This window comes from Gossypium hirsutum, chromosome D10 (assembly GCF_007990345.1).
Source record: "Gossypium hirsutum isolate 1008001.06 chromosome D10, Gossypium_hirsutum_v2.1, whole genome shotgun sequence".
Lineage (NCBI taxonomy): Eukaryota > Viridiplantae > Streptophyta > Magnoliopsida > Malvales > Malvaceae > Gossypium > Gossypium hirsutum.
The window spans coordinates 50214579-50286667 of NC_053446.1; the positions used below are offsets into that span (position 1 = coordinate 50214579).

General features: G+C 33.3%; 4 protein-coding genes across 8 annotated transcripts; all 4 read right to left on the reverse strand.

Annotated features, from left to right (window-relative positions):
- Positions 1-22881: 22881 nt before the first annotated feature.
- LOC107916180 (bidirectional sugar transporter SWEET17) lies at positions 22882-24759 on the reverse strand. Of its 2 annotated transcripts, XM_016845327.2 has the most exons (6): positions 24387-24759; positions 24234-24270; positions 23932-24142; positions 23693-23854; positions 23216-23335; positions 22882-23133 (listed from the first exon to the last, which is right to left on the reverse strand). In XM_016845327.2, the coding sequence occupies exons 1-6, from the start codon at positions 24418-24420 to the stop codon at positions 23008-23010; spliced, it is 690 nt and encodes a 229-aa protein (XP_016700816.1). In that variant the 5' UTR covers positions 24421-24759; the 3' UTR covers positions 22882-23007. The 2 variants fall into 2 exon arrangements, with proteins under 2 accessions (XP_016700816.1, XP_016700817.1); XM_016845328.2 differs by lacking the exon at positions 23216-23335 and having other exon boundaries at positions 24387-24684.
- Positions 24760-30641: 5882 nt separating this feature from the next.
- Positions 30642-32523, reverse strand: LOC107915617 (uncharacterized). The gene is made up of 5 exons (XM_016844755.1): positions 32374-32523; positions 31780-31803; positions 31444-31629; positions 31246-31311; positions 30642-30725 (listed from the first exon to the last, which is right to left on the reverse strand). Exons 1-5 carry the CDS (start codon positions 32521-32523, stop codon positions 30642-30644), a joined length of 510 nt encoding a protein of 169 aa, XP_016700244.1.
- A 5760-nt stretch (positions 32524-38283) lies between these two features.
- On the reverse strand, positions 38284-43812 carry LOC107916181 (peroxisomal fatty acid beta-oxidation multifunctional protein MFP2). The gene is made up of 18 exons (XM_016845329.2): positions 43395-43812; positions 42702-42773; positions 42520-42585; positions 42392-42448; positions 42239-42306; positions 42080-42161; positions 41935-41990; positions 41507-41809; positions 41323-41409; positions 40660-40834; positions 40459-40580; positions 40201-40364; positions 39855-40109; positions 39622-39743; positions 39416-39537; positions 39118-39266; positions 38893-39031; positions 38284-38545 (listed from the first exon to the last, which is right to left on the reverse strand). The coding sequence occupies exons 1-18, from the start codon at positions 43495-43497 to the stop codon at positions 38510-38512; spliced, it is 2178 nt and encodes a 725-aa protein (XP_016700818.1). The 5' UTR covers positions 43498-43812; the 3' UTR covers positions 38284-38509.
- A 12063-nt stretch (positions 43813-55875) lies between these two features.
- Positions 55876-60315, reverse strand: LOC107916183 (uncharacterized). Of its 4 annotated transcripts, none has more exons than XR_005919358.1 (8): positions 60135-60315; positions 59828-59948; positions 59649-59713; positions 59373-59438; positions 58410-58556; positions 57662-57745; positions 56320-56449; positions 55876-56222 (listed from the first exon to the last, which is right to left on the reverse strand). XR_005919358.1 is itself a non-coding variant. In XM_041102356.1 (7 exons), the coding sequence occupies exons 3-6, from the start codon at positions 59435-59437 to the stop codon at positions 56321-56323; spliced, it is 453 nt and encodes a 150-aa protein (XP_040958290.1). In that variant the 5' UTR covers position 59438; positions 59649-59713; positions 59828-60315; the 3' UTR covers positions 55876-56222; position 56320. The 4 variants fall into 4 exon arrangements, 1 of the variants encoding a protein (XP_040958290.1); XR_005919359.1 differs by having other exon boundaries at positions 58382-58556; XR_005919357.1 differs by having other exon boundaries at positions 59828-60315.
- Between the last annotated feature and the right edge of the window lie 11774 nt (positions 60316-72089).

A 72089-nucleotide genomic window follows, 5' to 3' on the forward strand; every position in this document is an offset into this window, starting at 1 on the left:
CTCTGATTTTCATTCTGTTCAAACAACCTCGGGCAATCTTTAATGAAGTGGTCAACTGATCCGCACTTGTAACAGGAGCGGTCAGGGAATCTACAACTCCCCGAATGCCATTTACCCAATATCGACATTTCGTTCTATCTCGACGTTCATTCCCAACACTGGCGACCGAAGTGCCTCGTGTACCCACAGGGGTCGATCACGATCTCGTCTAAAAAGGCCCGAAGTGCCTCTAAACTGGCCCGCATCATCTCGAATTTCTTCGATGCCTGTTGAAGAGACTTTCCCGAAGATCTTTTACGAAACTCTCCAGTTCCCACATCAACTTTTTGTTTTTCTTTTCTAAGCTCTTCGGCTTTACAAGCTCGCTCGACCAGTACTACGAACTCTCGTATTTCAAGAACGCCAACGAACATTTTTATATCTTCATTCAGCCCATCCTCGAAGCGTTTACACATGATAGCCTCGGACGAAACACATTCCCGAGCGTATCTACTAAGTCTAACAAATTTTCGCTCGTAATCAGTAACTGACATGGAACCTTGCTTAAGCTCAAGAAATTCCTTCCGTTTTTGATCAACAAATCTCTGACTGATATACTTTTTCCGAAACTCAGTTTGGAAAAACTCCAAGTTACTTGCTCTCGGGGCACAACAGAAGTCAGAGTACTCCACCAATAATAGGCAGAATCACGTAGCAAGGAGATAGTACACTTTAGGCATTCATCGGGTGTACAAGATAGCTCATCGAGTACCCGATAGTGTTGTCCAACCAAAATTCAGCTTGCTCGGCATCGTCGCTATCCGTAGCTTTAAATTCAGTAGCCCCATGTTTTCGGATTCTGTCAACTGGGGGCTTATTTGACCTTATTTGGTCAGTTACCGGAGGTATTGTAGGTGCGGGGGTGGTATTAGTTGGGAATGGAGGTTGTGGGACAGCCGTATTAGTTCGAATGTATTGGTTGAACCAATCATTCCTCACGCTATAGAAAGCTTGTCTAGCTTCATCATTCGGGTTACTAGCATTAGGTTGAGAGTCCGCCGGCGCTGTCCCTTGTGCGGGAGCAGGCGCTACACTCTCAAGATCATCAGCTACCTCTCGGTTGGGATCGGGATCCATTACTATAAATAAACACATTTACAATTGTCAGAAATCACCACACTATCAAGTAATCACATAAAATGGCATGTATAGCTAGACCCAACGCATTACGGTAGTCCTAGAATCGACTAAACCGTAGCTCTGATACCAATCAAATGTAACACCCCGAACCCGAGACCGACACCGGAGTCGAACACGAGGTGTTAACAGACTTTAAACCCCTTATAAAAAATATTTCCCAGACACTGCCAATCTGCGTACTAGTCGCTTTAAAAATCATATCTTGAGTTTCACAACTCAAAATCAGTTTCGTGATTTTTCCCTGAAACTAGACTCATATGCCCATCTACATATTTTTTTCTAGAATTTTTGGTCAGGCCAATTAGTACAGTTTATTAGTCAAATTCTCCCACGTTACAGGGATCGACTACCCTGACCTTTGCGCATTACGACTTGGATATCTCCTTGTACAGGGCTCCAATACTGATACCGTTTGTTTCTATAGAAACTAGACTCAGAGATGAATCTATACATATATGGTATGACTCCTAATTATCTCTGGTTAATTTATAATGAATTTCCAAAGTCGGAACAGGGAATCCAGAAACCGTTCTGGCTGTCTCACGAGAACCTGAATATCTCTTAACATACTGTCCGTATGATTGTTTCGTTACTTTCCTATGAAAGTAGATTCATCAAGGTTTGTTTACATAATTTATTCACTATTTAATTCCATTCCTACTATTTTTAGTGATTTTCCAAATCTACATCACTGCTGCTGTCAGCATCTGCCTTTAAGGTAGACTTTACCTATTTCATGGTTTCCATGATTCAACTAGCCCTTTTTGCATAAATAGCACAATTTATGAAAGTGATTAACCATCCCCGTGGCCAATCCTTGTCAAGCATATCCACACCAAATGATTATAACATTATACTCAAACACATATAAGCCATTTTCGCATGGCTATCCAAAATTTATACAAGTCCAAAGGGTCCACGACCCACAACAAACGGGTAGTCCTATACATGCCATTTCGAAGTTTAACCAAAATTGTACCAAAAGGGGGGCTTTGATAGTGTGGCGACTTTGACTTCAAGATCCCGAGTCCGATAGCTGGAGAACCAAATCTATAAAACAGAGGAGCAATGAAACGGAGTAAGCAATTTATGCTTAGTAAGTTTTGAGCAAGGAATTCCAGCACAACAAAAGTATAGCATTCATATAGCTAAACGGATAATTTCATATGCACAAATTTACGATATCGTACTTGCTTCACATTATCAACCCTTATGTACATACACAAAAGATCAACTCAGCCAAAGGCCGGTAGCTCGTTTATCAACTGAGCGAATACTTATTTGTAATGGCTCAACTAAATTCAAGCACATACGAAACATACCTCAATGTTGGGATGTTTCGAGAGTATTAACTGGAATTTTACAGCAAGTTCATTCATTCCCAAATCACGTACCTTCAGAATTTAACCGGATATAGCTCCTCGTTCAAATGCCTTCGGGACATAGCCCGGTAATAGTAATTCGCACAAATGCCTTCGGGACTTAACCCGGATTTAGTAACTCGCACAAATGCCTTCGGGCTTAGCCCGGAATTAGTATCTCGCACAAATGCCTTCGGGCTTAGCCCGGAATTAGTATCTCGCACAAATGCCTTCGGGCTTAGCCCGGAATTAGTATCTCGCACAAATGCCTTAGGATCTTAGTCCGGATATTGTCACTTAGCACAAGCCTTCGGGACTTAGCCCGGACATCATTCAAATAACCATGCACATTTAACAATAAATCATGGCCCATTCGTATTTCATTTTCGTTAGCAAAACTCAAACACAAGACATTTATCATTCTTGCAAATTCGGCTCAATAGCCACACAAAGAGCATGATTTTAATTTGCTTAAAACATGATCTAATCACATCATAATTTAAGCTCTCTTACTCAAGAACTTACCTCGGGTGTTGTCGAACGATTCCGATAGCTATTCGACCACTTTTTCCTTCCCTTTATCGGATTTAGTTCCCCTTTGCTCTTGAGCTTAATTAAACAAATAAATTGATTTAATCATTTGAGCACCGAAAAGAGGAACACAAGGCACTTAGCCCATATTTATACATTAGACATTAAAGTCACATATGTACGGAATCATGAATCAAACTCAACATTTTAGCTAATTTTTCCCCCTTGGCCGAATATGCATGTCTATTTTGGGACCGATTTCAACACTTAATACATTCTACAAGTATGGTCACTTGTATTGACTAAACACCCTTTTGTTTCAAGTTCAAAACTTGGCTAATACACACATATACACACTAGTAAAGCATCCTCTCCCTTTCCATCAATTTAACACATGCATTGCTCATTAACATGCAAAAGTTATATTCGGCCTTAGCACACAACTTGCTAGCCGATTCTTCTCCATTTAGCAACCAATGCACATATGTGCTCACTCAAAAATGCTAAAAAGGAGGTTCAAGAATCATCAAGCCACCATCACATGCATCATTAACAAGCTTCATATTTAGCATGCAATGGCATTAACACAAACTCCACCTAGGCCGAATCTTAACTCATCCTCATGCCTCATCACCACAACATCAAACATCAACCAAGAATGATGCATCCATGGCCGAGTGTCATTTCCATCACATAGCAAGATTTAGACCATGGGCTAGGTAGAACTCAAGCTAACAACTAAAACATGCATGCATCTCAAGGAACATCATCAAACATACCTTAGCCTAGCTACATGCATGGCCGAACCTCTTCAACCTTTCTTCTTCCTTCCTCCTTAAAATTTTTGGCCAAGGATGAACCAAAGGATGAGCATTTTTTTTCTTTGTTTTTTCTTTCTAGTTTCGGCTAAATGAAGATGAGAAAGGATGAACAAAAATTTTCTCCTTTCTTTTCTTTAGCTCACGGCAATGGGGGGAAACAACTACACACATTTTTTTTGTATTCATCATACTCCTTTTCATTATTTTATGCCCATGCCCCTTATTTTATTTTTTCCTACATACCTCACTAGGCCAACATGTTCCCAACATGTTTCCACCCATAGCATGGCCAACCACTAGCTCAAACTTTGGGTAATTTGACATGCAAACCCATCATTTTCACAACATGCATTAATAGACCATTTTAAATTAGCCTATCATATTTTCACCATGTCTCATATCAATCCCTATTTAATAATTTCTCATGCAATTGGCAAAATTGGAGAATGAAACTTCCACATACTCATGTACACACATAATAAGCATAGAATATGGAAATCAATTATTTTTATGACTCGGTTTTGTGGTCCCGAAACCACTTCCCGACTAGGGTCAATTTTGGGCTGTCACATACTCTAATGCTTCGTTGTAAAACTATATTACTATTGGGAAATGTGCCCATATTGTAGTAAACATGTAACTTTTTCTATGTATTTGAACAATGAAATATTAAATTTCACATTTCATTGTTACATCTGTTGTATTTCTATCTTTCATATTTGCATGCATAGTGATACAATCGTAAAACAACTAAAAATTCGACAAAGGCAAGTAGACTTATCAGTTTATAGTATAGCTCTGGTGAGAAAAGATATCATTCCCACAAAGGCTAAAAGTACTAGTAATTATTGTCTTCCTAATATTTAACCGACAAATTGGAGTAATTGATTAAAAACTAAAATTAACTAATTAATTTAACTAAAGAACAAATCAATAAAATAAACGATTAAGAACCAAAACGTGAAACAATACCCAGGAAAGAATTCACCTAGACTTCATCTGTCATTATCAATCTAAATTACATAATTTCTTCACTTAGTATCTTGATCCGTAGAAATCTCTAAATTATGCTAATATCTCTCTTCAAGACTAAGTGCAACAGACTCTAGGTTGATTAATTGAAATTTCTTTCTAATTAAAATCCTTATTTTCACATTAACTCGATCTATGGATCCCCCTATTAGATTTTACTCTAATCCGGTAGATTTATGTCATCTTATTTCTAAGATTGCATGCAACCCCACTCGATTACGCTAGCTCTACTCTTAAACAGGGTCTATTCCTCCTCTGATTTAAGCACATCAAACATGGTTTAATAGTCTAGAAATATCAAACCAAGAATTAAGCACACGTGATTGAGAACAAAATCCAAGTATTTATTGTATAAAAATAGAAATCAAATAACATAATCCATCCTAGGGTTCATCTCCCTAGGTATTTGGAAAATTGGTTCATGTTAGCAAATAAAAACAGCTCAAAGATTGTATAACCACAAGAAATAAAGAAACTTATAATAAACTTCAAAGAAATCAAAAGGAAATCTTCAATCTTGATGGAAATCTACTTTAGAGTCGGTTTCAATGGTTTTTTTGAGTTGTTTTCTTCAATATTTCCTGACAGCTCACCCCTCTCTTCTTATTTTTGTTATATATAAGTCTTAAAATGCCCGAAAAACCTAAAAAAATGCACTTTCCCGCAGGTTTGGAGTGCGATTTGTGATTTCCACACAGTTTGGCACATGGCCGTGTGGTAGCCTGTGTGGCTCACATGGCCTTGTACCTAGCCCGTGTGGCTCTTGAAACTTGTTTCAATTTTTTGATTTTCTCTCGTTTTTCACTTCTTTCTTTTGCTCCCAAATGCCCTCCTAAGTATAGAAACATGAATTTAATGGATTAGGAGTATAAAATTCACCATTTTAAATTGAATAATCATCCAAAAACACATTAAAAATGAGGCTAAAATATGTTATATTTATCACTTATCACATAACGAAATTATGGCAAGCAAATATTAGCTCATTGATTGTCTAAGTTTGAACTGATGCTAAGTTGCACTATAAGAACATTTACATTGCGAGAAAGACAACTTACTTCAGTAGATGATATAAATGAGTCCATAACCCCGTAAAAGAATCAAAGTGAGCATTTGATTCAAATATTGAGAAGGATTATTATGTCGTCTACAAATCTAATTGAGGAGATGGTTAGTCTAGGCTATCGAAGGAGTTGACTCCACGAGTAAAAACATAGATGTATTCATTAAAAAAATGATACATTGAAATGGACCCAAGATGAATTAATTCTGAATTCGTTTGTGAATTAACTCACTTGTGACATTCATGTTGTGATTTATCTAAATCCTGAGTTAGTCATTGACCATGCATATGTAACTCATGTGCTTTGGTATAAGTGGAGGCTTATGCTCTAAAGATAATCAAGTCGATAGCCGATATGTTGGGTACATGACTTGTGTATGGCATGGCTTTACTAGCAACAGTGGAATTCATAGCTCAATTAAACTGTTAACAATATCCTCTCATTGGCATTATGTGGATTGGTAAATATTCAATGTGGCCATGAGTTGCTAATTCTCGAACGAGCAATTTATCACAGCCATTTGTTGACAGTGGTCATATCAATCATTAAAAAGAGACAATGATGACAATGATATAAAATAAGATTGTATTGACTGAACGAATTTAACTCAAAGGAATCAAGGATACCATATGAGGGTAACACACACATGACTAGGTCATTGGAAAAAGTAGTTGCATGAATTGCTTTCATAAAGAGTATACAATAAGGAGTTTTCAATCATGGTACTTCTTGTGAACTGACTCCATGATTAAGTAATTGTGAATTATCTGAACAATGCTTCTGGACATAATTGCAATTACTAGAGCCTAATTGTATATGTCTGATTGATCCCTCCGCTAGCTCAAAAAAAGCTCGATCGGATTGCATTTGAATTATAAGAAAATTTTACGACTTTGGAAATAATTTAATTGAGTCGATTTATTCAATGTGAAATTAAATTGGGCGGTCGTAAGAATTGTTCAACTAGAGAATTTGATTAAAGAATTTTCTTGAAAAATTAATTTGAAAAATCTAAGTGATTTTTGGAAAAAATAATTTTGATAAAGTAAAATTAAATTAGTAAAATTAACTAAAATTAATATGGATTTTTTGGAAATTAGTTTTCAAGTCAGACAATTGGCCTCAAGGGTAATTGAACTTGAAAATTGGACCTGAGATCTTAAATTTGGCTCAGGAGCCCAAAATCGATACCAAGACTCAAAAACTGGTCAAACCAATCCTGGTATGTGAAACCGGCCTAACGGTCCAACCAGTGGCTGGACTGGACCAGTTAGGCTGTCATTGGATCGGACTGGTCGGGCCATCATTTGCTTGGACCGAATCAGCAAAAACAAAACAAGATTGGGGTGTCAGTGGTTATGGTGATGGCATTTTAGTGGCCGAAAAATGGTCGACAGTGGTAGGTCTTCGATGGTTGATGGTGGCATTCGTTATGGTTACCCCATTCCCTCCTTGGTCTCTTCTTACCATCACCCCTTTCTAGTGGTCTATCCCCTAAATCATGCTCCATATCTATTCGATCCCTTTTTTATTTTCCTTAAAATTTGTGTCTCCTTCAAAGTTCAACCTTAAGACCGGATCATATTGAGTCATAGCATCACCTTGAGTCTCCCATACCCCATCACCTCTTAACTACCTACTACTCATTATCATAGCTCTCCTTGACTGGGCTCAAATCAACAAATCCCATCCCATTTCCACTACTTCCAACATGTTCGCCATTCGGATTTGACATAACGAATCATTATGTCCCAAATGACCACAAAAAGAAGCAGATAGAGTAAGCTTTTCATACTTGAAACTAACAAACAAGCATTTACCTGGGGCAAACATAAGATTCTTTTTCTTCTGAGAGGATGCCTAACATCTATTTTTACCTGGATCTACATATAATTATTCAAACCCCTCTCTAAATTTTTAGTATCATACTCTAGGAATTCCCCAACAAAATCCCCCAATTATTTTTCTATATGCTTAAAGAAAAACACTCGGTGTTAATTCATAGACTTGTACCCAAAACCTTACATAAAGTAGGGGTCTTTTAAAGGATTTTCTCCATCCACCGATCGATGAGTCACCAGAAGATGATTATTGAGTGTTTAAGGATCGCCATTTTGCACTCGATCTATATCCATTTTATGAAAGAAGTGAAATAAAGAACATTTTCCTCCCATATCTATAATTTGGACCCCTCTCACCGGGTGCTAGAGATTAGCCATAGTGCTTCTCATAGTTAGGAATCACCCCACTAAGTAAAGATCATAGTTCTCATTTACATGCTCACCCTCACTTTGGATCTATAAGATCTGCTTCTCCTCATTATCCAAAGAAAGATTCACCAAATAATTTTCCATAGAGTCCAAAATCAATCAAAAAAGACTAACAGCTCCCCAATCACCACCGCCTCATAAACAAATAAAAAAAGACAAAAAACAATAAAAAAAACCCTAAAATCAAAACGTGCTAGAGTAGTAGACTCTTTAAAAACTATTATAAACAAATATCTTATTAGTGTGTTATTTCATCTAAATTGTTTTAAATTTTAAATTATAGTAAAACCTCTATTTTTCTCGACTCGAATGGTTTTAAACAAAAGAACTTCAAACACTTGCTTTATGATTTGGTAATGTCTTTGTATGTGTTCAATGTCTCCAAATGATTTCTAATAATATTTGAATCTTCATAGACTTTACCAATTTGATTTAAATAACATTAATATGCGACGAAACATATATTTTTACCAAAGAAAATTTTTGGTTTAAACTTGAGAGTTTTCGATAGCATCTCTCATTCGTACCATATATCGGGGCGGGTAAGATGTGTTACATGGTGCCAGTTAAACTTTGATGGAAAATAACCATCTATGGATGAAGAAATAAATTGTAGAATATGGAATAAGAACGAAGTTGCAAGATACAAGGATATGGAATATGAAAGAAGCAACCAAGGTTCTAAAAACTGGACCAGTGGTCAAACTGATCATTCCACCGGTTTGCTGAGTTGATTGGCCCGTCTGATTCGATTAAATAAATCATTAAAAAATTAAAAAAATTGGTTCAACCGCTTAATGCAACCGATTCGTATTGATTCCCAAGTCAATTAGTCTAATGGCTTTCTCCAGGCCAATATCCCAATAGATTGCCAATCTAACTGATCCAATTGACATGTTTGATCTGATTTAAACATTATTAAAAAATTAACAGAACCCTAAAAAATTAAGCATAGATTTGGGATGGGCTTAAAAAGTAAGCCCAAAAACATTTTGGATGGATTGATCTAAATACCCAACCTAAAAGTAAGAAATTTTTAATGAATTTAAGATAATAAATAAAAATAATTTTGGTAAATAAAATATTTTCAAATAAAATGTAATTTTTCATAAAATATAAAGGGAATCATGTTTATATAACATCTATATTTATTATATATATTAAAATATATCAATGAATCCAAAATGATAGATCAAAACATGCTGATATCAATATGCACTAATACCAATAAAAAATATATCTATTGCTATGGTACTTTGATTCTTGCTATTACAAATTAAAGAAATAAATTATTTGCAGCTTAATTACCAATTTGATTGATTTTATTATTTATATTACGTAATTCACGTCCTATTAGCTAATATTGAATTCAAGTCCCGTAATTATGTAATCTTGATTTGGTTGTTTTAATTATGTTAAAATATCATTTTCTAGAATCAATCTTCAATTTAATATTAGCTAATATTGGATTCACGTCCAATAATTTGATAAAACTAAATCATATTAAGCTAATATCACATAATACAGATTTTATTTTATATTTACAACAACATTTCCATTTTATTTAAAGTGAAATGTGGCTAAACTATTGAAGTTTTTCATAATTGCTCCAAAACCTTGATTCGTAAAGTATTAAAACTGCTTTGGGCTCCTGAAATTGGGCCTTCATTGAATTTGGACTTGGATCACTATTACCTAAAAATTTATAGGACCCAACTAAAACAAAGACATTTTCAATAACTCAATTCAATTCATCAAACCATTTTTAAAGATATTGAAGCTCAATTATTGCAAAATTTTAACTCAAAATGTCAATAAATAAATTATCTTTAAGAAAGTAGTAAATCATAATCAAATATATCATAAAATATGTATGTTATTAAATGGTATAAACCATTATATTATATTATATTATATTACAAGGTCTAAGATTACGTAGACAACTTAATGGATAAATGTTATTATTTTTTTTATAAATTTAAATAAATAAAATTTTAAGCCTTAAGTAAAATTTGAAATGGTTAGATGATTTTTGAATTTTTTTATAAAAAAATAAATATATATAATTATCATAAACAATAAATAATACTATAATAAATATAAATATTATATATTTTTTATGTATTACTTAATTTAATTTAAGATAACTAGAAAAATCAACTTTTAACTTTTATTTTTTTTTAAAATCTATATAAATATTCACAATTATTGTATAAAATTATTTAAAAAATAATATTTTAATTTCCTATTTTTAAGATATATTTTTGCATGTTCTTGCTTTCAATTATTTTTCTATATGTCAGTAATTACTTTGATTTTTAGCATTAAATTAAAAGTAAATTACATTTTAATTAATACATATTGGCCTAACACACGGCCTTGTGATGTTGACAATGTTATTTTTCGGCTTTTATCGTTTGCTGATTTTCGGGTTTCTCATTACACACCTGGAGGTTTTCTGACATGAAATCAACAATCGGGTACTCCCACACTTAAATCAACAGTTAACACAACCTAAATCAGTAACGGTTTGTGAATTTACACGAAAGTCGCTCACACATAACTAATTAAAACCCTCCAAACATATTAAGAACCCTTACCACTTAACAGACAGCAACTACACGAATTTTAGGTTGCTGGAGGATCATTGATCGTCTCTCGAACATCCTTTATAACGAATCGAACTAATTAGATAACACCTACACGAATTAACACCACAACACAGAATTTCTAGAAATCCCTAAACGTCCAAAGACCACTTTCAACAAAAAGAATAACAAAAATAATCAAAACCTTACCTCTTAACGGTTTGTAGTCAACAGAATAGGGATTAAGTGATATAAAAAGAATTTATCGAATCAAGAAAATAATAAATCTATAATAGGGCGAAAGAACTAAGCAAGAAGGGTGAAACAAATTAAGAAATCGTGGAATTTGGAAAAGAGGAAAAAGGGAAAAAGACTTCAAACCAAAAATTAAAAAAATATATAGAAAATTGAAGGAACAAGGGAGGTGTGGAAACGTGCCAATCTGTTTTGGTTTTTGAGAATTTAGAAAAAATAAATAAATAAATTGAAATAATAAAATATATTCACCACCCAAACAATCTGATTTTTTTTAAAAAAAAATTCCTACACAGTTCAAAACCCAATCAAACTCTACCATCACGTGATTCAAACAATAATAGCAAAAAAAATTGCCAAATTGCTCACGCCAAGGTTTGAACCCAAGACCTCCAACCAACACTCAAGGCACCTAAACCACTAAAACAGTTACTAATTAAATTAGAATTTAACAAATTAAAAATTAAATTTTTGGGACATTACAACTTTATCCCCCAAAAAGAAATTTTGGTCTTGAAATTTACCTGATTCAAACAGATGCAGATATTGTTGTCTAATCAAGTCCTCAGGTTCCCACATAGCTTCCTTAATGTCATGATTCCGCCACAGAATCTTTACCAAAGGAATGGACTTCCTTCTCAAGACTTTAACGTCTCGATCCATAATCTAAATCGGCTCCTCCTCAAATGTCAAATCCGGTCTAATGTCAATCTCCTCAACAAAAATAATATGAGAGGGGCCCAACCGATACCACTTCAACATGGAGACATGGAACACATCATGAATACAGTTCAACTCTGTAGGTAGCTCTAACTGATAGGCGATCGGTCCCACACGTTTCAGAATTTGATACGGCCCAATGAACTTGGGGTTCAACTTGCCCTTACATCCAAACAGTAGAACCTTCTTCCACGGAGATACTTTAAGAAAAACATAGTCCTCCACAGAATACTCAATATCTCGCCTCTTTAGATCCGAATAAGACTTCTATCTATCAGAACCCACCTTAAGTCGATCTCGAATCAGTCTAACTTTATCCTCGGTCTCGAAAACCAACTCAAGACCCAAAACCCATCACTCATCCAACTCAGTCCAACACAATAGAGTACGACACTTACGACCATGCGTAGCCTTGTAAGGTGCCATCTGAATACTAGACTAGAAACTGTTATTATAGGCGAACTCGACTAACGGCGGAAACTCCTCCCAACTACCTCGAAAATCAATCACACAATTTTGAATCATATCCTCCAGTATCTGAATCACCCTCTCAGATTGACCATCGGTCTAAGGATAGAATGCAGTACTAAAGTCCAATCTTAAACCTAGATCCTCGTGAAACTTTTTCCAAAACCAAGAAGTGAAGCGAGGATCTTTATCAAAAATAATTGAGATAGGAACCTCATAAAGTCTCACGATCTTAGAAACATATAACTTAGCCAACTTTTGAAGGGATTAATATATCCTAACAAGAATGAAGTGGGCAGCCTTGGTCAGCCGATTTATGATGACCCACACAGAATTCTTCTTAGTGGGTGTTAACGGCAACCCACTAACGAAGTCCATAATCATCGATTCTCATTTCCATAAGGGAATCCTAATGGGTTGAAGTAAACTCGAAGGAAATTCGTGCTCAGCCTTAACCTGCTGGCACGTTAGAAACTGAGAAACAAAATATGTTACCTCTCGTTTCAACCCCTACCACCAGTATAACTTATGCAAATCACGATACATCTTGTTTCCACCGAGATGCATAGCATAGGAGCTACTATGTGCTTCTCGATGAGTGGGCTGCCTCAAATCGAAGTCGTTAGGCACACAGACCCATCCTCGAAAACACAAAACCCCATCACTATTCAGCCTAAAATTAGATATACTACCATCCTCCACCTGACGGAATCTCAGAACTAAAGAATCATCCCCTAACTGTTTAACCCGAATCTGATCAATCTAAGTCGGCTTAACTTGCAACTCGACTAACAGACTCCCATCATCAAACAGACTTAGGCGAGAAAACATCACCCTCAAATCAGACATTGCTCTACGACTAAAAGCATCAGCCACTATATTGGCCTTATTGGGATGATACTCAATAGTACAGTCGTAATCCTTAAGCAACTCAATCCATCTACATTGCCTAAGGTTTAACTCCTTATGAGTAAGGAGATATTTGAGGCTTTTATGATCGGTGTAAATGATACACCTCTCACTATACAGACAATGCCTCTAAACCTTTAAGGTGAAGACAGCCCCAGCTAAGTCCAAACCTTTAAGCTGTCAGGACTGTCTTGCATCAGAACACAACCGAAACCAATATGTGATGCATCACTAAAAACCACGAATTCCTTATCGAATTTGGGCTGCATCAGAATAAGAGCCTGAGTCGGAACAGATTTAAACTTCTTAAAACTCGATTGCTGCTAATCAGTCTAGACAAATGGGGTGTTCTTACGCAACAACTTAGTTAGAGAAGCTGCAATAAGTAAGAACCCTTCAACAAACCTCCGATAATAACCCGCTAGCCCAAGGAAGCTAAGGATCTCAGAAACATTTCTAGGCTATTTTCACTCAAGCACAGCCTCGATTTTTCTTATGATCAACTTGGATCCCCTCAGTAGAAACCACATGACCTAGAAAAGTTACCTCTCTCAACCAAAATTTGCACTTGCTCAACTTAGCATAGAGTTGTCTCTCACAGAGTATCTGAAGAAATACTTTAAGATATTCATCATGATCATCTTCAGTCTTAGAGTATACAAGAATGTCGTTGATGAAGACCACAGCGAAATGAACCAAAAACGGCTGGAAAACTCAATTCATAAGATCCATGAATGTAGCCGGAGTATTCGTCAAACCAAAAGGCATGACTAGGAACTCGTAATGCCCATATCGAGTCCTAAAAACAATCTTATAAATATCGAACTCCTTAACCTTAAGTTGATGATACCCAGAACGGAGATCTATCTTGGAAAACACAAAAGTGGGTACTTATTCTTTATCGTTAATTTATTCAGTTGACGATAATCTATACACATCCTCATAGTACCATCATTCTTTTTTACAAACAGAACTAGCGCTCCCACAGAGACACACTAAGATGGATAAATCCTTGATCGAGGAGTTCCTGAAGCTAAGCCTTTAATTCCATAAGTTCCTTCAGTGTCATACACTAAGGAGCAATGGACACCGAAGCTGTACATGGTAGAAGCTCGATATCGAACTCAACCTCTCAATCCAGAGGCAAACTCAATAACTCATCGAGAAAAATATTCGAAAACTCCTTAACAATCTGAATATTCCTAACAAATAAATCCACAAAAGTAAAATTACACACGTAGGCCAAAAATACCTCACACCCCTTACGAACCAACTTTTAGGCCACAAGAGTAGAGATTACATTAGATAACTAATCTATATGCTCACCGATCATAATCACTTCCATATCATTCTCAGATATCAGAACTACCCTCTTAGTAGCACAATCCAAATTGACCCTATGTTTAACACCCCTATACCATGTTCGACTCAAGGAACCTGATATAGGAATATTACGTTTGGTGCCAAATTAATTCTTGGATAATTACTAATATATTTGAACATAAAAACAAACACTTAGAACATACTTAATATTTTTCCTAAATACATGCCATTCTATTCAAAATTTGAAAACATACCCTGTTGTTGCTTGAAGATGTGATGAGATGAAAGCTTGAAATCTCAAATTCAACTCTTCAAAAAAAAAATTGTATCTAATTTGCGCACGAAAACAAACCGTACGCTAAGTATACACCCAATGGTATTACTATAATTCAAATACTTAAGGTAAAAACACTATATATACACATTAAATCTTACCACTATTTTACCTTTAATAAATCATTCATGCATTTAAACTTTAATTTTATTTTAATAATATGTAATTTAAATAGCTTCTCTTCATTTTAACTTATATATCTTTTTACTATATCAATATCCATTTCATGCATTTCATCAATAACCATTTCATAAAATCATTATTTCATATATTTCATTTTCACATCTCAATTCAATCTCTCATTTCAAATCAATTTAGTTCAATTCAAATCGTTTTTAATTTCCAATCAATATACCTTCAAATATTCACATAATTCATAATTCAATATCATTTCTTACTTCAATTCTTTTATTTTCCCCCTATTAACATGACTCGGACTTTGGCGGATACACGGATCCAACCAAACACACTAGTACGACACATTATGCCTAAAACGGTACATAGTACCTGATCAGTATACAACACCTAAGTGCCTGAAACGACACACGAAGTGCCTGAAATATGACACATAAAGTGCTTGAAATGCGACACATAAAGTGCCTGATCGGCAAAGGCGATAAATTCTGTACTCTTCCAAATCCTATGGCATGCCAACTATATCCGACTCATCCCGACTAGTTAATAGGGTATTCAATATATATATTTCTCAATTCAATTTCAATCATTGTCATTTCAATCACAATATCTCATATTTTCCATTTAATTCAATTTCACATTTCAATCGATATTTCATTCAATTTCGATAAGCAAATTCACTTCCAGCATCAGTATCACATATCAATTTCCACTTTCTCAATTCAATTCCAATAAATATCAATCACCAATTTCAATATTCCAGTTCAATACCACAATAGTTCAATAATTCAATTCAAACCATTTCAATTTCTATTCAATAATCACATTTCAATTTCACTTTCTTAATTCAATATTCATCTCAATTACTCACAAATAATCACAATTCAATCTAATTTCATTCAATTCAATATCAATACTTAATTTCAATAATCATATTCACTTGAAATCAACTCCATTCAAAACAATATTATCATACCAAATTTCTTACCATATTTATTTACCATGCATTTCAATTAAAACACTATAATTAATAATAATTCAATTTGAATTATAGTAATACAAACCGTGATTCCCGTGTCTACTCCTCATCCACTTTTTCTTTTCCTTTCTTCGTGGATACCTCGGGTTCGATATTAGCTACGAAAAATTAGGATAATTTTCATAATCATTAATACAATATTAATTTATGTCTAATATTTAAATTTTCCTATTCAATTTCTATTCAATTTCTACCTTAAATTCAATTTGGTCCTAATTAAATTCACTTACTTTCCTATCTTAATTCATACTTTATTTCTACTAAAATTTCAACCAAACTTAGACATAGCTATCTAAATTTCATCATAAATACCTAATTTTGAAATTCTTGCAATTTAGTCCCTACTATGCAAAACTTATAGCTTACTTTACAATTTAATCCTTTAATCAATTCTAGCTAAAATTTCTATCAATTAAACCCCTAATTCATCAATTTGTTCAACATGACCTATATTCAAAAACCTAAGAATTTCCAAAACTTCAACTTGATTTCAACAAAACTTTGTTCCAAAGCTTCTAAAACATCAAAATTAAGTAAAAAGGACTTAATTGACTTACCAATTAAAGCTTTAAGCTTCAAAACCCTAGTTTTTCCTTTTCTTTTTCTTTTCTTCTTTCTTTTCCCCTGTTTCGGATTGCTCTCTGCTTCTTTTCTTCTTTGTTTTGTTTTTTTTACTTCATTATATATATATTAGTTAACAATAATAGTGATAATAATATAATATAATAAATATCTATTTACTTAAAAAGTAATTAAATAAATATACTACAAATGTATAAATACTATCATTACATTTGTATATTTTTATCACCATACATGGCTTTAATTTAATTCAATTCATAATATGATATTTATAATAAATTAATTTAATAATAAATATCTTTAGTTTAAAATATAAGTAAATAAATAATTATACTACAAATGTTTACATATATTTATTACACATATGCTTTATCATCACCATACACTTGTCCTTATTTTATTAATTATAATATAATTATTATAATTTAACATAATTAAATTTATAACTAATTTATTTTTTATATTAATTAAACAAACAAAAATCTTTGTTTTGTTTTGTTTGCCGCCTCAACTTATGCTAGATGACTTATTTTCTATTTTTGTCCTTTTTATTTTCTTTTAATCTACAATTCAACTTTTACCCTTTATTCACTTTAGTCCTTTTTCCTAATTACTCTTAATTAAGCTAAATTCACCTAATTAGAACCTAATTAGGCACACGACTAGTCTCATAAATATTTCTAATAATTATTTACGAACCCATTTCACTAAGATGGAGGCCCGATATTGCACTTTTCCGATGCCCGTGAATTTTGGGTTATTACACTATGCTCCACGAGCCAATCCGTTCCCAAAATCAGATCGAATTCCCCAAATGGTAACTCTATTAGATTAGCGAAAAGCACAACCCTTTATGTCTCCAATGGTAGATTTCTATACAATTTATTAACCCCAATTGATTAACCCAACAGAGTAAGTACAATAATCTCTCCAGAATTGCTCTAAACAAGAATCTCCAAATTTACAGAAACAGAACTAGTTATATAGGAGTGTGTTGGTCTTATATTTATCAATGCAAAATACGGAGTAGTATGAATAAAAAACGTACCGACGATAACATTTGCGACTTCCCTATCCTTACGACATCTAGCAGCATATACCGGTGCAAGCTACTTCACCTCAGTCTGATTAGCAGCTTTGCCCAGTGCTATCTGACCTCTCCATAAACCATTACCACCCCTGGCCAAACCGCGGCCCCTAGGCGGCTACTGAACTGTCTGCTGAGGCTGAAGAAATCCCGGAGTTAGAGCTTGCATCTTATCATAACGCTATGGGCAATCCCTGATACGGTGCTCAATCGACCCACATCTCCTTCAACATTCACCCGGATAGCGTCTACCACAATCCCTACATGGCTGAACCATAATAGGAGCAACTGAAACTTTAACTCTCGGAGGCCCATCAGATCTAGCCCGTTTTTAGGCCTCTGAGCAAAATTAGAGGGTTCCGAATCCCTCTTATTCTTACCCCTCACACGGTCTCTATTTTCGCACTCAACGCGCTTAACCTCCTTAGCAATTTTCATCTTGTCCACCAAGATGGCAAAAATTCGCTCCCTATGTGGAGCTATCAAAACCCTCAGATTATCCCTCAATCCTTCCTCGAAGCAAATGCACCTTTTCATATTCAGTTGATACCATCCCACGAGCATATCAGCTCAATCTAAAAAATTCAACCTCATATTTGGCCACAGTCTTATCTCCCTATGTAAGACTCATAAGCTCATATCTACGAGCATCCACATTACTTGCCCTCACATAATTACTTTGGAAAGCACTCTTAAACTGATGCCAAGTGATTTGATCTAGTTGAGTATCATCTTCAACCGTTAACCACTACTGATATGCCTCATCGCGAAACAGAGATACTGCACCCTTCAATTTCTGCTTAGAGCTACACTCGATGTCATTCATAATCCTCTCTGTGGCCTTCAACCAATATTCGGCCACAGTTGGGGCGACTTCAGTGACGCCCCTAAACAATTCAGCATTGTTTGACCAGAGTCATTCAATTACCGACCCAGAGCTCTCAGAACCAGAATAAGGCCCAGCAACCTTCTCTAAAACTCTCAACATGGCTTGAGACAATGCGTCGTCCCTAGCCGAGCGACTTTGAGACCCAGTCTCAGCAATAGGTGTAGCTGGTGTCTCACTCGTATCCAGATTTGGCATACTGGCCATTGAGGATAACTCAGCTCGAGCCCTTTTACGGCACCCGCCGCGCCTACGGGTACCGTATCCACGTGATCCCTGAGTGCTCATTGAATATAATATCTACATTACAAATTTTATGTATCAGTTTCAATATTTATTAGCATATTTTTTATGCTCAAAAGTTATTAAAAGAAGTTTTAGAGATATTTCAGTCTCTAACTATCACAGTACAGTTCTAATCATTTCAGAGTTTTCTAAACTAAAATTTTTCTAAGTCAGAAGTACTTACAGGATTGGCGCCAGAGACTCGATATTTCACAAAATTATTTTTTAGATTCATGCATCATTAAACTTTACTTGGACAAAAAATTTTCACAAAAACAATTTTGAACCCAAAATTTCACAGCCTGAGCTTTGTAACCTGTCTCTGATATCACTAAATGTAAAACCTCAAACCTAGCCTAGACGTTACGACCAAATCAAGAAGTGTTACGTAATTGTTTGAAAATTTAGTTCAGATATAATTTTGAAATCCGTTTTGAATTCTTAAAATGTTGAAACATTCGTTGTCTAGCCATTTTATTAAAAACATTGTTTGCTTATATTATAAAACTCATAATTTTGCAGCAGAAAATTCTTATAGCATTTTTTTAAACGCTCTCCTTATTGCTTGAAATTTGTTACTTTTACAAGAAAAAAATTATTTTTATTAATAAAATATTTTAACGACATTTTATGCAAAGCAAAAATAAAAACCTCAAAAACAACCCAAAGCAGTCAAAAAGTCCAAAATTTACAAAACACCAAAATTCCCAAAATTTAAATAATTAAAATAAATGCAAGATCTTTTATAACTGAGCTTTTGTTGCACTGACTAGCCTAAGTTTGAGGATTACCTGAAAATATCAGTTAAATAGAAATTGAGTTTTCAAAATTGAGTGTATAACGATTAACTTAAAACAGTTAAAACATATCAAACATATTTAACAATAACATAGTCTTAACAAAACAATACAGATACAAGTATATTTTCCTACCCTCATCCGCTACACACCATCTCCGACTATCTCAACACACCATATGGGGTATAAAACACTCATCCAACCCTACGCACCATTTAGTGTCGTTTAAGACACTTACAGAAGAATTGCAACTGCGCTGCTAGATAAATAGACGAATTATTGTCTTTTCAGATATGCTTCCTCCACATAGTAAAACCCATCCCATTAATAGATATCAGTAATTAGTCATAAGCACAGTACATACATATATCATAACTGATGCAGAACATTTATCGTACTTTTACCGGTTTTCCTATAGCTCATTACATAAGTTACTCGTCATATGACGTTTCAGATACAAAATAAATATCAAAACTCATGCAAACAATTGACTATTTTTAAAAAAAATTTCAATCCATTTAAGCACATACCGACCCCACGGAAGTCCCATGGTTGATTGGAATGACGTGAATAACCCTAAGGAAAATTTCAAAATTTTGGACCCACATGCCCGTGTGGCCCAAATAGTCAACCCGTATGGCCCACATGGCCTCACACACATCCGTGTGGTGCACACGACCCAAATGGCCCAGACTGTATGTCACACACAGTCCAGCACACGGCTTGGCACATGGCCGTGTGGCGTTGACAGTGTTGCTTTTCGGCTTTTGTCATTCATTGATTTTCGGCTTTCTTGTTACACTCCTGGAGGTTTTCTAACGTGAAATTAACAATCAAGTGCTCCCACAACTAAATCAACAGTTAACACAAGCTAAATCAAAAGTTAACACAACCTAAATTAGTAACGGTTTGCGAATTTACACGAAAGTCGCTCACACATGACTAATTAAAACCTCCAAACATATTGAGAACCCTTACCACTTAACAAACAACAACTACACGAATTTGAGGTCGCTGGAAAATCACCAATCGTCTCTCGAACGTCCCTTATAACGAATCGAACTAATTAGATAACACCCACTTGAATTAACACCACAACCATGGAATTTCTAGAAATTCTTAAACGTTCAAAGACCATTTTCAACAAAAGAGTAACAAAAATAATCAAAACCTTACCTCTTAACGATTTGCAGTCAACAGAACAGGGATTAAGTGATACAAAAAGAATTTATCGAATCAAGAAAATAATAAATCTATAATAGTGCGAAAGAACTAAGCAAGAAGGGTGAAACAAATTAAGAAATCGTGAAATTTGGAAAAGAAGAAAAAGGGTAACAGACTTGAAACCAAAAATTAAAAAAATATATAGAAAATTGAAGAAACAAGGGAGGTGTGAAAACGTGCCAATCTGTTTTGATTTATGGGGATTTAGAAAATAAAATAAAATAAAATAAAATAATTAAAATAATAAAAGATATTAACCACCCAAACAACCTGATTTTTCTTTTAAGAAAAAAATTATCAGGTTTCCTACACAATTTAAAACTCAATCAAACTCTACCATCGGTCGATTCAAACAATAATAGAAAAAAGAAATTGCCAAATCACTTACGCTAGAGTTTGAATCCAATAGCTCCAACCAACACCCAAACTATTTAAACCACTGAAGTAGATACTAATTATAGCAGAATCTAACAAATTAAAAATTAAATTTTTGGACGTTACAAGTTTGATATAAATTTAAAACTTTTAACTATTTGTTTTTTGTAAAAGAAATTCAACCATTGAATATATATTAATATATAGAGTATTTTAGACCGATATGATAGAGATATTAGATTAATTTAAAATTTTATATGCATGACAAGTACAATTATATTGATAAATTCAATGGTTGGATCGTTAAAATTTTAATCATATAAACAATTATGGAAATGTGTAAAACTACTTTAGTTTTTACATTATGTAAGTGGATCCCTCTCCAAGATTAGAGGAAGAATTTGCTTACACTGTGTAAAAATTAAAATATTTTTACACACTTCCATAATTATTTATATGATTAATATTTTAACGATCTAACTGTTATATTTTATAATCTATTCATGTAGATCATGCATGCCAAATTTGATGTAAATTTAAAACTCCTAACTATTTGTTTTATATATATATAAAAATCAATCGTTGAATATATTAGAGGGATCCACTTACACAGTGTAAAAATTAAAGTAGTTTTACACACTTTTGTATTATTTATATGGTTAATATTTTAACGATCTAACCATTATATTTTATAATATTTTCATATAAATCATGCATGTCAAATTTGAGTAATTCTTGACGAAAAGTTTATGATTCTTTATTCCAAATTAATATTTGTGGAAATAATTTTTATGCTTTGTTGTCTCCAAATTATTTTATGAAAAAAATTCTTATAAAATTTTCATATTTATATTTTTTAACAAAGTTTGACTATTTTTTTCCTTTTTTCTAAATTAAGTAATATAGACATTATGAATAATATATAGTTTGTAATTAAACCTTCAAATATATTATTGTTGATGTGCGAGAAGGTAAGTAAGATAATTGAACAACAAGTAACTACTTAAGAACTAATTATTTCCTTATTTATGTCCATACACGACTATAATTCCCCTGTTTTATTAATAAATGTTTATTAAATTATAATGAAATATTACATTTTATATATAAAAAAAATCTAACATGTGGGAATCCAGCATAAAATTATCTCACAAAATTAAGATATAACATCTAATAGATTTGAGATTTGATTTTTCAATCTTATCCTTTGCAACTTTTTTTTCTTATTTTTTAGTCCAATAATAATTGAGATGATTTAACTTTATCCTCTTTTATTTTAATCTAATAGAGTTTTAAAAACTAAATTAAAATGATTGCATCAGAAACCAATGATGTAAGCAGTCCGGTATATACATCTATTTTAAAATCCTTTACATTAGTATAAAGTAAAAAAATTGAAACAAAAAATGATTTTAAACTTATTTTTTTTAAAAAAATTATGGAAACTTATTCTTACAAAATTAATTCATACAGGTAAGAAAAATAGTTTAAATATAGTAATTAATTTTGCATCATATTAATAATTCATAGGATATTAACACTTTGAATTCTAAAGAGAACCTAAATATGTATCTTGAAGCTGCTAAAGAATATAAAGTGATAATGAAACCAAAATCTCTAAAATATAGAAATACTTTGAGCAAACAGTATGGCACATACAGTCTACCACATCATAATATTTATTAAACCAAAAAAATAAAAAATTGCGAAGCAAAGAAGTAATGAGAATGGCGGGATTGGGACTACTTTTGAAAACCTTGTTCCAGTAATCCTTGAGAAATGGTGTCGTTTGATGGCCTTGCTTTGCGAAAAATGGCATACAGAATAAGTTGTGCTGTTCCAAGTAGAAAACCTATCCCATTTGGTACCTATATAATTAATCAACCAAACATAAAATTAAAATGAATGCTGAATATATATTGTAATGTTTCAGAGGAAGAGATATATTACCCCAAGGAAAATGTCGTGCTCCAGCAATGCATAGAATGCCCAAATTCCTCCGTTCAAGAACAGGAAAAACGACAGAAAAAATGGCATGTATTCTACACTTTTGCTTGTCACTACCGTTTTCTGAAAATTTTATACAAAAATAAATCCTAGTAGAAAAGTCCAAGAGAAGAAATCTATTGTTGCAAAAGGGTCCCCCATGACCCTAAAACATGAGGAGCAAATGCAAGCAGCGTCACAGGCATAAATATTTGACACCTGTGGTAATCAATTCTTATCTTTTTGCACTACTTGTAGAAAAGTAGTTAAAACTTGAACCAATTATTAAAAGTATAATTATGTACCTTGTTAATAGATAAAACAGATCCAATATTAAGGGAGAAAAACAACAATTAATCTTTATGTTTTCGGTCCCTCTCTATTAACAGATAAAAAGTTAGAAGAGAATGAAAGGGGATTGAATGTTAGGTATAAACTTACCATGGCAGCTAAAGGGGAACCATACATGATGATGTTAAGCCCAGCACACATGAACCCTATTGCATCGATTCGAGTGTCTCCTTCCAATGCTAAATGAGTAACCAAGATAGCTGCTGCTAGGAACCCCACATTTAATATCCCCACCAAAATCCCAGTCTTCACCTGCATTTTCATTCCATTCATTAACCCCATCTGCATCCCACTATAACTTGTTTAGAATATATATAAAAATATTATACCCTCATCTTTCTGGGTGCATATATCAGGAACAAAACAACATAGACAGCTTCAGCCAGGATGCCAAAGCCATTCACAGTGGCAACAAGGTAAGCCCCAGGCTTTGTGATTCCATAGTAAGTCCACAAGCTTGAACTCAACAATGTGCAAACGTAAGGAAGACTCTCAAAATCCTCCGTTGATCCATTCTTCACTATCCTCCAAAACGTTCCACTTCAAAAATAAAAACACTCATAAACAACAAGATCAACAGACGGAACCAAATCACAAAAGCACCATCTTTCTTAGATTTTGAAGTTCTTACACTGGAGAAAGAAAAACCAGAACTGAGATGACATTGCCTGCATGAAGGACAACATATGTGTACAACTTTTAACAGTCAAACATGTATGAATTGTTAGAGAAAGTAAATATATATATATGACGACAAAATGAAATTGATGTTTTCCAAATTTACCTATAACACCCACAATGAAGCTCAGGTCTTCCATATTTAGAAAAACAAGATTCAATATTTGGGAATTTAGGGGGTGGGGGAAGATGAAAGATGAGGAAGCTTTAAAAGGGAGAGAATTTTCTTCTTTCTCGTTTTATGGTTTAGTTATGCAATCTGTGCTTATTGCTTTTTTAACTTTTAAAATTTAATTCTTCTACTTTTATTTTTTAATTTAAAAATTAATAAATTTAAATAAATACTATATATTAAAATTTAATATGGAGTGGTTATGTTGTAATAATTAAGAATGTTAAAGTTGCAATCAGTTGCATCTTCTCTACCAAAAAAATAAAAGAGGGGGTTCCTTTCTCTTGCAAGTTGCAACAATATCTCAACAAACAAACTTAATTAGATTTTATTTTATTTTTTTAAAGAATGATGTCTTCATGTCACAATTTTAAGTAATAAATAAACAACTCAAATTTGACTTTGGGGTAGATAATCATATATAGTTTGTGAAAAATAAATTAAACTTATAATAAATATTAAAAAGAAAAGAAAAGAATCCGAACTTCAAGTTACCTATTCAATTATTGTCCATCTCAAAAATTTTATCACGTGATATAATAATTGTTTGGTTACAATTTTTTTGGTGGGGCTTTAGCTTAATAATGTTAAATGGATATTTTCATGTTAGTGGGACCTAAATACGGAAATCATGTTTATATTATTTTATGTGGGAAATGTGAGTCAAGTGATCACCCACTTGGATGCAAAGTGTGAGATGGTACCCTTATTTTTAAATGTCTCCCTCTGAGTAAAATTGGCATTAGTTTGCTCTTAAAATCTCCCCTTACTCACACCAACAACAAATCTCCCTCTACTGGTCAACAGAGTTGACCCATAGTTTCACATATCGGTAAAAGTATTATACAAAGTGTGGGTGTATTATCATTTTATATTTTTGAAAAGTGCATAGGATGAAAATTAAATTACTTTCATATATTTTATAACTACTTATATTATTAATATTTTAACGATTCAACCGTTGAATTTATTAATATAATTGTACTTGTTGTGAATGTAAATTTTCGAACCGATCCAATATCTCTACCATATTAATCTAAAATTTCCTAATAAAGGAAAAAGAATACATCTATAACACGCAAATATGCTACCTCATTAAAAACCTTACCAGGAAAACTCAATGGGATAAAACCTCGATTAAGGGAAAAAGAGTACAACATGTATTTACTCCCTTTCATGAAAACATCACATGCTTTCTCATATTTTAAGTATTCAACCTTGAATACTAGTTTTTCAAATGACTATTTGAATGTATTTGCTAAGCATTTGTATCACCATTTTTTTGAAAGTCATGAGTGAGGGAAATTTTTGGGAAAATATATTTTGATTTCTTTAGGAGTTTCAACAATAATCATAGCAAACTTTAATCATGTTTCTTCTATAAAAACACAATTAGGTATTTTGCATCATTTTATAATTCTCCTTCAACTACTATTCACTAAGTCAAATTTAACACATATGTTCAAATTATTTCAATTCATATAAATAAACAATTTCTCAAGAATTTCAATATGCTTCTAGTATTCTAAATCCTTCAAGGATTTTAATATAAACTTTACTATATAGTGATTCATAAAAGGTTATAACAATAACCATTAGACGCAAGTTAAATATTTTATGAACTGTCACTTAAATAATATATCTAAAGGTTATTGTATCCACAACAAAAGAATATTATATCTTTTCATAATCAATGTTAGGACTCAACAAAAACTTCATATTTTATTCCGTTTTTGCAAAACTACTTCATTTGTACCCTCATTGGCTTTATACCTTTAGATATTTAGACTACTGGTCCAAAAACTCCACAAATTTAATTGTACTTGAGTTGTGTCTTTCTATTTTGACCAATCTATTCCAAATTTATATTTCTCAATAGATTTATTCAAGATCCTCCTTTTATTTCATTATTTCAACAATAATATAGCATGCAAAACCATTGTCGACCAGTTTTATTATCGGTTCCACATTTTCTCGAAATGACATAACTTATCGAGATATCTTATTTTCACTATTTTAATTTTCAGATTCAGGTACCTGAATCTCTTTTGGAGTTTTAGTTATTAGTTATGTCTTTGGTCTCTTCTAGAGTATTCACCTCCACTATATGACCATCTAGAAGAATTTTCATCTTTGAAACCGATCAATCTATCATTTATTCTGACTGATTGTCCTAATGGGGCTTTGATTCAAATTAAAATATTAGATGGTATATAACACTTGGTTATTCTCATTAAGTTTGTAAATACATCTGACAATTAACTTGTAATAAAGTGAGTTATCCTTTTTGAACTTCTGATTCAAATTATTCTCTATGAGGATCTAGATAATGATAACTTATTACAAGCAGCGATTTCATTCAACTATTATTTTTCTCCTCCTAATGTCAGGATAACTATCAAATCAAAATAGTAATCACAGATCATATCATAATTGAATCTCTAATACATTCAAAACATCTAATAATACAATGAGACTTATAATTAATATATATTCTCAAATTTTCTTTGAGGATTCACTCATCTTTATGCGTTGTGGTGGAGCAATTGAAACATATACGCACATACAAAAATTCAAAGATGAGAAATATTTAGCTCTTGACTAAAAATTAATTGTAATGGGGAGTATTTATAATTTATTGGCTTGATACATACAACACGTAAATCAACATAATCTCATGTTGAAATACGAAGATTAGTTCTCATAAGTAATGGTTTAAATATTAATCAGATAAGTTCAATCAATAATTTCTTTAAACCATTATGCACATAAATAACAAGTTTTTACGAAAGTTTTTCAAACTCAATCAATAAAAGACTGTGATATAAACTCATCAGCTTTAGCAATATGAATTGTTTTAATTGCATAATCTGAAATTAATTATTTAAACAAGCAATCTTGCAAATGACAGGTTACAAGTTGATAACACATATGTGATTATTTTGTAGATGCATTTGCCAAAATCATATAATATCAAAACCATCCACATGGTGGATGAATGGGCCCATATTCATTTTAGAAATGTAAGACATTAAATCTCAACTTTAGCTAGTGAGTTTCTAGTAATCAATTTTCATTAAGAACAAGCAACAAATGAGAATTCTTTAAATTAAAGAATCTTCTGGTTCTTTAATGAATGTCCATATGAATTCTCAATTAATTTTTGCATCATATATGATTCAGGATGGTCTAACTGGTCACCTCAAGTAGTAAATGCATTTGCAGCAGTAAACTTCTGGTTTACTATAATATGCATTTCAATTTTACTAATAATATCAATACAAATTGTGACAAATTGATAATTTTATTGTAACACCCCAAACCCGGCCTAGACGTTATGGCCGAATCCGGAAGTGTTGCGAAGAATATTAGAAAAACCATCTTCCTTGTTAACGTAACCATTGTTACTTAGTGAGTCCGATTTGTTTGAAAAACTTATTGATATACTTTTTTGATTTAAAATTGTTGATCGTTTACGTCCCTCAATTTAAAACAAGTATTTTGCAGCAGAGTTTCTTAAAACGTTATATCAAATTGTTTCTTTGAAACGTAATATTTTGGCAAATTAAATTGTTTCTTGAAAACCGTTATTTCAGAAAAGTTGTCGTTTTTATAAAAATCATTTTATCGGTTGTTATGCTAGAAAACAAAAATAAAACTTGAAACCAAAAACAGTCCCAAAAAGTCCGGAGAGTCCCAAAATTATAAAACTCTCAAAAACTAAAAAATTAAACAAATTTTATGAAAATGAATTTTTACAGAAAAGTGGTCACATCTAAGCTTCCGTCGCATCGACCCACCTAAGTTTGAGGGTCACCTAAACAGAACAGACAAATAGAGAGTGAGTTTTGGCAACTCAGTGTGCAACGCGTATATAAACAGAAATTCAGATTCAAACTCATGGCAGAACAGACACAGATGTAAATCTTTTACAAAATCAGAATTATACATAATCATACAGATACAAATAAGCATAATCCTAGCCCCATCCTCTACACACAAACTCTGACTATTCCAACACACCATGTGAGGTTTAAAACACCCACCCAGCCTTACACACCGCGTAATGTCTATATGACACTTTTTAGAGTAGTTGCAGCAATGCTGCCAATATAATGGCGAGATATTGCCTCACACAGAACTCTTCCTCCTCATAATACAATTCCCACCCAATAGCCAGATACAAATAGAATATCAAATAAAACAGATTAATAGATGTCAGAATTAACATATCATGCATGCTCGTGTAACAGATATTACACATGCTTATACATAACAAAACAGATCATATATATCGTATTTCATAATACTCATATAAATGTTATTTACGTCAATTTCAATCTAACAGAGTAGCAGATTTCATGCTTTAGAGCTTATACCACACATATTGACCCTATGGAAGGCCCACAGTCGATCGAGACGACATGTACAACCCTAGGGAAAAATTTTGAAATTTGGGTTCACACGCCCCAAATTGCCTTGCTCATGTGGTCCACACGGCTGTGTGTCGCACATGGCCTACCACACGATTAGGCACACAGCCGTGTGGCGTCGACAGGCTTAATCTTTGGCTTTCGCCAATTGCTATTTTTTGAGTTTCTCGTTATACACCTAGCTCAATTTCGACAAGAACACAACCACAGAACTCCCGAGACCTAAATACATCAAACAAAATGATTAATTGCAGCACTTAGGTACAAAATAGCTAAGAATCGAACTCACTAATAATGTTAACACCCTTTCATACTCTTACCGATATTCAAACTACAACCCCGTGAAATTACGATGCTGCAAGAGTGACCAACGTCTCCCGACTCTCTCCTAAATGCAATGAACTAATTACCATCAATAACCAAATTTCACAACACCTATCGCACCTCAAACCCTTCAAATTAAACAATAAAAAACTAATTAATATGTTACCTAATAGAAGCAAAAAGGAAGACCCACGAATATCAATCCAATTTTTGAAGAAAAATTTCCAAACACAATTGAAGGGACGGATGAACAGAAGAACACCAGAAAGCAAAATTTCTTTTTTCTTTGAAAATCTCAATTATGGCGTGACTTAATGAAATAATGGGAAACGTGGGTTTTGGGTTTTTTTAATAATTAATTAATTAAAAATAAATAAATAAAACCCAAAAAAACATAAAATAACTACCTAATTTAATGATAGTATCTATATTATTAATATTATCCTATTATTCTATTTTGTTTTCCAACAAACTCATTTTTATTTAAAATAAATAAAATAAAAAAAACACTCCAAAATTATTTTGACTTCAAAACATATTTTATCCAAAATTAGATAGACTTAGGAACAATACACTTGAAATGAGACTCAAACCCGAGACTTCCGACACAGAATTAAGGCATTTAACCATTGATACAGATACTTAATTATGACAGAGCTTGTAAAAACAAAAATTAAGAAGTCAGGACATTACAACTCTACCCCTTTAAAAGAAATTTTGATCTCGAAATTTACCTGACTCAAACAAATGTGGATATTGCTGACAAATTGAGTCTTCAGGTTCCTACGTGGCTTACTCTGTGCCATGATTCCGCGACAGAACCTTCACCAATGGAATAGATATTCTTCTCAAAACTTTCACATCTCGATCCAGAATCTAAATTGGCTCCTCCTCAAACGTCAAATCTAGTCTAACATCAATCTCCTCAACAGACACAACATGATATGGGTCAGACCGATATCGCCTCAACATGGATACGTGAAACATATCATGGATATGGTCTAGTTTCGGAAGCAGTTCTAGCTTATAAGTAATCGGTCCCACAGGCTTCAAAATTCGATACGGCCCAATGAACATAGGGCTCAACTTGCCCTTACGTCCAAACTGTAAAACCTTCTTTCATGGAGATACCTTAAGGAATACGTAATCACCCACAGAGTACTCAATATCTCTCCTTTTTAAAACTGCATCGGACTTCTGCCTGTCAGAAATCGTCTTAAGATGATCCCGAATCAGTCTAACTTTGTTTTCAATTTTAGAAACCAACTCAAAACTAAAAACTCGCTGTTCACCCAACTCAATCCAACACAGTGAGGTATGACACTTACGAACATACAAGGCCTAGTAAGGTGCCTTCTGAATGCTAGACTGAAAACTATTATTGTAGGTGAACTTGGCTAATGGTAGAAAATTTTCCCAACTACCACGAAAATCAATCACACAACTCCGAAGCATATCCTCCAGCATCTGAATCACCATTCCTGATTGACCATCTGTTTGAGGATGGAACGCAGTACTGAAATCCAATTTTGAGCTCAAAGCCTCATGAAGCTTCCTTTAAAACCAAAAGATGAAACGAGGATTCCCTATCTAAAATTATCGAAACCATAATCCCATGAAGTCTCACAATCTCAGCAATGTATATAGCTTGGCCAACTTCTGAAGAGAATAATCAATTCGAACTGGAATAAGTGGATAGACTTGGTAAACAAATCCACGATGACTCATACAGAATCCTTCTTAGTAGGTGTTAAGGGAAACCCACTAACAAAGTCTGTAGTCACATGTTTCTATTTCTATAAGGGAATCTTAACGGGTTAAAGCAAACTAGAAGGTAATTAATGCTCAGCCTTAACTTGCTGGCACGTCAGACGACGGGAAACAAAATTTGTTGCCTCTCATTTCAAACTTGGCCACCAATGCAGTTCACGAAGATCCTAATACATCTTATTTCCACCGAGATGCATAGTATATGGGCAACTATGCGCTTCCCTCAAAATAGACTGTCTCAAATCAGAGTCATTCGGTGCACAAACCTGTCCTCGAAAACACAGAATCCCATCACTATTCAGCTCAAAGTCAGACGTACTACCATCCTCTACCTGACGAAAACGCAGAACCAAAGAATCATCTCCTAACTGTTTATCTTGAATCTAATCGATACAAGTCGGTTTAACCTACAATTTGGCTAGCAGACTCTAATCATTAAACAGAATTAGCCGAGTAAACATCACCATCAAATCAGACATTGTTCTATGACTAAGAGCGTCGGCCACCACATTAGCCTTACAAGGATGATACGCTATAGTGCAATCGTAATCCTTAAGTAGTTCAATCCATCTACGCTGCCTAATGTACTTAAGGTTCTTGTGATCGGTGTAGATGATACACTTCTCACTATACAGATAGTACCTCCAAATCTTTAAGGGAAAAACCACGACGGCCAACTCGAAATCATGAGTCGGATAATTCCCCTCGTGTGACTTAAGTTATTGGGACGCATAAGCCACAAATTTATCATATTACATTAGAACTTATCCCAAACCGACATGCAATGCATCACTATATACCACGAACTCTTTACCAGATTCAGGCTGTATCAGAACAAGAGTCTGAGTCAAAACAGATTTGAGCTTCTCAAATCTCGATTGTTACTCTTCAGCCCAGATAAAAGTGACGTTCTATTGCAACAGCTTAGTTAGAGGAGCTGCAATTAATGAGAACCCCTCTACAAACCTACGATAGTAACCCGCAAGACCCAAAAAACTGCAGATATCAAAAATGTTCTTAGGCTATTTCCAATCAAGTATAGCCTCAAGCTTTCTAGGATCAACTCAGATCCCCTCAGAAGAAACCACATACCCTAAAAACATTACTTACCTCAACTAGAATTCACACTTGCTCAACTTAGTGTAGAGTTTTTTCTCTTGAAGTATTTGAACAACTACTCTAAAATGCTCATCATGATCATCTTTGGTCTTAGAGTATACTAGAATGTCGTCGATGAAAACTATAATGAACTGATCCAAATACGACTGGAAAACTCGATTTATCAAATCCATGAATATAGCCGGAGCATTCGTTAAACCAAAGGGCAGGACTAGGAACTCATAATGCCCATAACGAGTCTTAAAAGCAATTTTATAGACATCAACTTCCTTAACCTTAAGCTGATGATACCTAGAATAGAGATCTATCTTGGAGAATATTGAAGCCTCATGAAACTGATCAAACAGGTCGTCGATCCTCGGAAGTGGGTACTTACTTTTCACAATTAGCTTATTCAACTGTCGGCAGTCGATGCACATTCTCATGGTACCATCATTTTTCTTTACAAACAAAATCGGTGTCTCCCACAGAGACACACTAGAACGGATGAATCCACAATCCAAAAGTTCTTAAAGCTGAACTTTTAGCTCCATAAACTCCTTTGGTGTTATACGATAATGAGCGATGGACACCAGAGCTGTACCTGGTAGAAGTTCAATACCGAACTCAATTTTCCGACTCGAAGGTAAACCTAGTAATTCTTCAGGGAAAACATCTAGAAATTTTTTAACTGTTCTGATGTTCCCAACAAAAGAGTCCACAAAAAATGAATCACTTACAAAAGCTAGATACGCTTCACACTCTTTCCAAACCAGTTTTTCAGCCACAAGAGCGGAGATCACATTGGATAAGTAATCTCGACGCTCGTCGATCATAATCACTTCCATATCCCTTTCAGATCTTAGAACTAGCCTCTTAGTAGCACAATCTAAACTAACTTGATGCTCAACAAGTCAGTCCATACCCAGAATCAAATCAAATTTTTTAAACGGTAGCTCCGTCAGATTAGTCGAAAACACAATCCATTGTACTTCCAACAATATATTCTTATATAGTCTATTTACCCGAATAGATTGACCTAATAGAGTCAGTACAGAAATCTCACTAAAAGAACTCTCAACAGGAATCCTTAAGTTTACCGAAACAAAACTAGTTGCACAGAAGTGTGTTGACCCTATGTCTATTAGTGCAAAATAAGGGGCATCAAAAATAAAGAATGTACCCGTAATTACATCAGTAGCATATCTATCCGCATGACGTCGAGCAGCATATACCAGCGCAAGCTACCTCACCTCAGTCTAATAGCATTTTTGCCCGGTGCTCTCTATCCTCTACCCATTCCACTACCACTCCTGGCCAGACCACGGCCTTTAGGCGACTGCTGAACTACTCTCTAAGACTGAACAAAACCTGAAACTGGAGTTTGCATCTGATTAGAATGCTATGGGCAATCTCTAATACGATGCTCCATTGACCCATATCGTAGACATGTTCCTAATATTCTCCTACACTTGCCCGGATGATCTCTACCACAGTCATTGCAAGGTTGGGCCACAATAGGAGCAACTAAAACACCAACTCTAGAAGGCCCATAAGGTCTAACCCGTTTCTTAGGCCTCTAAACAGAACTAAAAGGCTCCGAATCTCTCTTATTCTTACCTCTCTCACGGTTTCTGTTCTGGCGCTCAATGCGCTTAACCTCTTCGACGATCTTCACTTTATCCACCAAAATGACGAACTTTTGCTCCCTCCACGGAGCTATCAGAACTCAGACCGTCTCTTAGACCATTCTCAAAACGGACGCATTTTTCAAACTCAGGCGCCACCATCCTACGAGTGTAATGGCTCAATCTTAAAAATTCAGCTCCATACTCGGCCACAGTCCTATCCCCCTGAGTAAGGTTCATGAACTCATGTCTGCGAGCATCTACATAACTAGCCCCCACATATTTCTTCTAGAGGTGATCTTAAAATACTCCCAATTTATTCGATCCGGCTGAATACCCTCCACAACCGATAACCATCACTAGTAAATCCTAATCGTGAAGCAGAGATACTGCACCCTTTAATTTCTGCTCAGGGGTGTAGTCAGTATCATTCACTATCCTCTCGATAGCCTTCAACTAGTATTCAGCCACCATCATGGTGACTCTAGTGATGCCTCTAAATAGTTCAGCACCATTAGACCGGAGTCAATCAGTTATCGACTCATAACTCCTTGAACCAAAATAGGGCCCAGTGACCCTCTCTAATACTTTAAGCATGGCTTGGGATAATGTGTCGTCCCCATCCAAGCGACTTTGAGACTTAATATCAACAGTAAGTGTAGCTGGTGTCTTGCTCGTATCCAGATTAGGCATACTGCCCATCAAGGACAACTCAGCTTGAGTCACTCTACGGTGCCCACCGCGCCCACGAGTACCACGACCACGTGTTTTGCGAGCACTCATCGTATTCAAATTTTTATCTATATTACGAAGTTTTATTTATCAGTTTCAGTATACATTAGCAATATTTTATGCTTCAAATAATTATCAGAAGTAGTTTTCGAAAGTTCAGAAATTTTAGTCTCTAACTAACTAAATGTAGTTTTAGTCATTTTAGAGTTTCTAGCTAAAGTATTTCTACGTTAGAAGTACTTACAGAATCGGTGCCGAAGACTCGGTGTACCATATACTTACTTTCAGATTAAAAGTAAATACTCAAAAATCGTTTTGACAAACAAAATTTTGAACCCAAAATTTAAAGCCAGAGTTTTTGTAACTTAACTCTGATACCACTAAATATAACACCTTAAACCCGGCTTAGAAGTTATGGACAAATTCAAAAGTGTTACGAAGAATATTAGAAAAACCATCTTCCTTATTAACGTAACCGTTGTTACTTAGTGAATCCAATTTGTTTGAGAAAACTTATTGATATACTTATTTGATTTAAAATCATTGATCGTTTACGTCCTTCAATTTAAAACGAGTATTTTGCAGCGAAGTTTCTTAAAACGTTATATCAAATTGTTTCTTTGAAACAACGTAATATTTTGGCAAATCAAACTGTTTCTTCAAAACTGTTATTTCAGAAAAGTTTTCATTTTCAGAAAAACCTTTTATCAGTTGTTATGCTAGAAAACTAAAATAAAATTTGAAACCAAAAATAGACTTAAAAAGTCCGGAGAGTCCCAAAATTACAAAACTCTCAAAAACCAGAAAATTAAACAAATTTTATGAAAATGAAATTTTACAGAAAAGTGGTCACATCTAAGCTTCTGTTGCACCGACCCACCTAAGTCTAAGGGTTACCTGAACAGAACAGAAAAACAGAGAGTGAGTTTTGGTAACTCAATGTGTAACACGTATATAAATAGAAAATTTAGATTCAAACTCATGGCAGAACAGACACAGATGTAAATCTTTTACAGAATCAGAATTATACAGAATCATACATATACAAATAAGCATAATCCTACCCCCAACCTTTATAAACCAACTCCGATCATCCCAACATACCATGTGAGGTTTAAAACACCAACCCAGCCTTACACACCATGTAGTGTCTATACGACACTTTTCAGAGTAGTTGCAGCAATGCTGCTAGTATAATGGCGAGATATCACCTCACACAAAACACTTTCTCCTCATAATACAATTCCCACCCCATAGCCAAATACAGATAGAATATCAGATAAAACAGATTAACAGATATTAACATTAACATATCATGCATGCTCGTGTAACAAATATTACACATGCTTATACATAACAGAATAAATCATTGATAGCACTAGAAAGAACATAAGTTTTTCTCCTTACTTATTGGTTAAATTGTTTCCATTTAGTTATCCTTAGCATATATTTTAGCATTTTTTGTTTAGTAAATTGCATTTTATAACTCAGTGAATCCTAGCCTATTTTATCTTTAATTTTGCTATCTTATTGCATTAATGTCACTGCATAAGTCCAAATTGCTTCCAGAATCGTTGCCGCACCTAACAACTGTTCGGATAAGAACTAAAATTGCATGAGCTATCCAGTTTGGTATAACCAACTTGTACATACAAGGATAGAATAATTCTGTGGAAAGAGCACCTGTACTGTTGGAGGAGGACATAAAAGGTAGACGTGAGAAGAAAATGAGAGCTTTTTTTTTCCGGATTATCATCTTCATCATCCTACCTTGAAGCTTTTGGCCATGACAGCTTAAGCCTCTCACAGGCGAGCCAACGTGAAAATCAAATGCAGACTAGCTTCTGATGAGGAGACCTAAGTGCGAAACAAGAGGGAATAGAGAGATTCAGTCGAGTTGTCTAGGAATAGAATTCTCTACTCGATTCTTTCTTATTTCTTTCTAGATACTGGTGATTACTCTCAATTTTCTGTTTGTATAAAAGTACACATGAATTCTTGGTGAAATGTTATCTTATCTAATCTTGCTTTTATTGTTTAATCTTGGGGTTTGAATTTTTTTAACATGAAAGTGTTATTTCAGTCACTGACACTGGAAAGTGTAGTGACAGTTTGAGCCAACAAGCATTACAACGGAAGTTGAGTGATGATTAGAGGAATTTAGTTCACTTGTTCTTAATAGTGATGTATTGCCATCATTGGAAGGTGCGGTTAGTATGTATGTTTAAGTTTTAGATTAAATAGAGGAGTGATGCTGGGTAAGATATACATTGAATTTTATTGCCTTGACAATCACCTATCTCTTTATACCTTGTGAGCACTTAGTATTCTGCTGAAGATTCATGTTGGGGATCCCAATTTATCTTTGTCATATTTTATTTTATTGTTTTCAAGTTATTGCATTGACAACTATTCTCACAATTTATCTTGTTTCTATTTAGTTGTTACACTGATATTAATAGACAAAAGACTATCATCCCTGTGGGATCGATATCCGACAGACTCACATCTGTCTACTATACCTGCATCGACAGTGTACGCTTGCACATTATTGCTGTGACATTAAACAGCCGATCAAGTTTTTGGCGCTGTCGTCGGGGATGGCGTTTGTTTGATGTTTATTATTGTTTTTGTGTGTTTTTGCATTTTATTTTCCTTATATAATATTTAGTATTCACTAACTGGTTTTTCTTTGCTGCTAATTTTTTAACTTCAATTTAGGTGTTTTATGACCCGAAGCAAGTAAGATTTTCTTGCCAATTTTGATATAGAAATTGAAAGGACTGTTCGGAGTAGACTTCGAGAATAAAGAAATATGGCTCTACCAAGGAACAATGCAACCATACCCCCGATGCAACAGCAAAATGTTAATAACCTATTGTTGCTGCAAGATGCTCGCATACAAAATAGGACTATACGAGATTTTGTAGTACCTATTTTGGATGATTTACAACCAGGAGTAGTTAGGCCAGCAATCCAAGCTGGGAATTTTGAACTCAAGCCAGTAATGTTTCAAATACTGAATTCTAATGGACAATATGCTGGGCTGCCACATGAAGATGCGAGAGAACATCTTAAATCCTTTTTATTGATCTGTGTTTCCTTTAGTCAACAAGGTGTTCTTGATGATGCCTTGAAGATACAATTATTTCCTTATTCCTTACAGGGAAAAGCCCGTACTTGGTTTTTTGAACTATCTGCTGGATCAATTACTTCTTGGGATGCACTAGCAACACAGTTTGTTTTGCGATTTAACCCGCCGACAATAAATGCTTGTCTTTGAAATGATATTATTGCTTATCATCAGCTGAATGATGAAAATCTTCATACCACATAGGAACGTTATAAATCTTTACTTCAATGTTATCTCATGCATGACATTTGACTAGAAACACAAATTAAATATAAGAATCACTTTCCAACTAATTAAATTCCCAAGAAAGTGACTACTTTCTATTATACCAAACACTAAGAAAATATTACATTCAAAAGAAGGTAAACCAATTTTTACATACCAAACGTTAGAATCACATTCTAAACATCCTCTTAATTTGATAATATTGAGTATTAATTAGTATAAATATCCTCCAATTTCTTGATTTTGCCAGAATAATGCTATGAGAACTTTGAAATCCCCCAATTCAAGTCCCACCCTTGCAAACATGTGAATTCTTAATTTAAATTTTATTCAAGATATTATTTATATTTGTTTTAATTTAAATCTGAATATATATCGATTTTCAATCCACCTACATTAATTTGATTTCGATTATGATTATTCAAACTGATATGAGATCATACTTATAATCGTACTTACCATACGCGGTACAAAGTTAAAAAAAAAAGAAAAAAAAACTGAGATCCTGTCAGCTTTTACTCAAGAGTGTTTCAAACATGTGCTTATACCCCCAATAAACCCATCCAATAAAAGTAATAAAATTATTTTAAGGGGAAAAAAAGATGATCCATTGAATATATTAACAGTGTAAACATGCTTATTGAACTTATATCTGTGTAGCCATGGCAAAGGAGAGCGCTTGAGAAATGGGCAGTGCCGCAATCGAAAACTTTCTTATAATCTAGATTTGGCCTGCTCCACCGCCGCGCTCTGCAATCCAACAGTTCAATAATCAGAACAAATTACAGTTAGCTTTGTCAGCTACACAACCTAATATGATATAGTTTACAGATACACCATGGCTATTCTCTGGCGAAAATGGAGGATAATTTTGGTGCATATGCAACAAGCATGGGAAATTACTGAATTTTGTTTAACAAAGAGCAAGCCTTATACAACCAAACATATGTATGATTGTGGTACCAAGTGATTGACATGACGAGATGAAAAAGGAACACCATGATAAAATTATGGTATGAATAATGATCGGTGGGTCCTGAACGATCACAGTTCAAATAATGTAGCAAACAATCTCTACAGTTTTAAGGTTTGCTTACCAATGGAGCACCCTTGGCTGCCATTTCAGCCAAGAAGGCACAAGGCTTGAAGAATTCTCCATACATTTTGGTCCACTCCTCCAGTCTACAATAAATGTATTTAGATCCGAGAGAGTCGGCCCAAAACATGATTCCTCCCCTGAGAAATGTTAAAAGCTATTTAGTTTATCGAGAAATCGATGAGGAACCAGAAGGATTAATCAAAAGCTCAACAAGATTACAAACCGGTAAGGTGGAAATCCCATTCCCATAACAGAAGCAATGTCAAGGTCAGCCGCTTTCACTGCAATACCTTCGGCTAAAACCCGGCAAGTCTCATTCACCACTGGGAAGAATATCATCTCCACAATGTCCTTATCGGACAATTTCACAAACTGCATAGAAGTGTAGTCCCACAAATATGAGATAGAGAATTTGACAATCATATTTGATCGCTCACACGTAACAGTATTCGATGTAATCATAGCTTCAAGCCAAGTAAAAGAGTGACACCAAATACAACAGTTTCGAACACAAAACGGACCTTAGGGTCAACAGCTACACCTGAAATGCTCCTCGACTTCTCGATGTATTTATATAGTTCAGGATCAGGACTAGGTTTGCGTTTATTGTCGTATGAATAAAACCCTTTACGGGTCCCTTCACCTGAAACAAAGTGGATCATGATAATAAGATATGCCTGAAGATTGAATTTGTTTGTTTGCTAAGGTCCAAGAATGAAAATTGTACCAGTTCTCTTATCCTCTTGCATAAGTGGGACAAGCATTGATTTATAGATTCGCTCAGGGAAGTTCTCAATGAACTGCATTCCACTTGCAATTGCAACACCGAAACCAACTAGGTCAGCCAACCTGAATAAAAAATAAAATTACTAAGAGCTTCACCGACACATCAAACTTCTACAAGGCAACTGCAAGAATAAAAATATCAAGCTATATTTTATTTTATAACAAATTAGGAACCTGAATGGGCCCATTGGCATTCCAAACTTGGTAATTACTCGATCAATCCGATAAACATCAGTTCCCCGTTCAACAAGGAAAAGGCCTAATTGCGTATAAGAGAAGAACATCCTATTGACAGCAAAACCTGTACAATTGCCAACAACAATTGGAGTCTTCTTTATTTTCTTCCCAACATCGAGCATGTCAACAATTATTTGGGGAGATGTTTGCCTGGTACGAACAATTTCCAATAGTGGCATGACATGAGCCGGACTGCATCAGACAGATACATCAATAAATGAACCATCTAAGTGAAGAAACAGCACAAGAAGAAGAAAACTAGGAGTTGCACCCAGTATAATACCTAAAGAAATGAGCCCCAACAATCCGATCCTGGGATTTGGTCCTCTCACCGATCAAGTTCAAATCAATAGTGGAAGTGTTACTTGCAAGTATGCAATGTGGAGAGCAGAATTTCTCGAGATCAGCAAAAATTTGTTGCTTCAAAGAAACATTCTCAATAACTGCCTGTTACAAGGATTATAAACAAAAACAAAATCAATATTAAAACTACGGATAAAACACCATAGGAAAGGCAAGATGATAACACATTCTTAACTACCTCAATGACCATGTCCACATCTCTAAATCTTTCATAGTCAAGAACACCGCTAAGCAAAGAGATTGCTTTTTCAAACTTTTCTTGACTCATTTTCCCTTTCTTAACTCGGCTTTGAAGATTGGCTGCACAAAAAAGAATATGATCATACAAACAATCAAAAGTGATATCCTTAAAGAAAATAAATAATCCAGTTGTGCTCACCTTTGACGCGATCAATTCCAGCCTCCAAAAACTTCTCATTCACTTCTTTCAGGATTACTGTATAATTGCAAAGAATCAATGCAGTTGCTATTCCGGAGCCCATTAAACCTCCACCAAGTACAGCAACTTTCCTCACCTGTCTTGGCATTAGCCCCCTGTCGGTAATCCCAGGAACCTGTCCATTGCTAAGAGATAAGTGTTTGTAAAATGTTAAGCAGAGAAGCTAGCCGAGGTTAGGGGTAGCATAAGGGCTACCTTTTACAAAGGGCTCAAGAAATTGATACTTTGAAGAGTATAATGTAAAACAACTCTAGAGTTGATATATTGAACATTAAATTATTTCTATCAACGATAAATTGTAAGACACAGTTTGAGCCTCACGTTACGTGCCAGATAAACTAAATCAAAATATATTTCAATTAGTCGAAGCACTATGAACATCAATGATGAGAGAGAGAGATGATTTTGATCAAAGATATGTTTTGGATCAGGCTAGCTGATATGAAAAGTGAAAAAGACTTCACCTTAGCTACAAAATAAGGAGGTGAGTTCTAAAATTCTAAAATCATATCTCTAATCAACATTCGATTGCAGAATCTATTAAAGGTATGTATGAAGGGATAGAACGAAAAACCAGTGCCGAATAGTAATTATCCTTTGAACCTTAGATGTTCCGCGCATAGCAAAGAAGATGTGAACCAAGCTTTTGCAGGTGTCAGATTTAAGAAGTACTTGGAAAGCTTCAGCCTCCTGCCAATATCAAATGTGTCGTTATGAAGTTGACTTTTAGTTGTAAAAAAAAGATAATTGAAAATGTATTAAAACCGTAATGGGGATAAGCAGTGACCTTCCACAGCCCTGCCCTAGGACCAGCAACTATACCCTCTTCAATAACATCAATACAAACCAAGGGGTGTTTGAGATTTGGAGCTCGCTTCCGAGCCTGTGCTCTAGCAAAGTTAAATATTTCCCGGGCTTCCCCAAGGGGCTCTAGCTTTTCAGTTTTGTAGAGAGTAGCAACCCATGGTTTTCTTCGTGCTAAAATATCTAGTGTCCAACGACGTGCAGTCTCTATCAACTCATGAGATGAAACGACAGCATCGACTAGACCCAATCCAACTGCCTCTTCACCTTTAACAGGCTTAGATGTCTATTTAAGGGAAAGAAGGGAAGAAGAAAGTGCTCAGTCAATGAACAGAGATATTAATATAGTAACCATATCAAATCATACCAAAGCCTGATGTAAGAAAAAAGAATACTGATCTAACCACATACCAACATCATTTCAAGGGACTTCGTGAGACCAACAAGTCGTGGAAGCCGCTGTGTACCTGAGCCCATTTAGGAGCAGAAAGCAGAATATAAATAATGCCAATATAGCCAGGAATTACCCCAAGCTGAAGAAATGAAAGAGTCAAACCTCCAAACCCAGGAATAACCCCAAGTTGAAGTTCAGGCAGGCCTAATTGTGCTGTAGGAGTCGATATTCTCGCATGACATGCCTGAAAGGAAAAAAACTATAAAGATATTTTCTTTCCAACAAAAATAAGAGATTTCTGAAGTTAAATAAAATACCGACCATTGCAACTTCTAGACCCCCACCTAAGGCAAGACCATCAATGGCAGCAACTGATGGTTTTTTTGCAGCTGAAGTACAAAGTATCTAGAGTCAACACAGATCCATGCAACTTTGAAATGCTTTCTGTTTTAGAAATCATTATACGGTAATTACCTTCTAAAGTGTCACTGACAATCTCAACTGATACAAAACCAAGCTTCGGCTGCTCCACTGGAAAATACTACCAACCCATCAATTTCAAGCCAATGCAATATATATACATAAAGGACTACTGTGCATACCTTTTCCTGATTGCATTCCATCAAAAGATGTGATATCAAAACCACCAGAAAATTTTCCATTTGTACCTGCTCACAAAAGCATCTCAATAACCAATTCCAGTCTTTTTGGAAAAGCAGTAACAGAGACAATATCTATACACCTCTTTTCCTTTAATTTTAAGGAGTGATCTCTTTGAACTTACCTGTAACAACAATGGCCTTCACATCGTCTCTTTGTAGGGCCTCGTCATAACTCTCTTTTAAGCTATGCAACACTGTGAGGAGGACACACAAAGGCAAGGGAGATCAATTGCATATCTTCTGACATATACAAAATCATTAAAATGTAATTGTGGGGGAAGAATGATGACTATTGTTTTCATGTAACCATATAACCTAATTTGAGCAATATACCAAGCAAAAAAAAGAACAATGAAATTATAGATCCAAATTTGCCTTTGAACCCCAATTATGCTTCACAATTTTCTTTTAAAATCTAACACTCTCTTTCTCTATTACCGAATATAAGTACATAATCTGGAGTTTTTCTACAGCTCTATCTAACACTCTCTTTATCTATTTGCAAACCGACCAACACAGAACCATGTAAGAGAATTGTAGGTCAACATGGTTCAAGTATAAGCCCTCTAAATTCCAATCTTTGCAAGAAAAATGAATATCAAGTTGATAAATACATCTGTTTTCCTCTGCAGCTAAATAAAACCCAATACAATTCTTTTGCTAACGAACCCCAAAAAGACAACCAAAACTTTATAAAATAATTTGCATAGAAAAATTGTGGGTCATAAATAACAAAGAAATCCCAAATTCCATAACTCAAAATCAAGAGGCAAAAAGGTAAGATAAAGAAAGAAGAAAATGAAAAGGGGGGGTACCATCAGGAGAAAGAGAATTGACAGGAGGATTGATGATGGTGATAACAGCAACTCCATCAGCTCCAACTTCAAGGGTTGTTCTTCCATTGTTATTGCTCCCCATTATCACTCTTTGCTTATTTATTTTTAATAAAAATTTGGAGTCGAACAATGGGTATTAATTAATAATAAAAATTATAAAAGGAGTTAGTTGGGGCGACGATTTCATTTAAGGAGGTGTCGTGTAAGAAGGCGGAGGAGGGAGTGACGTTTGAAGAAAAGAGTGTACGGGGAAACCCAAGTTAGTAGCTTTATATCAACTGCTGCTACAAATCTTTGAACTGCTTCTCCAAATCTTTGAACTGCTTCGTTGGTCTCAAAGTTGCTTGGTTGAGTTCCAACGCCTGCATGCTGTCTTCATCCAACCATATTTGTTTGCTGTTCCACTCTCATTTTATATATTTATTGAGGACAACTATAATCATAGTTAATTTATGTTTATTGATAGCACAACCCTTTAATTCTCATAAATGAAATTGAAAAATGGTAATACATCTTATTGAGTTAAACTTTTTCACTACATTACTTGCTATACATCACAAATCAAATTAAGAGAATAATACTGCCCCTATATCAAAAACGAAAATCTTGTTTTTTAGATACAATTTTCTTCTAAGTTTAGTGGAAGTTAATTATTTGAGGGTGAGTTTGGATGTATTTAACTATGATTTATGTAAAAATAATGGTGGCGGTGAGATTAGAGACTATAGCGATATTATAGCGTGAGACAAAAGGTAAGTTAAACGCATCATTTTCATTCAAACCCATCCAAATTCGTAGTGAAACTAATTCTCTAATATATTAAATATAAAATATATTAAAATCATATTTAAATTCAATTTAAATTTAATCCAATTTAACTCGATGCATGAATAACTTCATTTTGCAAATAAGGGTCAGTTCTTTATTGCTTAAAAAAAGAACTTTTGACTCTAAAAGTATTTTTGAAAGAAAAGCTGTGAAGAACAAATTACTTTTGGCTGAAATTTTTAGCTTTTCAAAAATGCATTTTTCAGCTCCTTTTCAGAAACTAAAAATTTTAGCTTTTTTTCTCCCAAAAGTACTTTTAGTGCTTAATTATTTTTTTACCCCTCCAATAACATAATATTTTTCTTTTTTTTTCTTGGTGCTTAATTACAATTGTGTTAAAATCATTAATTAAAAATAAAAAATATTTTTTTAAAATACTAATTACAAATATTCAATGGTTATATTTAAATATTTAAAATATAGTTTATATATTCTAATTAAATTTTATAAATAATTAATATTTATTGCTTAAAAATATTTACAATTTATATTTCATATATTAAAATATTAATAAGTTATAATAATTTTTTTATATTATTACTAAAATATAATAATATTAATTAATTTAAATATTATTTAAATGTATATTTGTTACTTGATAATAACATGTCTAAAATGAACATTTTATTTCTCAAAAGTACTTTTTGACAGCAATGCTAAACACTCAAATTTTAAACTAAACTTTTCAAAAACACTTCTCAAATTTTTTTTTTAAAAGTAATGAAGAACTGGCTAAGTGTCACCTAGGTAGCTTGGGCGAGGTGTCAATTTTCTACCGGCTATCTTTAGGGTAAGATATTAAAATGCAAAGTAGGGGAAATTTGGCGGAGAGAGAGATAAGTCGAAGAAAACAAAGGTAGTTGGATTATGATAATTCCAAAGTATTAAAACCCCTGGACTTGGTCGCTTTCATTCTCGAACCCACTTTACCTTTTTTTTTCCAAAAATATAATTTTATTTATATATAAAATATTACCATCAAAGGAAAGGAGTGGGGAAAACTCAAATATGTTAGAAATAAATTTTGAACAAAAACGAAATCACAACGGGAAAGATTGTATAAAATAAAGGGATTTTATGTCCTTAATATATTATTTTAATAATTTTTTATCTTAAATTTTGGACCTTAAATCTTAAACTTTGAATCCTAAACCTTATACCTTGGTTCTTGAAATCCTAGACTCAAGTTTAAAATTTAGGATTTAAGGTCCAAGATTCAAGTTAAAAAATTTAGGGTACAAGATTCAAGTTAAAAAATTACTAAAATGATGTATTAATTACATGAAAAAATATTGAAATGACATTAAATAATTAATAAAAGATATAAAATGATATAATATCTTTGTTTCATATAATTTTTTTTCCTTAATAAGAGATATAAAATGACGTAATGTCTTTATTTCGTATAATTTTTTCCAGAATATTTTAGAAAATAATATCGAAAAAAACGTGAAACATCATGGATACAAGCTATATTAACCAGTAAGATGGATCTCTTAAATTGCTGCTTTAAATTCAACACTCATCATCTTGTCTTTCCCAAATAACTAAATGTTAAATCTTTTAAATTAGATATAAACATAAATAAATTAATTTAAATTCGATAAACCACGTCATTAAAATAAGTCACAATCGACTTAAGAAAATACGAATCTTTCACTAACTCCAACAAAAACTACTAAAAGAGCCAAGAGCCAACCCCTAAACTAAAATTATTAGGATGGCAATTAATAACAGTCACTCTTATATTTACCAACATTTAATTTATTTTTTATAGATCGAATAATTTTAGTAATTTTAGTAATTTTAGATGGACTAAAATTAGAATATGATTTATAGGGAGTTTATTATTAATTCAAATTTCATTGGCATAAATTTTAATAAAAAATGTTTAATTACATAAGATTTTTCTAGTCAATTCAAGTAATTGGATCTACTTAACTACTAATAGCGGTTCCAATCATATTCATCTATACATATTGTTTTGGTAATAATTTGAAATAATTAATTTTTTTTCACAAGTGAATTCTTAGTTTGTATCTATAATTTAGTTCGTTCTATCTAATTAGGACTGTATTAGTTTGAACAATGTATGGTGTGAAATTGAACGTCGATAATGACAATGAATCGCAAAGAAAGAGAGAAAAATAGAACACACAGAATTTTACGTGGAAACCCTTTTGGGAAAAACCACAGGTAGAGGAGAAGAAAATTCACTATGTCGAATTCGAATGATATAAGAGGAGAGACGATTACGTCTATTTATAGGTTTAAAAACCTTATTCTAATTAAAGTCAAATAGAAGTAATGTAGTAAGATTAAAGCATCTTATTCTAGTCAACATCAAATAGAGGTTGCTTATTTGGGATCTACAATGGGCTACAGCCTTCGTAGATCCCCCTATCGTGCCACTTGTATTTTATTTTTAATAGGAATTTGGGTCACACAACTTTTAACAATCTCCACATTGACACGAATTCTCAACGAACAAATTCTTTGTCACGAACTCTCAATGAACAAATTCTTTGTCATGAACTCTCAACGAACAAGTTCTCTACCTCTTCTAAGAAACCCCTTAAGAGTTTATCTTCAACAATGAACACCAACCAAGTCTAAGCAATGCTCAAGCTTGGTTATAGGAAGTGACTTAGTCATCATATCTGCAGGATTATCATGAGTACTAATTTTCTTACAACAATATGAACACGAGCAATAATATCATGAACAAATGATACCGAATATCAATGTACTTTGTTCTCTCATGGAACATTTGATCATTCATAAAGGAATATGACACTTTAACTGTTAGAAAATACAGGATTGATTTGAAGGTCATCATTTAGTTCACTAAAGAACCCCTTTAACCAAATAACTTCTTTACAAGTCTCAGTAATCGCCATGTACTCAACTTTAATGGTAGACAAAGCAACATTAGTTTACAAAGTGACTTTTCCAACTGATTGCACAGCCCCTAATTGTAAAGACATAACCTGTGAGATATCTTCTTTTATCAAGGTCTCTAGCAACATCATTATCAACATACGCAATGACTCCATCTCTATTTCTTCCAAACTGAAAGCAAACATTAATAGTACCTCGTAAGTATCTCAAAATTCATTGAACTGCTTTCCAGTGTTCTTTACCGGGATTCACCATGTATCTACTAACTGCACTAACTACATATGATAAATTTGGACGTGAGCAAACCATAACATACATAAGAGATCCTACTGCACTAGAATATGGAACATGTGACATGTAGTCAATCTCATCATTTGATTGTGGAGACAAAGCCTATGAAAGTCTGAAATGGGCTGCTAAAAGAGTACTAACAAGCTTAGCACTCTGCATATTGAACCTGCAAAGAACTTTATCAATGTACCATTTCTAGCTTAGGTACAATTTACTTGATTTTCTATCTCTGAGAATCTCCATATCAAGTATCTTCTTTGCTGCTCCAAAATCCTTCATTTCAAATTCTTCACTAAGTTGGGCTTTGACCTTTCTTATCTCTCTTTTATCTTTTGCTGCTATCAACATGTCATCAACATAGAGGAGTAGATACATAAAAGAACCATCATTATTTTTCTTAAAATAAACACAACTGTCTAAACTTCTTATTTTGAAATAATGAGTAGTCATAAAAGAATCAAACATCTGTACCACTGCCTTGGTGACTGTTTCAAGCCATAAAGAGACTTTTTCAACAAGCAAACATAGTCCTCTTTTTCTGTGACTATAAAGCCCTCTATTTGTTGCATATAAATATCCTCCTCAAGTTCACCATGCAAGAGCGTTATTTTTACATCTAATTGTTCGAGCTCCAAATCATACATGACCACAAAATCAAGTAAGACTCGAATTGAACTATGCTTCAGAACTGGAGAAAACACATCTATGAAGTCTACACCTGGAATCTGAGTTTAACCTTTTGTAACAAGTCTTACTTTATATCTGAGTTCTTCAACTTCTGGAGTCCTTTCTTTCCTTTTGAATACCATTTACAATGAACAACCTTCTTACATTTAGGAAGCTGTAGAAGACCCCATGTTTTGTTCTTGTTGACCTATTCCATCTTTTCTTGCATGGAAAACATCCACTTTTCTAAGTCTTCACAGCTAACTACCTTAGAATAAGTAGATGGCTCTTTATTTGCATCTATATCTTCAGCCACATTTAAAGCATAAGCAACTAGATTAGCCTTGACATGCTTCTTTGGAGGTTTAATTTCTCTTCTAACTCTGTTTTTCTTAATAAAATATTATGGTTAAGAAGTGGCTCTATTCTGAATTTCTGTACTATCTTGAGTAGTCGACTCTGTTGTAGATCGTAGATCAATTTGAAGTTCCACCTGCTTTTCTTGTTCTTTATTAGAAGAGTATTTAAGAGATAAGTTAGGTAGCATAATAGTTTCATAAAAAATAACATCTCTGCTAATTACAACCTTTTTATTTTTAGAACACCATAACTTATACCATTTAACACTAGCCTTATAGCCAAGAAAAACACATTTAATGGATCTCAGCTCCAATTTCCCATTATCAACATGAGCATACGCAAGACACCCAAAAATTTCAAATCAGAACAAGACTACCAGACTATGCCTCTTGTGGAGTATTTTTCTCAACGGCATGCAATAGATGCTGCTTTAGCCCAAAACGACTTCGGCAAATTAACATTTGACAACATACATCGAACCTTCTCTATGATCGTTTTGTTTATTCATTCTGCAACGCCGTTTTGTTATGGATTATGACAAACTGTCAAGTGTTTCACGATCCCTTCTGATTTTTACAATTCGTTAAACTTATCAGAAAAAAATTCCAAACCATTATCTGTATGGAGGTGTTTTATCTATTTTCCTGTCTATTTCTCAACCATAGCTTTGCAAGACTTAAATGCGAAAAATACATCGCTTTTCTACTTTAGGAAGAACGTCCAAACTTTTTTAGAAAACCATCAATAAGTGTTAGCATATAATTAGCTCCACCTCTCGAAGGCACTCTGGATGATCCCTAAAGATTAGATGAATATAATCCAATATTCCTTTCGTGTTATGGATTCCTCTAGTGAATCGAACTCTCTTTTGCTTCCCAAAAACCCAGTGCTCACAGAACTTCAGTTTGTAAACTCCTTGCCTATCAAGAAGTCCTCATTTGCTCAATTTTGCCATGCCATTCTCACTCATATACCCTAGACGCATATGCCAAAGTCTAGTAACATCATCATCAGACAAGGAAGAGAAAGTGACGGTTGTATCACCAGTAACAGTAGAACCCTGCAAAATATATAACTTGGCAATTTTTCTTTGTCATTTTATCACAACGAGGGAACCCTTGCTAATATTCAGAACCCCACTTTAAGTTGTGTATTTGTGTCCTTTTTAATCAAGAGTACTCAATGAAATCAAATTCCTATTCAATTCTGGTACATGTCACCGCCACTAATAGTTCTAACAACTCTATTGAACAGCTTGATTTTAATTTTACATGAAGCATTATTTTCCATCAAAATAACACATTCAGACACTGTTTCATAAGTGGTAAACCAATCTCGATTAAGACTCATATGGAAGGAGCAGCCAGAATCATGAATCCACTCCTCACTCACTTTAGAATTGTTGACAGAAGCAACTAGGAGTTACCATCGCTGTAGTCTTCTACAACATCAGCTTCACCAGATTTTTTTAGTTGTTTTCCCTTTTGATTCGTAGCCTCCCTTTTGATATTGTTTTACAGCTTACAACACTCAGATTTTATCTGCCCTTTCTTCTTGCAGAAGTTACAGATTTTACCTTTGTTTAAATATCTCGATCTACCCTTATATTTATTACGAGGATTTCGATCCTTTGTCCTCCCACGATCATCATCGATATTTCATTCTTGTCTCCCATGAATAGTGAGACCTTCTCCTTGAGAATCGGATCCAACCACAAGATGTTTCATCTTGTCATACGAGGCTAAAGAAGTATAGACCTCATCAACTGTGAGAGGTTCATAGCTATACAAAATCGTGTCTCTAAAGGTTGAATAAGACGGGGGCAATGAACAAAGTAGAATCAACCCTAGATATTTTCTTTATCATACTGAACCTCCATGGCCTACAAATTAGAGATAATTTCTTTAAACAGAGTTAAGTGTTCGTGTATAGATGCACCTTCCTCCAAACAATGAGTATAAAGACTCTGCTTCATATGTAACTTACTAGTCAAGGTTTTTTACATGTATAGTTGCAGTAGTTTTGCCCATAATGCAGCGACGGTCTTCTCCTTCATTACATCTTGTAGAATTTCATTCGAAAAATATAGATGTAATTGTGTCAAAGCCTTTCGATCTTTATCCTCCTTTTCTTCTTCCTTCAACGTTGAAGGCATCTTATCTATCCGTAGTAAGGCATCCTCCAAATCCATCTGCGCAAGAACTGTCTGCATCTTTATTTGCCACAACGCGGATCTCGTGTTATGATCCAACATTAGAATTTCATACTTTAGTAATGTCATTACCATGATTGAGATAAGTAACCTCAAAATCTCTGATACCAGTTTGTAAAATTGAACGTCGATAATGACAATGAATCGTAAAGACAGAGAGAAAAATAGAAAACATAAAATTTTACGTGGAAACTCTTTTGGGAAAAAAATTACAAGTAGAGGAGAAGAAAATTAACTATGTTGAATTCGAATGATATAAGAGGAGAGACTATTACGTCTATTTATAGGTTTAAAAACCTCATTCTAATTAAAGTTAAATAGAAGTAATGTAGTAAGATTAAAACACCTTATTCTAATTAACATCAAATAGAGGAAGTAAACTTCAGCCCTCGACTTTCGCCCTCATAGATCCCCCTATCTTGCCATTTGTATTTTATTTTTAACAGGAATTTGGGTTATATAACTTTTAACATATATGATGATCTTTTGTTTTCTTATTTATTTTAGATGTGTTGAATACAATATTTTTATTTGTAAAGTTTATTTATTAGTATCTACAATTTTTTTATATACATATTGTTGTACTCTTACACCATAAAAGGCATCGTTACAACACTACCGAGGATGGTCTCCAAATCATGTCCAATATCATCAATTCTTCCTACTTACCAAGCATACTAATGATGCATGTATTCAAGTCATATCCTAACTTGAGTTCAAAATGGGCCTTACCAATGAGGCAATTGTATTACGAGAAAGCCAATTCAAACTCTCCTTCTCCTATTGATACTCTAAAGATTAACGAGATAAAGAAAACGATGACATACAATATAAGAGACCAACCGTTAGCTATCACTATGCTAAATATTGTCTTAATCCTCTATTCTCAATGGCTCTTAAATGTATCTAGGAAAAAGTTTTGCTAACACATTTTAAGGAATAATAAATATTTTGATCATGTTAAAGTCAAAGTACCACATATTATTGGACATCACATATATAATAAGAGTAATTACATGTTATTATTTACTATAATAAAAGATTAGCCCAAATTAACAGTGATTTAATTTGGTTAAGGTTTATTGGGCTTTAATTATTAAATAAAGTATGGATCAAATATGTGTAGATACTCTAGTAACTAATTTCTAATTGATGATGGGCTGATTAGAAATTAAGGTTAATATGCAAAAGCTATATATATTAGGGTTATAGTCACTTCTCAAAATTACTTGTGCGCTAATTTGGAATATCAAAACCATAAGATCAGAAGATTTCAAGAAACCCATAGATTCAAGTACGCTTTCACATTTAGATTTATTCTTGATGATTTGACATGACAGATCTTGGTTTATGGTTTGTTAAGTTTTATATCAGATATTATTTTATACGTCGAACAAGTGGCATTCGAGCCTCTTCATATTGAATAATTGAGAATGAAATGATTCTCTATTATTTTTGGATTGATTCGTTTTTAAAATTTTATGGATTTGATATTTAGATTCAGTGTTTTCGATTATACATATATTAAACCTTTTGGATTTATGTTAAAAGGTTAGGGTTTGGTTTATAAATTTTTTATTTTGGTGATTTTTGAAGGGATGGATTCAGCTTGATTTGCAAGAACCCCACAAAAATTGTTTGCTTGTTGGCACTTTGTGATGAATTTTTTAATATTATTTTTTTTGGGTGGGGTTCTTTAAGCATCTATTTGTTATAATATTTCCAATATAAACTTCTAATTGGATTCATGGCAGCCTAACAAGTTTTCAACTTTGTAGCACCCCTAACCCCTTTTCGTCATCAGATTAGGATCACGGGTATTACTAACACGCCATACAATTAATCAATCATAATTACTCATATATATACTAGCCATTAACAATATAACATACAGGGGCAGGTCACAAACAATCAGATCATATCATACTAGAATATTATACAATTGAATAATGATTCATGCTCTGCAATGCTAAACTTGGCCTTCCATTGTCTACACTTTTATCACTATTTATACATTGCTAAACTTAGTTTTCCACTATCTACACTCTTATCACTATTTATCCCTTCTTAAATGTTAGAATTTAGATACATACAAGACTATTTCAATTAGTAGCATCAGAGTATTAGTCCATACTCTGTCTACGATTATCTTTTTAATTTATCTTCGATGATGTTAGTGGAATGCACTTAATTTAGGCTTGCTAATCCACCCTAAAACAAAATAAAAATTACTCTTATAGCCTCTATTTCGAGTCTACGGGACCTTAAAGTAGTTTAAAAATAGGCAAGGACTAATTTAAAACAATTCTAAAAGTTCGGGAATTAATTACAAAAATTTTGATTTCAAGGGTCACACACCAGTGTGGCCAGGCCGTGTGCCTCACACGGTTGAGACACAAGCCTGTGTGGCCAGGCCGTGTAACTCTCTGACTTAGGTCACACGCCCATGTGTGTTGCCCGTGTGGCCAAGCCATGTGCACCCAAAAGTACCTTAAAACTCATGTTTACCATTTCCTACTGACTTGGGCACTAAGCAAGTCAATTACCAATCGTTTAACCTATTCAAAACACAATTAAACATGCCCAACATACACCAAATCCATCACCTAATATGCCTAACCAATGTACCCTCATTGGTACCACATTTTATATGTTCAAATACATCAACAACACACCAAACATTCAAGACTTTCATTCATATCACATTTACCATATTTGAACTAACTTTCAGCTTCTAAAGTTACCAAATATGAAACTAAGCACATACTAAGCATTATGCTAAACTACCAAACTTTAAACTATCACATACCAAAATATAAACTAGGATAACATACCAACATAGCCTCAACCACAACCATATACACATTTAACCATCATTTCACTAGAAACTAAGTTAACCACACTTTATAAACAATATCAACCAAAGACTTTCTAGGTACATGCCATTACAAAATGAAATGTCACCACACTTGAGCTCGGGATTTGTGATTTGATGTTGAGTGGGCGATAAATCGAACAGTACCTAACCTGTGCACGGAAAACAATACCGCATACTGAGTAAAACTCAGTGGTATTTTTATAATCTGAATAACATAAACTTGATATAAGTATTTAAAATGCACAATGCAACAAGTAAGCTATGCTCATGTGTTTCAATTCAATAGTATAATTTTTGCTCATTCCTTATTCACATCTTCTAAGATTTTCACATGTTCAAATATATAAGTATATATCAATGGCATTTCATTTAACATTTGAATACATCATCTCATGCAATGGCATGATTCATATCTTTGATCAATACTTGAATTCATTCAAGTTTCACATCTCAATTCATCAATTCATATCTCATTTCTCATCTCAAAATCATTTCTCATATTTGTCATTTCAATATCAATCACATAAATTATTACTTTACTTTCCCTTATTAATACGACTCAGACTCGGATGGATACACGATCCAACCAACACACCAGTTTAGCATCCAGTGCCTTATCAGATAAATCTGAAGTAATAACTGTGCCCAACACTATATAAATTGACACCCAATGTCTCACCGGTTAAACCGAAGAAAATTGGCACTAAGTGCCTCATTGACTCGAGGTCGAAGAAATCCTTGAACTCTTCCTATCCTATGGTATGCCATCTATATCCGACTCAGCCCGATATAGTTAATAGGGATTCATTTCACTTTTTAATACAATCAATGTCTTAATTTCATGAATGTATATTATCATATATAAGCATATATTCAAATTGATAATAATCACATTTTTCTCAATACACACATATTCATAATCAATACATTTCATAATATACAAAATCAATCCATTTCATTTCAATTATGAATTTAATTCAATCCCAAAGTACCAAAGTACTCACCTCAAATGTTTACCATATGCAAACAATTATATATGAAATAATCTACTATTTAATTCGGATTATAGAAACACAAATCGTGATTTCCTAGCTATTCGACGTCGATTTTATCCTTCCCCTTTTTACTCGAGGATTCCGGTACGACATTAGCTATGGAATAAAACAATTAAATCACATTAATATTACACATTTCAATTTCATATTAATTTTAAATTTTCACACTATATTTTGCTTAGTCTTCAATTTAGTCCCTAAACCGAGACTAATTTTAACCTTCACATTTAACTTCATATTTTTATACTAATTTCACTCTAGACCACATTTAGCTTCCTCTTTCCAATTTAAACCCTTTATTTCAAATTTTTTACAATTTAGTCTCTATTGTTCAAAATCAACAATTAATTCCATAATTTAGTTTTTTTTTCCATTTCTAACTTAAAAATCTATGTATTTAATCTCTAATACTTAAACTATTCAATAATGTCAACATATAAAATCTTGAACAATACTAAAAATTACAATATGGATCGGGTAGCCCTAAATATCGGGATTCCAAAAATGTAAAAATTACAAAAAGGACTAAATTAACTGACCAATTGAAATTTGAAAGTTTGGAGAACTTGGTGTCGTCAGCCACTTTGTTTGTTTGTTTCTTTTCTTTTCTTTAATTTGCATGCAATTGTTTCATCTTTCTTTCCACTTTCTTTCTATTTCTTTATTATGTTTTCATTTTATTATCTTTATCATTATTATTAAAGTTACTTTCACTACACCAAAACAGGATTTTAGCGGCGCTAAAAAGTAAAAAATGCTGCTAAAGACCAGGACCTTTAGCGGCGCTTTTCCCACAAACGCCACTAAAGACCATGACCTTTAGCAGCCCTTTTATCACAAACGCCGCTAAAGACCAAGACCTTTAGCGGCGCTTTTACCACAAACGCCGCGAAAGATCAAGACCTTTAGCTGCGCTTTTACCACAAACGCCGCTAAAGAACAAGACTTTTAGCGTCGCTTTCTCCAAAAACGCCGCTAAAGAACAAGACCTTTAGCGGCACTTTCTCCAAAAACACCACTAAAGGTCACGAAAAATAATAAAAATTATTATAAAAACGCCACTCCATTCTTTGGATTTGCTCCATTCCTATCCTAAATTATTATAAAAACGCTAATCCCTTTACTTGCTTAAGCAAATCTTTAGAACTGTTATCAGTACATACATCACTCCATTCTTTGGTTAGAGATTGCAGCAACAGCAAAAGTGAGATTCCATCAATTAAGAAATGTATAATTTAATTTGAAGACGTATTAAAATGGAAATTCATGAACAAGAAGATAAATGTTTTTCACTATATCTCATGCAGCAAGTCAAATTGCCTTTGATTACATAGCATTCCTTTGAATTTTTTTTTTAAAAAAAATTCAAACTAGTTCATATCAACTTGCTCAAGTTGTATGTATAAATTGCAGATCAACACCTTATTTGAACTTACAATTCTAGGAAAGCATAAAATGTAGTTCCATGAGCATGCATTTAAAGTAGCAAAAAAAATTACTGATTACAGTGACAATCTAAGCTCCAAATCTAGCTCTTGTGTGTCACTTGATTCTAAATTTTGATTGCTCGATCCCAATGAGTTGCTGAGATGTTTCTTGCTCCTTGAGTGTGAATCCTATAAGAATGTAAGGAGCTAAAACAAGTTAAATTTTAAAACACAATCATCACATAGCACATAAACTAAAAATAGGAAGGGACTTGTATGTAGCAACCTCAACATGTAGGTTTAGAAGTTTTGGTCATGTTTGATTGTGCAAAATGTTGGGTGTCTAAGAAGCCACTGCTTGGCTGGGAATCACCATATCTGATGTTTTCCTTTTGATCGTATTCTCCAACCCCCATCTGTAATAATATATAATTGTAGTACTTGATTTCATTAATATAGTTATTGATGCATAAAGAAATGGGGGAGGTGACAATGGAAAGTAGCACTTTAACACTTCAATTTACAGCATTTAAACACTTCAATTTGCAGCACTTTAACATATCAATTAACAACATTTATACACCACAATTACAGCGATAAAACATCTCAATTTCCAGCAACTAAACACTTCAATTTGCATCACTTAAACACTTCAATTAACAACATTTATACACCTCAATTACAGAGATAAAACATCTCAATTTCCAGCAACTAAACACTTCAATTTGCAGCACTTAAACACTTCAATTAACAACATTTATACAACTCAATTACAGCGATAAAACATCTCAATTTCCAGCAACTAAATACTTCAATTTGCAGCACTTAAACACTTCAATTTACAGCATTTAAACACTTAAATTTGCAGCACTTAAACATATCAATTAACAACATTTATACACCTCAATTATAGCGATAAAACATCTCAATTTCCAGCAACTAAACACTTCAATTTGCAGCACTTAAACACTTCAATTTACAGCAGTTAAACACTTAAATTTGCAGCAGTTAAACATATCAATTAACAACATTTATACACCTCAATTACAGCGATAAAACATCTCAATTTCCAGCAACTAAATACTTCAATTTGCAGCACTTAAACACTTCAATTTACAGCATTTAAACACTTAAATTTGCAACACTTAAACATATCAATTAACAACATTTATACACCTCAATTACAGTGATAAAACATCTCAATTTCCAGCAACTAAACACTTCAATTTGTAGCACTTAAACACTTCAATTTGCAGCACTTAAACACTTCAATTTACAGCACTTAAACATATCAATTAACAACATTTATACACCTCAATTACAGCGATAAAACATCTCAATTTCCAGCAACTAAATACTTCAATTTGCAACACTTAAACACTTCAATTTACAGCATTTAAACACTTAAATTTACAAATCCACCATCAATAAAGTAGCATCAGGATACAAATCCACCACCATTTGCAAATTTTTTCTAATATTTTCATTTTTTAAAACTCAAATGTAACATCCAAACCAGATAATGTAACATCATTTAGACCACCTAGGGTAATGGTCTGGTTAAGTACTAACCACAAGGAATGAACAATATTTGGAGAAAGGAAAAGTTATGCGTCAAAAGAATTCACCTGGAGTGTTGAGTTTAGTAGTGCAGCAACATCTACTGGAACATATTTCCTAGCCAGCATGCTTGTGAGAGAGGGGGTCATAATCTGAGGAATAAAAAATAGCAATAAGAAGAGAGATTAATTGATGCAATGTCAATAATATAATTCTAAGAAGGTAATCCAACAGAGTACTAAAAATTCTCCCCCCAAAAAGAAGTATTCATCTTAATAAATTCATGTTAATACTCTACTCAATCAGGATTCGATGCTACTTATCACATAATATCCTGGATGGTCCTTAGAAGAAAGGTCATTGATGTTTCCCAAGTTCTTAAAAAGGTCAATGTAAAATAGAACTCAATTTAATAGTATTTAATATTTTGTTTTTCATGTCTTTCATAAAATGGAACTCAAACCATCTTGCATCACAAAAACATGACAAAAATTGTGGCATCAAATATTTACTCATAATTTACATAATAATAACAATAAAAATATTAAATAAAACATACAAAACCAAAGAACAATATTTTATCTATTATGCTTAAAGCATTCAAATCCATAGATGTCCAAAACTCCAATTTGCACATGGGAATTTGGATCTTGCCCTACGGATATATTAATCTTATCAACAAGCCTTACAAAATAGATAGAAAATTTTCAGAACAGAAACAGTTTAATCTTAACCCCATGCAGGCAAGGCAAGTAATACAAAATATGAGCATATGATAAAATAAATACCTCCAAACATGAATTAACATAAGCATACCAATCAAACAATCGAGCATAAACTGTCTTTTCTAATGCATCCCGACTAGCCACAGTAGCATTACAATCAAGAGCTTTAACTATACTTCCTTCACGGGTTTGAATGGTACGAGTACATAATGTCGCCAACAAGAGGTTCACATCACACCTGCCAAATGATCAATTTTTTAACATACCTAACAAGAGAATGAAAATCTATAAATTGCATAGATCAACAAGCCGCTGGCTTGAACTGCCCAGCAACCTACTATGTCATTGTCAATGTGCAAGTCACAGGGTATATAATAAACTCAAAACATCCATGCAAAAACTATTAGGTGTTTAAAGTAGATACTTTTAATAATGAAATTTGAACTAATTATATTACAAAAGTAGCTAGAAAAGTTGTTTCATAATTCAATAACAAAAAAGAAACCACAAGTGTAGTGACCATTTTTGTAGTTGACCCTATTTCTGACCATAATCCCAATCTAATCTAAGCTTTTCATATCATGCTAAACAAAGTCTACATCTATATAAATCAATACTATTACATTCCATCTATGCAATGGACCTGAATCCCTTCTTGAATTCACGATACCTCTTTGATTTCTGAGATTTTAGTAAAGCATCCTTTGACTTATCAATATCTATCTTGACAAGAGAGATTATTGATTTCAATAGAAAAAAAAACCAAAATTATACATGTTTCTTTTATATATTCATAACTTAATTGTCAATCAGGATCTATCATACATTCTGAACCTGCAAATCTCGGAAGTCCAAAGACCTGCTTACGACTTCGTAAAAAACTCAGTAAGTGTATAAGCAAAATTTGACCGAAAATATTGTGTTTTGGACTATATTTTTAAATTGAAAAATATATATACTATTAAATTTTTACCTTTTTAAGTACAAAACTAAATCTCAAACTTTAGCAAAGAACAAGGAAGCATATTGAGTCAACCATGTTTGAATACTAAACCTGTGAGCATAAAAGAATGTATTGCTGCAAGGCCAAGCTGTTGAAAAGAGGTTCCACATTTGCATGCTGAATCAGAAAACAAAAAGCAAAATTAAAATACAACTCTCATGAATTATAGAAAGAAAAAAAAAGAAAACAGAACTGAATCAGGGACTGCTAATTATTTTGGATTGCTACAAATGCTGATTATTTTGGAATAAAACATTTCAAAAATAAAGCTAAAGAAAATTGAAAGATAAGCATAAAATATATAAAGAGATAAGCAAGGAAACTTACAGTTTCTGGTCATCGTTGATTTATAGCTTCTTTTGGCATCCCGTACTGAGGTTGGCGATATTGAACTACAAAGAGAAAAAAAACAATAATAAAAAGAAAGGGTGCACGGTTAAATTTTAAACTTCGTAAAACTTATTTTTTTGTGTAAGCAATATACATTCATGGTTGAGAGATAGAACCTTCATGGCTGGCGGCAGAGCAGAGGCGGTGGCACACCTCACTTCGATTTCTTCCTTCTGCTTAGGGTTTTCAAAAATGAGTTCCCTCTTTTGGAAGATGGTCAAAATTATAATTAAAAATCTATATGGAACAAATAACACCCAAAATTAGAAAATAAAGAGGAAAAATGGAACAGAAATAAAAAGCGATAGGGATCTGAGTAATGAACACAACAAGATGAAACACACACATAAATAAACAAACAAAATAATAATATTAAGTCTCATATATTTTCCAGGGAAACAAACGGTAGTAGGAATTGCTGACTCGTAAGTAGATTGGAGAGGTTTTCTGCTGAATCGTCTTTGGTGCCTCCATTTTCCTATTCTTTTTTTTATTATTTTGTTTACAAAGTTAGGGTCTTAGGGGGGAAATTTGGGAAAAATCAGCGCGAAATTTTTTTAGGTAAAATGAATTTTGTGGCGTTTTTTTTATAAAAACGCCGTTATGTATAAATGTTAATGTTTTGGACATCTTTTAAACTCATTTCCGCTCATTTTGGCATGGGAGGATCAGTTTGGGATTAGCGGCGCTTTTTCAAAAACGCCGCTAAAGCCCAGAAAGGTCAGAAAACGATGTCTTTGGGCTTAGGTTTTTTGCGGTGTTTTTCAAAAAAACGCCGCTAATGCTCATTTTTCGCGGTGCTTTCCTGGAAGCGCCGCTAATGCTCGATTTTTAGCGGCGTTTTACGTAAAGCGCCGCTAATGCTCGATTTTTAGCGGCGTTTTTTATCTAAACGCCGCTAAAAGTTTGTTTTGGTGTAGTGTTTAATATATAACATATACACATGCAGACTCATTAAACCACAACCGGTCACCTCCCACCATTTTAATAAATGGTAAATTTGTTACTTTAGTCCCTTCTATTTCTTTCATTCTATAATTCAACTTTTAACCCTTACGCGATTTAGTCCCTATACCTTAATAACTCTTAATTTCACGAAATTTATTAATCCAAAAATTAATTAGCTACTAAGTTAGCCTCGTAAATATTTAATAAAAATAATTACGGGTCCGATTTATAAAAACAAAACCTCAAAAATACGTTTTTCGACACTCCTGACTATCGGGTCATTACAAACTTAATTAATTTTGAGTGCGTTGTTCCTTGCTTTACAATCCTTGAATAAATCCTTATGTTTAGATTTAAAGAAATAATTGCACAAAATTTTACACTAAAAGAATAAAAGTTGAAATATTGAAGTATGTTACAGTACCAATTACTATGCTAAGTTAATTATGGAAAGGGAATTGTTCTTGTTATTGTATGACCATATGCTAAGTTTTGGAGTTATATAGATGTAAAGAAGTAAGTAATATTTTTATTATATGCATATACATATCAATGAATTTAAGGAAATAATGTATAATTTTATTTTACATGAATTGAGATTAATTTTGAACGGTACGATTATAAACTTTGATCAAATTTGGTTTTGAAAAAAAAAAGAGTCAAAGATTAAGATTTTTAGTTTTTTTTAATTGCACCATTAAGACAACCTTATTTTTGGTTATTTTGAAAATCAGAGCAATAATAAATTTTAGTTAACCTTTGATTGATATGGAAATATTAAATTTGAATATTGGTATGTTTATATATTTTAAAAATAACTTAATTTAAATGATAAGTTGCCAAAGTGACCTTTGTTATTAAAATTATTTTTTTTAAAAATATAAAACGTTGTGTGCATGTAACTTAAACTACGTTAATATTGATTGACCTCAAGGAAGATTAATATTTAACAAAATTACATGTGCAATTGTGGTAATAAATATGTGACGATTATTTGGTTTTACATGTGAGTAATAAATTGGCCCAAAGGAAGATTTATTGTTCGACATGCTCTTATTGTCAGTGTTTGATTACTACACCAAGATATCACTTACAAGTTAATATTTTGTCCAAAGATAAAATATTAATGGAGTGTCTGATAACTTGATATGGTGTTTACCTTTATTCAAATTATTTTGGTTTAAATTTGAAATCTTATGTGAGGTTGTTTTTTATTTATTCAACTATCATTATATTTGTCAACATCATTGTATTCTGTTTTAGGATAAATATATATATGCATATATATATATATACCGTTATCTTTTAATTTGATTGAAAGATGAAATTAAGAGAAATATTTTGAAACAAATAAATTTAGGTTTTGGCTTTGGGTTCTAATTAAGAATGTCTAACATTTTAAATAGATTAGTTGAAACAAAATGCCGCCAAAGTAACCTCTTTTGCGTAGATTATTTATTTAAAATATCAAGATAATTATATGTTTTTGTGATTCATGCGTTTATTAATTGACCCAAAGGTAAGTTAATATTTAGCTGAATTTCAAGACATCTATGGTGATAAATGTGTGACAATTATAAGGTACTTTTTGTGAGTAATATGTTAGTCCAAAGATTAATTCATTATTTGACATAATTTATTGTTAATGTTTGATTGCTACAACAAGAGTATCGCTTACTATTAATATTATTGTCCAAAGACTTGATATTAATGTTATGTTTGGTATCTTTAGATGAGATTAGCCACTATTTTGAACTTATTATTTACTTATGAATATTCATGTAAGCTTGTTTTTATCTATTTTGTTCTATATCCAGCTAGTTCATCTTTTGCGACCACAATATCTGCTAATATAAATTCTAATACTCATGCTTATTAGGACTAATGTCAAGGAATGAAAAAGGCACTTACTTATAGTGCTGGACATAGACCTTACATTAAGGAAAGAACAACTTGCACCTCTCACTACGGAAAGCATCCCTGATGTTAAAAGAGACTTTGAGAGGTGGAATCGTTCAAATATCCAGAGTCTAATGATCATGAAGCACAACATTCCAAAAACCTTTAGGGGCACAGAATATGAAGATATTACTTAGGCCAAAGGTTTCCTTGATGAAATGAAGAAACATTTTGCTAAAACGATAAGGTTGAGATGACATCACTTCTAACTTCTTTAATGTTTATGAAGTATAAGGGTCAAGGAAACATGAGGGAGTACATTATGGAGATGTTCTATGTTGCTTCAAGACTTAAGACATTTAAGATCAAGCTTTCTGGGGAATTGCTTGTTCTTATGGTTTTGGTATCGCTTCTTGCACAGTTTAACCAATTTAAAGTTAGTTACAACTATCAAAATGAAAAATGGACTCTAAATGAGCTCATTTCTCATTATGTGCAAGAGGAAGAAATGTTGAAACATGATAAGTCTGAAAGTACTCATTTGGCTAGTGTCTCTAAAGACAACAACTTACATTTTGAATAGAGTACCCACTAAAACAGCTGTAAAAACACTTTATGAGCTTTGAACAGGTCGAAAGCCTATTCTAAAACACTTTCACATTTGGGGATGTCCAGCTGAGGTAAGGCCTTATAATCCACATGAAAAGAAATTGGACTCCAATACAGTGAGCGATTACTTTACTGGTTATTCTAAACGATCTAGGGGCTATGAATTTATGATCTCATAATTAGGAATATTTTTGAAACAAAAACTACAACATTTTTTGAGGATGTTGAGTTTGGAGGGAGAAATAAAGTTAAAAATATTGCTTTTGAGGAGGAATTGGATTCTAACTCAGTACTTACTATCAGTTTTGACGATAATGTATCTAATATTTGACATAATCTGTAGTACTGAATCAAATCTGTAGAAAAAATATATGTTTATATTATATTCACACTTTTTTTATTTGATTACTATAAATTTAAATATATTTTTACATATTAATGATTTATAGATTTTTACATCTTTGATATTTGTCACGTACATACAACTTTTCATGACACCTTGATCAGGTATTGTAGTTATTTTATATTTCTTATAATTTTCCATAATATTTTAATTTTAATTTTATTTACTTAAAAATTACATCATTGACATTACACAACTATTCAAATTTCTCAAATCTTAATTTTGCCCGAACCACACCAGCTTTTAGGTTGGGTGCCGATCGTGGCTTTTTCAACAATTTTTTTTTTTCTGATTTTTTCTTTTGTTTTTAATTACTACAACCCACATTATTGTGATTTTTATTTTATCCACTGTTTTCTCTATGATTTTTCTGAACTTTATTTTCTTTGAAAGCAATGGTAGTTTTAATTATAGTTATTAGTTTCTAGTTATGTTATGATGTATGAGATTTGTCAAGGTAAAGATGTTGCCAGATCTAATGAGAACTATTTTTAGAGGGTATTATGATGATAGAGCACAATAATAGAGTCTGTAAAATTGGATTTCAAAATAATAAGAAGGAGAAAAGGTCATCTAAAACTTGGCCTTTTGTGCATCACTGGTTCGGTACCAGAGTACATTATCAAGTTAACCTAATGATGATGGGTTAGGATATAATTTTCAGTGGTTTGAACAAAGTGATGCATGTTTGATTTGTTTATAATTTTTTCTAATGTTGCGGTTATTGTTAATTTGTCTTTTCTATTTTGAGTATTATTTTACACACATGACATTTGTGCATCAATTTGTAGTGTCTTATTTATTGTTTGTATTGTGTCATTTTTTTTATTCTTATCTTTCATAGTATTTTCTTAAAAGATTATATTACTAGACTTATCATATATTAATATAAATATTATATTTAAAATTTTAATTTTATTCTAGTATCATATTATTTTACTCAATCATCGTTAACCACAATCATAAAAAAACTAATTAAGCAAGCCGGAAATTACTGGGTTCAAAAACGTGTGAATGCCTTCACATAAGAATGTTTTTAGCTGATTCCTCGCTTCAAATAACTGATGCCGTCACTGCATAAAATCATTAAACAACCAGAAAATTGTATATTTAGAATATATGTATATTTAAACATGCTATATAATAAATAATGAAATGTAAAATATAAAATTAATAATAATATATATGAAATTAAAAATAAACGAATTAATTTAAATTGTGAATAAAAGAAAATTTTAATAAGTAAATAAATTAGATTAAGAATATTAAATGTACTCATTTTTAATTAGTATTGAGCTGACTTGTGACACAAACTCAATCAACGATATTATAAATATATACAAACAATTTGTGTAAAAACAATAAAATTTATAAAATCTTAAAATAAAATTTTGATTGAAGTGATAAAAAATATTTAAAAATGTTGATGGCATAGGCTTATATCTCACAATATACACTTTTTTTATTGGTTTTATTAAAAATATATAAAAAACAAAAATATCCGCACAATAATATAATTTATTTATACATGAAAAAGTATTTTTTTTCATAATTCTCTTAGCAAAAGTACGGAAATTAACTCAATCAATTAAGAATTTAAATAAAAGTGTATGTTAAACTCGACTTTTTTTTTTATCATTAACCTCCCGCTTCATTAAGGGTTTTATTTTTATAAATTTTAATTAATGGTAAATAGCATTTAAATTAAGTTTTACTTGAAAATAAAAAATTAATTCGTATTAAAAATCTATATTATTTATGTGAATATTTAGGAATATATTTAAATATTATTATTTAAGATATATTTTACTTATAAGATGTTAAAAATAATAAATTGAAATATTTTTATTTTGAATCGACTTACTACTTAAAATGAGCACCAGCCCCTTCGAATATATTAGTTTAAAAATAAAACAAAACAATTAGTAGTATAAAATTTTCTTCCAGCATAGATGGATGAGTATGAATAATTTTAAATACATAATTTAAAAACAAAATAAGCTAAAAAATATCAGAACTATACAAATAAACAGGATACATATATTAAAAATCGAGCTAAAAATAAATATATAAATAGATTACAATTTATAAACTAAAAATTAAAAACAAAAAAAAAATCTTAGAAATTAATCTGCCATGGGTCAAACATTTGCCTCATTAGGGATTTTTCTTTTGTTTTTATCAAAATGATTCATCATCTAAACTAACATTTGTTGAAAAGAAACACTAAAATGAGATAGTTGGGCAGGCGTCAGTCGAAGAAAACTTTCATTTTGGTAAGTTTTAACATGGTCCAGAAGTTCACTAAGATGAAGAGTCTGTCCCGCAAAGCTACCATCTCCATCAATAAAACTGCATCCGTTTTTAATAACATTTAAATCAAATTAAATTATTAAACCAATATGCAAATAGAAAAGAAAATATACAAAAATTATATTCAATATAATATTATAAAAATCATACCTTCCATCATATTCTCTCAAAAACTTTTTGCAATAAATAATATGCATTAAGATGATGCACGTATCTTACAATAAACCTTAAAAACATTTGTAAGACGTTACAACGATAATTCCTACGCTCATCGAATTAAGTCATTCTGTGACAATCTTAATCAACTAGTAAGAACATGAAGTTTCCTTCAATTAATATCTGAACCTAATCCCTTAACATTTGGCCATCATTCTAACTTAAGTAGAGCTTTATGGGATGCTACTTAACTAGAACGATCTTGAGTGTATAACCATCAACTCAACACCTATCACTCCATGTACCACAAATGAGTCATCGTGGGACTATCTCAACGAGTAACATGTGTAACTAGTTGTCCTCTATAAAATGAAAACTTCTTTAGTGAATTCAACATGATAATACCTACTTCAAGGCCGACAAATATCATATGCTATCACAAGATAATTAGTTCTTTTAAGGAAATCTCCTCAATGAAATTCACATGGAAATACCTACCATAGGGTAGGCGAATGTCATGATGGAGGTTGTAGGTTTTGTTTAGAGACTTTCTCCCACTTAAGATCTTAAAAATCATGCAAGGTTTTTCTTTTCTTTTTTCTTTTTGGTTTCAATCATGAATGATTAAAAATGTCATGACAAGTACATGTAACATTCTTTTCCTAAACTATATGATATTCTTATCATACATATATGGATGAACATATTTTTCAATCAATTTAAATATCATCATACTATCATAGAGAAGCATAAAATTAAATAACTTTGACCAGCCAAAGTTTCCATAATTTCATTCTAGAAAAATAAATAATAAAATTATAATTATTACCCCAAAGCATATTTTGGGTCTTCTAGGTGAAAGCCAAATATCCTGTTTTTAGATTTTCCCAAAAGTCCAAATGACTTGAAAAACACCGAAGGGGTCTATTGTCAAACTGCTGTTGCCACCATGGATCGTCGTTGCCGCCATAGTCGTCATCAGGCCGCCGCCAGTCGACCCTTTGTCGGTAGGCTGGGTCAGGTTTACGTTGTTTCAATTAGTTCTGGATGCATCTCGGTTCTTTGAGATTCGCCAAAAAATTCAGTTACATAAAAAATTAAGTTTGTTTAAAACTCAAATGAATTAATTTAAAATAAATAAAATAAAACCTATGAGGAGATGATAGTCCACGATCTAATTACATATCCCAAAAAATTAATAAAACCTAAAATTACATCCAATCTAATTTATAGGAATCACAACTTCCGCAAAATTACTTTATCATTATATAAAATAATAAAATGCATTCGTTCACATACATAACCCAAATCATGCATATATTTACAAGAATACCACATCTTATAAAAATTAAACAAACACGAAGAAAAGAGAAAATTCAATAGTGGTTTATACTATAAAAATAGCACAACCTGGCTCTAATACTAATTGTTGGAAAAGTTCGGTTTAGTAAAAAGTTTTCTGTCACAGTGGAAAATTAAAATTTTGAAAACTAAGTCGATTTGTGATATTTATAACAATTTGTGATATTTATAACAATAAGTTTTTTCCCAAAAAATACCTATGCTTTGTGCAGGACAGATCCTGTTCGTTCCCAACTTTTAACTAAACGACCTTCTCCGTTATTCTTGTACCATGAATTATTTCAAGTGGGACTTTAACAATCACAAACCAAATACATAACAAAAAAAATTTATTACTTTCAGTATAAAAGTAATTCTCTCTCAATAAAAACTAGTAGAATTGTGATTCTTAGAAAATAGAATTTATATTTGAAAATAAATTCTCATACTTTATGGTAGAATAATAATATTTGAAAATTATGTGAAACTTCTGTTGTGTAAAACTTATACCAATAGCTCTACCAATGTTATTTATTTATAGGGAGAAATGAAAGAATCCTGGTTAAATTAGTAAAACACAAATAACATTTATTTAATAGAAAAATAAGTCTTCTAGTTGAACTAAAAGAGGAGGCAGCACACCTTAGTAAAATATAGAGGCTTCCCTTTTGTAACGTCCCAAAAATTTAATTTTTAATTTGTTAGATTTTACCATAATTAATATTTGTTTCAGTAGTTTAGGTGCTTTGGGTGTTGGTTGGAGGTGTTGGCTTCAAATTTTGGCGTGAGCAATTTGATAATTTTTTTCTATTATTGTTTGAATCAAATGATGGTAGAGTTTGATTGAGTTTTGAATTTTGTAGGAAACCTGATAAGTTTTTTTTTAAAAAAAAATCAAGTTGTTTGGGTGGTTAATATCTTTTATTATTTTAATTAATTAATTTTAATTGTTTTCTAAATCCCCAAAAGCAAAACAGATTGGCACGTTTCCACACCTCCCTTGTTCCTTCAATTTTCTATTTTTTTTTAATTTTTGGATTGAAGTCTATTTCCTGGGAAAATATTAAAAAAGCCCTTTTTTTTCAAATTTATCGAAATGGGCCCAGTATTTTATTATTTATCGGAAAGGACCATTTTCCTCGAAAACGTATCCCCGTCAGCGCGATGTCAGGGGATGTGTCAGCAAAACACGTCCCTGGGGGCGCGCTTTGCTTACGTGGACACAAAGCGCGCTTACGAGGATGCGATTTGTTGCCACGTAGGCAAAGCGCGCTGATGTGGACGCATTTTGTTGCCACGTAGCGTGCCCCTAGGGACGCGTTTTTGCCGTTTCTCCCACGTTAGATTTTGGGTTTTTAGGGTTAGGGTTTAAGGTTTTTAGGATTTTTAGGGTTTTGGAGAAAAAAATTAAACAAGGAAGGGATTAAGTTTTAGGGTTTTTTAATTAAATTAATTATAATTTTTTCAAAATTATATTAGGTTTCGTGTTTATGGGTTTTTAAGATAAAATCAAAGCAGGATGCTTTATCAGAAGAATTTCTGTAATAGCGCCCACGTGGACGCACTTTTGCTATAGTAGGTCCTGAAAAAATAATTTCGAGTTGATGTTTCTGAGAAAATAGTATAAAAAAACGCTTCAAGCAGGATGCTTTATCAGAAGACTTTCTGAAATCGCGCCCACGTGGACGCGCTTTTGCTACAGTAGGTCCTGAAAAAATAATTTCGAATTGACATTTCTGAGCAAATAGTATAAAAAACGCTTCAAGCAGGATGCTTTATCAGAAAAATGTCTGAAATCCCGCCCACGTGGACGCGCTTTTGCTACAGTAGGTCCTGAAAAAATAATTTCGAGTTGACGTTTCTGAGCAAATAATATAAAAAACACTTCAAGCAGGATGCTTTATCAGAAGAATTTATGAAATCGTGCCCTCGTGGACACGCTTTTTCTACATTAGCATGTTTGGACTGAGGCTATAAATGAGGCAAAAAATGTTCTTAGATTGCATAAGTTACACAACAAAAATAATTTAGAGAGGCTAAGAAGGTTAGAAATTAAATATGAGTGAACGTATTAGTGCTGCTATTTACTATGATGGTGAGGTTTGCCACACCGAGAACGGTGTTGTTTTTTTTCCGGAGAATACGGTGCAACTGGTTTTTAACCAGAACATAGATTTGACAAAACTTCGTAAAAGAATTAGGCATAAAATTTTCGGAACGATGCCAATGAAAGTTCTGTCTACTACATATCGATTTTGTTCTTCTGTTGATTCAGTGACATATGACTCGTTCGACATAAAAGGTGCTCGTAGCTTGGAGGCAATGGTGCAGACTCATCTTGCTAGTGGAGCACCTTATATTGAGTTATATGTACAATTAACATTGCCATGATGTACTTGCGACCAGTGTTCGAGATGTATACACGACCCCTAGCCGACACTCAGTTAGCGGGTTACAAAACACGGAACAACCCATGTTTGGTAGCGGTGTGGAATGCACATCCCCTGCAAGACACTCTGTCGGTGGATGGGACATGTACGTCAGTGGCTCGATGTTTGATGCTGGAAATACGTACTGGGGAACGGCAGCAAGTTCTAGTGGTTGGCAATTTACATCCAATTGGGGACGTTATGAAATGCCCAGAAAAAGGGATGATGCGTTTAGATGAAGAAGAAAATCCACGATTCAAAGCATACTCACCTCTAGCCCATATGCATAATGTCGATCTGTCTGCAGATGATGCGTTGGAGTTTCCAGATCTACCATAGCGGTTGCATAATCGTACAAGTTCGGGGCTAGATTTGGTTGAATTTGAAGTTGGTAATCAGTTTTCCAAAAAGGATAGTTTTATTGGTGCTTTGAAACAATATAGCATAAAAAACGGCGTTAACTACCACGTCGTTAAATCCAAATCTGATAAGTTTAAGGCGAAGTGTGCCGTGCAAGACGACACATGTTCATGGAAAATCTACGCCTCGTTGAGAAAAAGGACAAGGTTGTGAGAGATAAAAAAGTACAAAGGTCCACATACATGTGCTGCAGGTATAGTATTGACGGTTTTTGAATAATACTGTTATTATGTAATGTTGTATTATTTAATGTACTCCGTTTATAGGTGTTTCACAAGATCATCCCAAGATGGATTCAGTTATGGTAGCTAGCTTGATACTGCCCACGATGAAAGCAGATCCTAGGATTTCAGTACCGGTGTTAATTGCCAATATTCGTAGCCAAATGGGGTATACGCCCTCTTACCACAAGGCTTGGATAGCTAAGAAGAAGGCGTTGGAGAAGATGCATAGTGGGTGGGACACCTCATATAATGAAATAAGGCAGTGGTGTCAAGTACTAGAGAGATACGTCTCAGGTGCCATCACAGACCTTGAAATAGAACATGCGTACTACAACGGCTGATTGCTACGTGGATGCCAAGTGTTCAAACGCCTGTTTTGGACCTTTAAGTAATGCCGAGACGCATTTCCATACTGCAAGCCATTGGTATAAATTGACGGTACCTTTATGTTTGGTAGGTATACTCACCGGCTACTGCTAGTAGTGGCACAGGATGGCGGTGGGAGAATTCTTCCAATTGCATTTGCAATAACACCGGGGGAGTCATTTGATGACTGGGATTTCTTTCTATCTAGGTTAAGGACGCATGTGTGCCCCCAACCTGATATATGTGTTATTTCATATCGGGGCACCGGTATACTAGCTGCATTTGATCGACAGGAAAGCTTGTGGCAGCGCACACACCATCGATATTGCCTAAGGCACGTTGCTTCCAACTACTACAAGTAATATCCATCTAAGAGCGAACATCGACAAGTGACCAATATGGGTATTTAGTCTCTATCTGTGTTATTTCGTTTGTCAATTTGAATTAGTTGTAAATGAAGAAGTGGTATGTAATATTCGCTATGAACTTATATTGGCAGGGTATGAAATAAATAAAGACCGTTTTCACGAGATGTTAACAATTTTACGTTCAATTAACGGAGAAGGCACAGACTACCTTTGTAACATACGTTTCGAACAATAGGCACAAGCATATGACGGCGGCCTACAATATGGTCATATGACCTCAAACCTGGCTGAATGCATATATTCTGTTCTAAAAGGAACGCGCCATCTACCGATAACATCGGTTGTGCGAGAGACATATTTTTATTTGGCAGCGTTATTTCCAAAGTGAGCAGCGAGTTATGCAGGCCAGATGCAGAGAGGCCATGTATGGTGCAGTAAGGTAGTGCAAGAAACTAACAAGGCCAAGGCGCGGGCGAACACCATGCACACAGTGTGTCACGATCGAGACAACTTATGGTTTCACATGACAGAGTTTAACAGACCGTACCAAGGTGTTGTTGGCGGGCAATATCGTGTACAATTGCGAAATAGAACTTGCGACTGTGGGATGTTTGATGCACTTCATTATCCATGCGCTCATGTTATTGCAGCTTGTCAGAATCTCTTTCTGGATCTGATGAGCTATGTGGACGAAGTGTACAAATTAGAAAACATGTACAACGTCTAGAGACACGTTTTCCCACCGGTCCCAGATGAACGTAAGTGGCCGCCCGTATCTCTTGCTCTTTTTAAGCTGTTACCGGATAGAGAATTGCGTCGCAAACCAAAGGGTCGACCTTGCTCGACTAGAATACGTAACAATATGGATATCCGAGAAACAGCCAGTCAACATAAGTTGTGCA

Excerpts from the sequence above, each read along its gene's own strand:
- LOC107916180 (XM_016845327.2), bottom strand. The coding sequence starts at position 24,420 with ATGGAAGACCTGAGCTTCATTGTGGGTGTTATAG. Across the intron at positions 23,336-23,692 it reads GTTCCCCTTTAGCTGCCATG|AAAACGGTAGTGACAAGCAA; the intron begins GTAAGTTTATAC and ends TAAAATTTTCAG. Across the intron at positions 23,134-23,215 it reads AGCACGACATTTTCCTTGGG|GTACCAAATGGGATAGGTTT; the intron begins GTAATATATCTC and ends TTAATTATATAG.
- LOC107915617 (XM_016844755.1), bottom strand. The coding sequence starts at position 32,523 with ATGAGAATGTGCATCGACTGCCGACAGTTGAATAAGCTAATTGTGAAA. Across the intron at positions 31,804-32,373 it reads CTAGGTATCATCAGCTTAAG|CCTGAATCTGGTAAAGAGTT; the intron begins GTTAAGGAAGTT and ends GTTCTGATACAG. Across the intron at positions 30,726-31,245 it reads TTCTGTGTTTTCGAGGACAG|TACTGCGTTCCATCCTCAAA; the intron begins GTTTGTGCACCG and ends ATTGGATTTCAG.
- LOC107916181 (XM_016845329.2), bottom strand. The coding sequence starts at position 43,497 with ATGGGGAGCAATAACAATGGAAGAACAACCCTTGAAGTTGGAGCTGAT. Across the intron at positions 42,307-42,391 it reads TGTCAGTGACACTTTAGAAG|CTGCAAAAAAACCATCAGTT; the intron begins GTAATTACCGTA and ends TTTGTACTTCAG. Across the intron at positions 40,365-40,458 it reads ATGTGGACATGGTCATTGAG|GCAGTTATTGAGAATGTTTC; the intron begins GTAGTTAAGAAT and ends TCCTTGTAACAG.
- LOC107916183 (XM_041102356.1), bottom strand. The coding sequence starts at position 59,437 with ATGCAAATGTGGAACCTCTTTTCAACAGCTTGGCCTTGCAGCAATACA. Across the intron at positions 58,557-59,372 it reads ACATTCTTTTATGCTCACAG|GTGTGATGTGAACCTCTTGT; the intron begins GTTTAGTATTCA and ends ATCATTTGGCAG. Across the intron at positions 57,746-58,381 it reads ATGTTAATTCATGTTTGGAG|ATTATGACCCCCTCTCTCAC; the intron begins GTATTTATTTTA and ends TTTATTCCTCAG.